Source organism: Ammospiza caudacuta, chromosome 9 (assembly GCF_027887145.1).
Source record: "Ammospiza caudacuta isolate bAmmCau1 chromosome 9, bAmmCau1.pri, whole genome shotgun sequence".
In the NCBI taxonomy this organism is placed as follows: Eukaryota; Metazoa; Chordata; class Aves; order Passeriformes; family Passerellidae; genus Ammospiza; species Ammospiza caudacuta.
This window is the reverse complement of record NC_080601.1, coordinates 7028905-7085276: the sequence shown is the minus strand read 5'-3', so window position 1 is coordinate 7085276 and position 56372 is coordinate 7028905. Positions and strand designations below refer to the sequence as shown.

Genomic DNA, 56372 nt, shown 5'->3' with positions numbered 1-56372 from the left:
CGCTCGAGCCCCGCTGGCACATCCCAGTCACGGTCAATACGTGTACAACGCGTTAAGTGCAGAGTTATCGTCTGAAACAATACACAGAAAATATAAAACATGCCTATATACACATATTTATATAGATGTATAGATGTGTAGAGTTTATGAATCTATAAAATATAAAAGTGCATATATACACATTGTATATATATATAGATATATAATTTATGTGTACATAAAATATAAAACATGGATATATATACATATTTTATATAGATAGATATGTAATTATACATAAATATAAAACATGCATATATACACATATTTTATATAGATATATAGTTTATGTATATCTAAAATATCTATTATATATATATAATTTCTGTATATATAAAATCCAAAACATGCATATATACACATATTATATATATAGATATATAATTTATGTATATATAAATATAGAACATGCATATATATACATATTTTATATAGATAGATATATAATTAATGTATACATAAAATATAAAACATGCATATATACACATATTATATATAGATATATAATTTTTATATATATTGAATGTAAAGCATGCATATATACACATATTATATATAGATAGATATATATTTTCTGTACATATAAAATACAAAACATGCATAAATACACACATATATATTGATATATAATTTATGTATATACAAAATATAAAGCATGCATATCTACACATATTATATATAGATAGATATATAATTTATGTATTCATAAAATATAAAGCATGCATATATATGCATATTTTATATAGCTAGATATATAATTTCTGTATACATAAAATATAAAACATGAATATATACACATATTTTATATATATAGATATACAATTTATGTATCTATAAAATATAAAGCAGGCATATACACACATATTTTATATAGCTAGATATATAATTAATATATATTAATTATATATACAAAAATATAAAACATGCATACATACACATATATATAGGTTGATATATAATTTATGTATATATAACATATATATATTATACATATATCTAATTTCTGTATGCATAAAATATAAGACATGCATATATAAACATATTATACATAGATATATAATTTCTGTATATATAAAATATAAAGCATGCATATATACAGATATTTTGCATAGCTACATATATAATTTATGTATTCATAAATATAAAACATGCATATATACACATATTTTATATATAGATATATAATTTCTGTATATATAATATATATTATATATAATTCATGTATATATAAATATAAAATATGCATATATACACACATTATGTAGATATATAATTTATGTATGTATAAAATATAAAACATTCATATATACACATATTTTACATAGCTAGATATATAATTTATGTATACATAAATTGAAAACATGCATATATATACATATTTTATATAGACAGATATATAATTTATATATATTAATTATATATACAAAATTATGTATGCACAAAATAGAAAACATGCATATATACACATATTTTATATAAATAGATATATAATTTATGTATATATAAATATAAAGCATGCATATATACACATATATCTATAACTTATGTATACATAAAATATAAAACCTGCATATATACACATATTATATATAGACAGATATATAATCTGTACATTAAAAATAAAACATGCATATATACACATATTTTATATAGATAGATATATAATTAATATATATTAATTATATATACAAAAATTATGTACACAAAAAGATAAAACATGCACATATACACATATTTTATATATATAGATCTATAATTTATGTATATATAATATATAAATTATGTATAATTTCTATATATATAAAAATAAAACATGCATATCCACACACAGTTTATATAGCTAGATATATAATTTCTGTACATATAAAATATAAAACATGCATATATACACATAATATATAGAGATATACAATTTCTGTATATATAAATATACAACATGTATATACATCCATATTTAATATAGATATATAATCTATGTACACATAAAATATAAAGCATGCATATATATACATATTTTATGTAGCTAGATATACAATTAATATAAATATTAATTATATATACAAAAATTATGTATACAAAAATATAAAACGTGCATATATACACATATTATATAGATAGATATATAATTTCTGTATATATAAAATATAAAGCATGCATATATACACATATTTTATATAGATAGATATATAATTTCTGTATATATTATATAATATATATAATTCATGTATATATAAATATACAACATGCATATATACACATTATATTATATATAATTTATGTATACATAAAAATAAGACATGCATATATATACATATTATATATTGATATATAATTTCTGTATATATAAAAATAAAGCATGCATATATATACATATTTTATATAGATAGATTATATAATTTCTGTATATATAAAAATAAAGCATGCATATATATGCATGTTTTATATAGATAGATATATAATATATATATTAATTATATATACAAAATTTATGGATACAAAAATTAGGAACATGCATATATACACATATTATAGATAGACAGATACATAATTTCTGTATATATAAAAATATATATATTATATATAATTTCTGTATATAATATAAAACATGCATATATATACTTACTTTATATAGATAGATAGATATATTATCTATATATAAAATATAAAACATGCATATATATATTATTTTTATATTTTTTATGCAATTTCTCCAGGCAAGTCCTTCCCTGTCATGCTGCTCCTGCAGGCTTGGATGGTATAAAAAGTTTATCATCTCCTGGAGCTTTTTGGTTTTCAGCTCATCTGGACCATTGTGCTCGTTCATTCCTGGAAAAAAAAAAGAATTTGGGACCCTTCTGGTTTCCTTCCCACTCCTGGGGAAAAAGTGACATCTGTTTTGTGCAATTAAGGAGAAATGCAAACACACACACACACACACAGAGGAGGAAAAGCAGCTCGAAATTTACATTTTGTCACTGCTGTGGTGGCAACCTCTGAAAGAAATCCCATCAAAAATAGTTTTAAAAAATGTGGGGAAATGCAAATTTTCAGGGCGGTGGCCAGGATTGGATTGGGCTCCAATTTATCCAGATATTGAGGGGTTCTGTTCCAATTTATCCAGATATTGAGGGGTTGTGCTCCAATTTATGCAGATATTGAGGGGTTCTGCTCCAATTTATCCAGATATTGAAGAGCTGTGCTCCAATTTATCAAAATATTGAGGGGTTGTGCACCAATTTATCCAGATATTGAGGGATGGTGCTCCAATTTATCCAGATATTGAGGGGTTTGCTCCAGTTTATCCAGATATTGAGGGATAGTGCTCCAATTTATCCAGATATTGAGGGTTGTGCTCCAGTTTATCCAAATATTGAGGGATGGTGCTCCAATTTATCCAGATATTGAGGGGTTCTGCTCCAATTTATCCAGATATTGAGGGTTGTGCTTCAATTTATCAAAATATTGAGGGGTTGTGCACCAATTTATCCAGATATTGAGGGATGGTGCTCCAATTTATCCAGATATTGAGGGATAGTGCTCCAATTTACCCAGATATTGAGGGTTGTGCTCCAGTTTATCCAAATATTGAGGGATGGTGCTCCAATTTATCCAGATATTGAGGGTTGTGCTTCAATTTATCCAGATATTGAGGGATTGGGCTCCAATTTATCCAGATATTGAGGGGTTCTGCTCAAATTTATCCAAATATTGAGTGTTCTGCTCCAATTTATCCAGATATTGAGGGGTTCTGCTCCAATTCATCCAAATATTGAGGGATTGGGATCCAATTTATCCAGATATTGAGGGTTGTGCTTCAATTTATCCTGATATTGAGGCGTTCTGTTCCAATTTATCCAGATATTGAGGGGTTGTGCTCCAATTTATCCAGATATTGAGGGATTGGGCTCTAATTTATCCAGATATTGAGGGGTTGTGCTCCAATTTTTCCAAATATTGAGGCATTCTGCTCCAATTTACCCAGATACTGAGGAATTGGGCTCCAATTTATCCAGATATTGAGGGATTGGGCTCCAATTTATCCAGATATTGAGAGGTTCTGCTCCAATTTATGCAGATATTGAGGATTTGTTCTACAATTTATCCAGATATTGAGGCTTGTGCTTCAATTTATCCTGATATTGAGGGGTTCTGTTCCAATTTATCCAGATATTGAGGGGTTCTGCTCCAATTTATGCAGATATTGAGGGGTTGGGCTCCAATTTATGCAGATATTGAGGGATTGGGCTCAAATTTATGCAGATTTTGAGGGATTGGGCTCTAATTTATCCAGATATTCAGGGACTGTGACTGATTTCCTTCCCAAATTTCGCGTGGGCTTTCCACTCGCAGCTCCAGTGGAATGGGCTGGCTGGAAAATGGGATGTACTGGGACCCACGGGGTTATACTGGGAGGAAAAGTGGTGGTGGCAGCTCTGTCCCCAAAGCCCTTACCTAAAACCAGATCCAGGGGTTGGGAACACAACTTAAAACTCACACAAGTTGGGATGGCTGGGAACCTCAACCCAGGTCATCCCAATCTGGCCTTGGACACTTCCACGTTATCAATTTTGGGGTTTGCAGCTGGAGGAAATTGGGAATGTGGAAATTCAGGGGGTTCACACGGAGCTCTGTGCCCACCAAGTGGTCCTGGAAGGTTGGCACAAGGATAAGTGGATGCAGATCAGTCCCAAATATATTTAGTCTGAAAAGCAGGAGGAGGTTGTGGGAACAGCTTTGCAGTGGGAATAATGGTGGTAAAACATCTCAAGGTGCAACTTGGTATTTCTGAAAGAAATTATATCATAGAGCATTTGCAAAGGGCTGGAGGATGCAGCAGCCTGGGAAATCCCTCTGCCTGATATTCTATTTTATTTTGAGCCCTTAAAGGTAATTTCCTGAATTTAAAACAATAAATTCCCAAAAATTTACAGCTCTCAGCTCAGAGTGCAAAAAGCCTTGTACAATGGGGTTTATCCCCTAATATTTTACATAAAGACTGATTTAGAGATTTCTAGGCAGGGTTTTCTCCCTGCCAGGTGAAGTGTGATCAGTGTGGGAAGGAGAATGGACAGAAAGCTCCGTGGAAACCCCACGGGCTGCTGGGCTGGGCTGGGGGGACTGGGATGTCCCTGTCCCCCAGCTGGGCTACCCCGAGGATATCAGCAGGAATTTGTGCATGGAAAGGGTGCTCGGGCCTTGCCAGGGACTGCCCAGGGAGCTTTGCAGTGCCCAGCCCTGCAGGTGTCCCAGGAAGGGCTGGAGGGGGCACTCAGTGCTCTGGGCTGGGGACAGGGTGGGCACCGGACACAGCTGGGACTCGGGCTGGCAGGGATTTTCCAACCCATTTGATTCTGCCCTTCGAGGGCAGCAGGCGGCCCCGAGCCCCCTTCCCTCCGTGCCCCGGTGGCTGCAGGGGGCGACAGGCGCTCGCTCACCGCGCCTCCTCCGCTCCACGCCAACCCCGGGGGGCGTGAGGGGAGGAAGCCGAACCCCCTCAAGGCGCCGGGCTGACACCCCCGTTGTTGCCTTTCCCCGCAGCCCGTTCTTCCCCTCGCCTTCCTCCCTCCCAGCTGGGCTGAGGAAGGAGGAGAGGAGAGAAAAGGCGGACAAGCGGCAGTGCCGGGGCTCGGGGGCTCTGAGGGGCTGGGGGGCCCCCGGCCCGCGCGGGCCCCTCACGGCCACTTCCGCCCGCGGGGGAGGCGCCGCCGCCAGCGCCCACGTGACGGACGCAGCACCGCTCCGCCTCACCGTATCGCTCGTATCCCTCCGCTCGCCGCTCCCCCCCGTCCCCCACCCTCTCTGTGGGGCGAGGAGAGCCGGCGGACAGAGGGGTGCGGATGGTGCGCGCAGCGTGATCCGTTTCCCCGATCCTCCCGGTGCGCCGCTTCTCCGCTTCTCCGGTGGCGGGGTGGGAGGGACTACTTTGTGTGTTGGCGGATGCGTCGCGTGGGCGTGGCGGCGCCGCCCGCCGTCCCTCTCGGAAGCCGCGGCCATGATGGGCGCCCCGCGCCGGCGAGCGCTGCGGGCCGGGGGATGAGCGCGGCCGTGCCGCCCTGAGGAGCCGCCGCCGGGAAGAGCCGAGGGAGCGACCGCCCGGCCCCCGGGGCGGGGAGCGGAGCGGGGCCGGGCCGGGGGCGCGCCCCGCGCCGCTGTCACCATTGCCGGGGCCCGGAGCGCCGCAGAGCTGCTCCCCCCGCCGCCGCCGCGCTCGCCCCAAACACGGCGGCGGCGGCGGCACCGCCCGCAGGGGCTCGGCGCGGCTCCCGACGCGCTCGGAGGAGGAGGAGGAGAAGGAGGAGGAGGAGGGAGCGGCAGCCGGTGCCGCCGCCGGGAGCCGGGCCCGCCCGGGGCTGAGCCGCCGGAGCATCAGCGCCCGGGGCCGCCCGGTGGTGCCTCGCGGCCGCCGCCCGGGCCCTGCGCGCTGCCCCGGAGCGGCCCCCGGCTGCCAGACATGACCGCCATCATCAAAGAGATCGTCAGCAGGAACAAAAGGCGATACCAGGAGGATGGCTTCGACCTGGACCTGACCTGTATCCTCCTCCCGCTCCTGCTCCCGCACGTCCCGCGATTGCATCAGACCCGCGCGGCGTTACCTAACGCGCTGCCCCCGGCCGCTCCGCCGCCCGCCGGGGCTCGCCCGGGCCGCCGCGCCCTCCCCCGCCGCCGCCTCGGCCGCCTTTTGTCCGGGCCCGGCAGATTAACGGGAGCTCCAGGATTAACGCCAGCGCTCCTTGGCGGCCCCCCCGAGCCGAGCCGAGCCGCGCAGGGGCCGTGCCCTCCCTCCCCCCGGCCCCGGAGCCCCCCGCTTATCTCCGGCTCCTTTGGTGCTTGGGCTCACGCAGCAAATGCGCCCGACCCGCCGTGATTTGCGTGCACAGCGCTTAATTGATATATATATCTATATATTTTTTTTTTTAATTTAGTAACTCGTCTTGAATCGCGATTATAATCGTGGCAGGCCTGTGGCTTTCCTCGGGTTGCTTCAGTGGAAGGCTGTGTCCTCTGCCCTGATTTCCAGCCCTCCGCTGAGGCAGAGCTGTACCTTAGCATGCAGCGAGGCTCTCCATGACAAGAGGTGGCAATCGCTCCTTCCAAATTCTAAAAAAACCCCAAAACGGCCAAAACTCACCATATTTTTTATTTTTCCCGAGGATGTGTCACAAACGAGAGTGTGTCGGGTCTCCTGGAGGAGCACTATATAGAATACTTATTCTGGAATAAGTAATTAGCGTGCAGTTACGGCTAATGAGGCAAAAGCCGGTGTGCAGTTTTGGTGGCCTTTGGAACAGATGTGCTGGGCAGATGTCTTAGCCTGGAATGCCCTGCAGGGCTCATGGTGGGTAGGGGCTGGGTCTTGCTCCGTGCTGGGGAAAGATTGGTGCTGTGGGAGAGGTTTTGGGGGCAAAAACTTTGCTTAGAAGTTGGGAAAATGAATATTGACAGCAGTGCTCAGAGCTGGGCTTCTCCCTCTGGAGAGATGTTTCTGTTCTGCCACGGGATTAGGTGAAAATTTATTGGGTTTTGGAGCAATTACATTCAGGTCTGAGCAAGTGCTCCAAATAAATCCAGTTTTTGAGCAGGATCAAAGCTGCTAAAAGCTGTAGGTAGTACAGATCTCTTGCTTTTGCATTGAGCCTTGGCCTAAAATTTGATGGCTTTAAAACAACCTGAAATGTTCTGGACTTCAGTTTAGCATTTAGTTAAAAACCCAACAGCTCTGGTTCATTATTTTTGCATTATGTTTGTGATAAAAATACTTTTAGGCCTGGATTTTTAGGTACTTGCACTTGGTGATTTTGTTGGCTGTTGTGAAGATTTTGTTGCCTTTATGGAAAGAGTTAAATGGTGGCAAAACCAAAAGATTTTTCCGTCACAGTTGAAGAGTTTGGTGTTTCAGGCATCTTTGCCCAGATGTGCCCTTGGTAGGGAGAGATATTTTGACCCAAACACATTTTAACTGGTCATATCCTCCCAGCAAGAAAATCAGTGAATGCTGAACCTCGACTTTATTGCTCAAGCTTTCCTAATGATGTGTCAAGTGCTGATTGCTTATTTTGAATTTTAATTCTTAGAATTTTATGTTAAAACAGGCTGTTACACTGGGCTTAGGCTGGTGTTTCTAAAAGGAACAGCTGGCTGCAGTCCTGCCATGAAAATTGTGGAAAAGATGGTATGGATTCTTTAATGATAAAAAAAAATATTATTGGAAGAAGTGGGCTTTTTTTTTTCAACAGATAATTAATGAATGAGGACTTCTGTGCAGTGGCTTTGCATGAAGGCTGATGCTGCTGCAGAAGTGAAAGTTGAATATTTTTATCACTTTGTGCAGGACTCTCATGGAATTGTTGCTCACCATCCCTGGTAGCTGGGAATAAAAGCCTGGTAGCTTTTTATTCCTTACACACGTGGCCATGGATTCAATATCACAACCATGTGATATTAAAGGGAAAAAAGAGAAAACCTGAAGCCCAGGTGAGCTGTTGAAGGCATGGCAGGAGGAGCAGGTGTTGAGATACTTTCTCAGGGTAGCTGCCTCTGTCCAGCCAAAAGGGAAGGGCAGCCAGGAATTGGACATTTGGGAAATGGAGCTCTGGGTTCCTCCTGCAGCTCCAGAACCCTCAGCAGCTGCTGCTCACCTCCTTTAGGAGCTGGGGAGTGAAATGAGCTGCAGTGAGGGCAGGGGAGGAGGTGTCTGTGCTCTGTGCTCTGCCACGTCCCCTGTGAGCAGAGAATTTTGGGCATGGATGTTATCAAATGCCTTGCAGGAACTCCTGGGTGCCCCAGGCGGGCTGGGTGAGGTTCTGGAGTGTGGGTCAGAGATTTTTGGGCATGGATGTTATCCAAGGCCTTGCAGGAGCTCCTGGCAGGCTGGGTGAGGTTCTGGAGTATGGATCAGAGATTTTTGGGCATGGATGTTGTCAAAGGCCTTGCAAGAACTCCTGGGTGAGGTGCTGGAGTGTGGATCAGAGATTTTTGGCCATGGATATTACCCAAAGGCCTTGCAGGAGCTCCTGGGTGCCTCAGGCAGTGCTGGAGTGTGGATCAGAGATTTTTGGCCATGGATATTCCCAAAGGCCTTGCAGGAACCCCTGGGTGCCCCAAGCAGTTCTGAAGTGTGGATCAGAGATTCTTGGGCATGGATATTGCCAGGAAGTCCTGGGTGCCCCAGGCAGGCTGGGTGAGGTGCTGGAGTGCCAAAATCCTTGGTTGGGCTGTGTCAGAGCCTTTTAAAAGTGATCTTGATGATCTTGATGTCTTGATCTTTGCAGTACAGGACATTGTGGTTGGAGCCCTGAGTTCCTGAGGAGCTGGGTGAGAATCCTGGTGTGTGTAATGTGGGATTTCAGCAAAGGGAGACAGCATCTTCCCAAAATCAGTGCAGAGTGTGGAAATGGGCCTGGGTGTCTTTAAAAACCACCCTGCTGCTGCTTGTCATCTAATCAGATGTGCTCTCTGAGCTCTCTTTATGCACATCTTGGAAAAAATATTCTGAACTTAGAAGAAAAAAGGGTTTTAAAGGTGGAGACATTAAATCAGCTGTTTAATACTTCAGATAGTTCTGGTTTATTTGGGTTTTAATTAATCTCTGCAGCCCTGGATACTTTTTGGTGCCCATGGGTGAGAAGGAAAGTTTGGATTCACGTCTTTCTTCTCTGATGGTTGCATTTCTTGATGCTGCAAGCACCAGAATGTTTTCTGAGGTGTTCTGTGTGTTATTTCTGAAATTGTGCAGTTTAGTGATGCCCTCTTTACAGCAAAGAGAAAACATCTCCATGCAGCAATACACGGATTACCTGTGTTTTAAGAGCTCTGTGTGTGAATTTAGCAAATGGGAATAAATGTAGCTGCTTCTTGTGGGTGTCCTAGCTCGGTTAAACTCTGCCTGCTGTCCCCAGGCCTCCTGTCAGGGTGCAAACGGGCAGCCAAGCCGAGCCTAGGGCTCGACTGAAGCATGTGGAACTCGTGACCTACATAGTGCTACAAACTGCAGCAACATTCAGGCAGAGGAGATGTTGGGAGCAGTTTACACGTCTCACACGTCCTTTGTCTCGTGGAATGAAAGGCAGGGAATGCTGAAACTGCAGCAGGAAGCTCCTTAGAATCTCTCCTTAGGATCTCTTGACTGCTTTATGCTGTTTGCAGTCCTAAAGCTCTTTGCATTTTTAATGAAATTTGAAATTATGGGACTTGACTCAAAATGGCTCAGCTTCCAGGAAAAAAAAAAAAAAAAAGAATTAGTAGCATGAGGTCTATACTGTGTTTAAAAATAGAGCCTGAGCTGGAAATGCCATTTGTTTAAAAGACTTGGGCTCATTTTAAAATTGAAGTTTGTTAGAGGTTTTGTAACGAGTTTGTCTTGTACACAAGCACAGGGAGGGTTTAGAAGAAACTGGAAGAGACCAACTGGCAATGCATTTTATTGGTGGGAAAGGATTTCTTTGTTCTGAAGTAAACCATGTTCCTTAGCAGTGTTTGGAGCCCAGCAGACTGATTGTGCTTCTGGAGCCTGGGATGGTGTTGGGTTTTGGACCAGATCAGTGCCAGTTTTGCTCTGAATTCATCTCAGAAGCCTGGGGCTCAGCAGAGTTTCAGTTCCCTGCTTGGTGCAGGGTGTGTTAGGTCCCAGGAAGATTTCTGCACTTAGCAAGGATGAAGGGTTTGACCTGTCAAAGGTGGACAAAGCAAGGTGGTGATTGCTGCAAATGTGTTCCTGCATTTTCCCTTCTGGGGTTTCACATGGGCTGGGTCATTCACTGCTCCCCACAACCAGAAAACCCCAAACCCTGTGCCATGGTTGTGTGGATGGGGGTGTTGGGCACCTAAAACCTTCAAACCCCACATTCCAGCAGGTGCTGTGGGTGCAATCCCATCCAGAGTCACCCAGCCCCTTCCTGCCCTGCTTTTCCACTGCTTTTATTCAGAAAGGGGCTTAAAAAAAGCCCTCACAAATTCCAGCTCATCCCTTTGCACTTGTGATGGAGAATTCTTAGGGAAATGTTTCAGCTTGGATCAGAAATTGTCAGTGCATGTGGAGGCTGTTTGCACAAGCTAAACTCCAAATTCAAAATTACCTTCCTGTGCACACTTTGAAGTGGTGGCTGTGTGTTCTTCTCAAGGTGGGCAGAGAAATGAGGGCACCCTGCATGGTATTTCTTATCTGGTGACCTCTTAAAAATGCCCAGCCAGGGTGATTGATGATTGGAGCTTGGTTTTAAGCTCAGTTAAGTTGAGAAGTCTTCAGAACATGCAGAGTTTTGCTGTTAAACATGAAAAGGGTGATGCTGGATCAGCTGCCAGCTTTGCTAGGACCAGGTCTGAGTGTTTTTAAGGAAAAATCCAAGTTTTTTATTACTTGCACTAAGACTGATGAGGTGCTGGCACTTGAGGGGTTGCTTTGTGGGGTTTGCTGGCTGAGGACAGCTCTGTCCCTGTTGAGGAATTGTGGAAATCCCTCCCCACATTGACTCTGTGTGGTCCAGCTGCAGTCTTGGAGGATGGTGAATTTTGGAAATGCATCTTTCTAGGAATGTCTGCTAGTCAGGAAAGCCTTTCTGTGCACAGGATGGTTCCATCTGCCTTCCCCTGACCTGGGAGAGGATGGAGAATTGAGTGTGCAGCTTATGCAACACTGGGGCTGCTGCAGTAGAATCATGCACAGAGATTAGTTGGCTCTAGATAACTGCTGGGCTGGGGCTGGCACATTTCTCTGGGACAGAATTCCTGTTGCTACACTTAGAACACCAAGAAGAACTTGCCAAAGTGTTCTGGGGCACAGTGACTGCTGTAGAGACACTGAGTATTGATGTCTTAAAACATTTTACAGAGGAATACAGAATTATCCTAATTTTCTCCCAGAAGAGTGGTAGCTGTACTCTTCATTCTCTCCCTTGTAGCTTGGTTTGGACACCTAAATCCTCTTTGTTGTTGATATAATTAATATCAATTGATATAATTTGTTCAGTAAAATATGGCTGAAAGGATGTTGTGTTAAACCCCCCTCTGCTTAAAACCATAAAGCCAAACCTAAACTTCAAGGAGTACAAACACAAAGTTGAAATGTTCTGTGTAAGTTTTTGCAGGTTGTAAATTGCTGAATAGTTCCTAAATGAAATTCTATTTCTAATGGATTAATGTTGTTGCCATATTAATGCTGCATAAGCTGACAAATTATACCTTGGTACCTTAGCCAGAATCTTCCCTTACCACAGGTTTAAACATGAAAATGTTGTTGTAGAATGATTTAAAGGACAATTGTTGTGTTCTGACAAACTGCAAGAGAAGGGAGGGAATAGGCAGCTGAGCTGTCAAATCCCTTAATTACATTAGAGACCAAAGGTTGTGTCATTACTCAGAACTGACTCCCAGAGCCCAGCTCCTTCCTAGTTTGGAGCAACTCGGAGCTCTGTGTGATTTTTATTCATTTGCTGTGCGTGCTGAAGGTTAATTTATTGCATGGCTTTTTCAGGGAGGAAATTGGGATCTATAGCCTGGAGTTGTGTGTGGTAATTCCTGGATATGCCCTGTGCCTCATCTTAAATCCTAGGGGAGGTGTGGGTTCCTTTGATTTGGCACTTGGGTGAAGGTTTTTTGGGTTTTCCTGTGAGGTACTGGAATGGTGATTTCTAGGCTGTAAGAAGAGAATTTATTTGGAAATGTGTGGCCCTGTAGAGCAGGATGTCTCCTGAAACATGGATTATTTGTGGGTGGTTGAGTCTCCTTTGGGCTCTGTTAGTTTTTGGATGTGTCTTAGGCCCAGGTTGATATTTCAGATGTAAACAAATCCTTGTTGCAGTTTCTACTTCAAGCCAGCATCCTCTTTGCTCCTGTCATCATCTGCCTCCTCTGCTCTTGCCTGTGAGGGCCTGGGAAAAAAAAAAAAAAAAGAATTTTTGTAGAATGGAAGTAAATAATTGTGCAATTAGGCCCTGTATCATGCTGCATAAATCTAGGTTATCTTAATAACAATTCTTAGGCAATGGAGCTCAAGTGGTGGCTCTGTGATTCAAATGGTAATTGACTGTGCAGCTAAAAAAATTCAACTCCACTGCTCTGTGTTTGGGATGATGACTATTGCAAAAGCTGGCATTGTTCCCTTTAAAGATGAACTCCCAGCTCCACAACGTGCAGCAGTGCAGAAAAACTGCTTCATATCCAGTTTTTTGTAGTGAAGTGCTTAAGAAATGTCTTTATAAACTTAATTCTGCCTTTGTGGAGCTGTGGTATAATAGCTTTTAATTGCATGATTAATTTTCTTACAGGGCTCTGCTTAATTCATGGCATTGCCTGGGTATATATTGGGCTCCAAGTGAAGAGTTGTGGATTTTCTGTTCTTTCATTTCTTGTGTGGGTGACTTCGAGAAGTAATGTCCTTTTTTTATGCTAACATTTAGAGGAGGGAAACACCAGATCTCATTTGGATAAAATTATCTATTTGGAGCTTTTTGTTTGAGTAGTGCTTTATTAGAATAGCCCTGGGTCTTGTTTTGCCACTCACCTTTATTTTCTTTTACACATTAAGCTTTGATCAATCCATACAAACCTTGCTTTTTATAATTTCTGTTCTCTGAAGGTTTTTACTGTGCTGTGTTTATTTATTTTCTTTTGACCCACCCCACACACATTAAGGTTTGATAAATCCATACAAACCCTGCTTTTTGTAATTTCTGTTCTCTGAAGGTTTTTAGTGTGCTGTAGCCCCACAGCTCTTTTAAATTCCCTTGTCTCTGAAAGTTTTTGGATGTTCTTTCAGCCTTGCAAAAAGTTGAGTCTGAGCCATTTTTCACTTCCTGTCAGTAAATATCAAAGTAGTGACTCCTCTGTGCTGGCTTCTCTTTAGTGAATAAAATTCCTGTGTTTTTCTGGGGGTGTTTGAGGTTAGGACATGCTTAAGTACACAGTGGTGGTTCAGGGAGATGCTGCAAAGTGGGGAGGTGTGCTGGGAACACACCATCACATCTCACAGCTCTGCTGGAAAGGGCTCCTGCTGAGCTGGATGGTGGTTAGAACAGGTCAGTTTGGCACTTAAAAACTCAATTTGAGGTGTGGTGGTGCAGCTTCTCCCAGCATTGCTTCCTCTGCAGGGGATCTGCTCAATCCCTGCCTCATGTGCACAGCTGGATGTGGCACCCACAGGGTGGGGATTTGATGATGCCAGAGCATTTTCCAACCTCAGTGATCCTGGGATTCTGCACCATCATCCTTGGGCCACCATGTGTTGTGGCTGGCTGTGGAAAGATGGGATGTGGCCTTTCCAAAATGGCAGCAGAAACAAAAGAACTTTCTTTCCTGAATCTCTGCATGTTTCCCTCTGGAAATCTCTTGGGATTGTAGGGCTGAGTTAGGGACTTGAGCCTCAGTCTCTGCCTTCACTTTGTATCAATAACAGAGTGTGGTGCATCATTTATGTTCCTGTTTGCTCTTTGTGAATGGGCAGGGCAGCTTTTCTGTGCCTTTAATATAGTCAGCTATTTTAGAGAAGGGTTTCATGAGATGGGATTCACAAGGATCATCAAATCCAGCTCTTGGCCTTGCTCAGGACACCCCAACAATCCCACCCTGTGCCTCAGAGCATTGTCCATACATTTCTTGCATCTCCTGCTTCCTTTACTCTCTGCATGCTTTTGTATCTTTATTTATGACTCCAGACCATTTGGAAATGGAAGTTTCAGGTGCCTTTTCCTCAGCCTTTGGCAGTACAAGCTGTTCTCTAGAGCAGCCATCATCTTTCATGCCTTTGTTACCATTTTTCTCCTTCTGCTGTGAGGTCTGTGGGATTTTTTCCCCCCAATTTTAACGTGACCCCATTAGCAAAGCCTCCATATGGCTGAGAGTTCCTGGACACATTTCCTACACCCCACAGATGAAAGGAGAGATTCTTGCTCTGGGATGACTCCCAATATAATAAACAGGTCCAGAAGTGAGTTGTGGATGTAGACAACCTGGCATTTCCTCCTGAGGCATCTTCTGATTTATTTCTTTATGAATTTGAGTTCCCCTGCAGACCTTTGTTGACCTCATGTGGGCAGCTTTGCCTCCTGGATATGAAGGAGTTGCAGTTGTTGCATTGAAATTGCAGGCTGAAAGCTTAAAAAAAAAAGCTAAAAAATGGGGGGAAAAGAGAATCCTTGTTGGAATATGGAGCCTATTTCTTTATGAATTTTCTTTATTTCTTTATGAATTTGAGTTCCCCTGCAGACCTTTGGCAGCCCCATGGCCTCATGTGGGCAGCTTTGCCACCTGGATATGAAGGAGTTGCAGTTGTTGCATTGAAATTGCAGGCTGAAAGCTTAAAAAAAACCTAAAAGATGGGGGAAAAAAGAGAGTCCTTGTTGGAACATAGAGCATCAAGGGGTTAAATGCATTTCTTGTAAATGATAAAATGTTTCAGCCACATCTGAGTTGGTCCCTTTGCTTGTTGTTCAAGGCACAGATGGTAGAGTTGACAAGTGCAGCTGGCTGGCTACAAGGAATCCTCCTTTGCTCTGAAGAACTTTCTTCCTGTTCATTTCCTCTATACTTCCTGATGATCCAGGCTCCTAGAAAAACACTAAAATGATTTTGCATTTCATGCTGGCTAATGGAAATGCTGCCTGGTAAATAAAGAAGGCACTCATGGGTACTGCTTAAACAGCATGCATGTCAGGAAAGTCTTTAGATTTGCCTGGATATATTTTCCTGTGTCATTTTCTTTTTTGTTCTTGGGATGCTGTCAAGCAAATGGCACTAATAAGAGCTTGGCCATTTGTCAGGGCTCTTAAATCTGTTTGAGGATGGAGTGTGGACACTTCTTGTAACACTCCCCCTGTAGCTCCAGGCTGTCAAGCTGTTGAACAGTTAGAGCAGTGCTGGTTTATTTTCTCCCTTGCTCTTGCTCTGTGACTTGTTTAAGCTGGAGTTAAAGGGCTGGAGGTCACCAGGGGAACGTTTCAGCCCAGCTGTGCTGCCACAGCTCCTGCAGCCACAGCTCCTGAAACCTGCAGGCTGATTCAGACAACAAAGCAGCTTTGGGAGCCTTCAAAGCCACTCTCTGCCTCTGCTCCTGGGCTCTGCTGTCACATGGGACGTGGCAGTGACAGCTTGGCCACCCCACGCTGGTGGCCGTGTCCCCTGGCAGGCAGGGGGTGAGGGTGACAGAGCAGAGCTGGCAGCAGATGAGGAGTGGGCTGGTGGGGAGCAGATTAAAGCAAGGCCAAACCTCCCCTGCCTGAACTGGAAGTGAAAATTAACATTGCTGGCAGTTGTGGAGCTTTTTTCAGGCTGTAGATTCCTCAGTTTAAGGCTGTTCTTTGTTAAATGAAATTCCAGTTTGGGAGCTGGAAGCTGAGGGTTGGGAGAGATGGACTGTTGTTGTTTTATTTGCAGGTGTCAGGTTCAGGATGTGCAGTAAGATTTTTAGCTCCAGAGCACAGCTTGAACAGCCCCATCATTCACAGCTTCAGGAATATTCCTTCTTGGACATTTCCTTTCTAAAAAACACAAAATCTAATGTTTGGTAGGTCTTCTTGAAGCCTTTGTTTCACAGAATCCCTGAATGGTTTGGGATGGAAGGAAGCTGAAAGCTCAGCCAGTTCCACCCCCTGCCATGGCAGGGACACTTTCCATGATTCCAGGTCACTCCAAGCCCTGTCCATCCTGACCTTGGACATGCCAGGGATCCAGGGGCAGCCTCTGTCAGGGCAGGATTTCTTCCCAATATCCAATACAAACCTTCTATCTATCAATGGGAAACCATTCCCACTTCTCCTTTTGTTCCAGCCCCTTGAAAATACTAATATTAGTAAAATTGCAAGGGGCTATGAGTTTAAAAGTTCTTTTTCCTTTTTGTTTTGATGTAAAACTCATCTCAGTGTTGGATTTAAAAAGCTCTGTGTAAATTCTGTAGCACTGGTCTGCCTATAAAATAGGAGATGAGGTTATTTGCTCTTTGTTTTCCTGTTATAGCCACCTTAGGAGTGGAGTGAGGATCAGGGGTTAAATACTTGGAAATTTAGGACTTCATAAAACCCCTCAGACATTCTCATGATGTTCCAGTTACTGACTGGCAGTGTTGATCATTGCAGGAAAAGCTGCAGCTGTTGCTTTTTGCAGCTTCCTCGTGACTCTTTAAGAATTAAGAATTGGTAAATGTTTTGCTATGCTTTTTTGGCTACTTTCCATTATTAGGAAAAAAGTCTGAATTTGTGAACAAAATCAGTTAGAGGACCAACATGAGTAATTTACTTTTATATCTCTATGTATGTAAAAAATTGCAAGTGTATACTGCATATTCTTTAATTTGGTCTTGGCATAATGTGAATATATAGACAGCTATTTTTGAAAGTGATTATAACAGCTGATTTGCATAATGATCCAGGATTTTTCTCATAGCAACTGGAAAGACTGTCATCTTCAGCAATGTGGGGATGATTTCAGCCTTGAAGGAGAGTGTTTTGTTCAGTGTGTGAGCAGCATTAGAGCATTTCTGCAGTGCCACATGGATTATTTGCATTGCTCTGCTTTCTGCATTGACAAAGCATCATTGTGGCACTGGGTGATTGAGCAGATAATGGGGTGTGGTGATTTTAGGGTTCCTTGGGCACAGCACAGTGTTGTTTGGCTCCTTTGGAAGTGGAGTTGTGCAGCTGGTGGTAAAAACTTGAGTGGAGGATGTTGTGGTGTTCTGCCTTGTGTGTTATGGGGCACCAGAGCACAGAGAAGGGGTGAAGGTGCCAGAGTGTGACCAAAGGAGGGACACAGGGGTGGGGAAGGGTGTGGAGGGGCAGCAGAATAATCTTTGAATAATCCCAGAGCCAGGAGCACTGGGGTTGTTCACAGGAGGACATAAAGGGCAGAGCTCACCACAGGCTGCAGCTCCAAACTCTGCTCTCTGTGACTGGGACAGACCCAGGAATGGCTGGGGAGGTTCAGGTTGGATTTTAGGGCAAGGTTCTTCCCCAGAGGTGCTGGCACTGCGCAGGGTATGGGCTCAGCCCTGAGGGTGCCAGAGCTCCACACAGGGTGGGATTGTTGGGGTGTCTGTGCAGGGACAGGAGCTGGATCCATGGTCCTTGGGGATCCCTTCCAGCTCAGGATATTTGTGATCCTCTGATCATAGGTCTGTCCAATAATTTTTTTATTATCAGCACTAAAATCCCACCTTCCATGTTTACAAGACTGAGAAAGGAATGAGTACTTTAAAAACTGTTAGAACCATTTTTGGGAATGAGTATCTTAGGAAAGAGCTACTTTGGCAAAATGTGGTAGGATTTATTTTTTATGCTTTTTAAAAAGCCCATTTCAAATCCTTGTGGATCCTTGTGGGTTCCTTCCAACTCAGCATATCCTGTGAAATTTTGGTAGTTACAGCACTTTGGTTGATTTTGTTTTTGCTGAGGCTTTTTCCATTTTTGTTTTCCTGCCTTAAAAGAAAAAAAAAAAAAAAAAAAAAGCTTGGAATTGATAATGAGCTTGTTGCACGTTTTAACTGATCAGTTCTCCCAGATTTCTAAAATTAGCAGTTTGGTTACCAATTTCATGATGATTCAGAGTTCTCCCTTTGAATGGAAGCCCAGCTTCCCAAGCTCCTGTGTAAGAAATCTCATCCTGGTAGTGAATATCTTAATTTCAGCTTTGGAAATGGATGTTTGACGAAGTGAGGTGTGAGAAGGGGTGTGTGGAGCTGCAGTGTGTGCCTGGTGAGAGCAGAGCCTGCTGAAGGTGGTGCTCAGGGGATGGTTGCTCCTGAACCATGGTTGCTCCTGTGCTGGGGCCAGTTCTGTTCAATATTTTTATTGACGACATGGATGAGGGTTTGGAGTCTTTTATTAGCAAATTTGCAGATGACACTAAATTGGGAATGTGTGTAGATCTGCTAGAGGGACAGAGGGCTCTGCAGAGGGACTTGGAACAGTTGGATGGATGGGCAGAATCGAATGGGATGAAGTTCAATAAGTCCAAGTGCCGAGTCCTGCACTTTGGCCACAATAACCCCCTGCACCGATACAAGCTGGGGACGGTGTGGCTGGGCAGTGCCCAGGCTGAAAGGGACCTGGGGGTGCTGGTGACAGTCGGCTGAACATGAGCCAGCAGTGTGTCCTGGGGCCAAGAAGGCCAATGGCATCCTGGCCAGTATCAGGAACGGTGTGGCCAGCAGGAGCAGGGAGGTCATTCTCCCCCTGTACTCGGCACTGGTGAGGCCTCAGCTGGAGTATTGCGTCCAGTTCTGGGCCCCTCACTTTAGGAGGGACGTTGAGATGCTTGAGCGTGTCCAGAGGAGGGCAATGAGGCTGGTGAGGGGCTTGGAGCACAAGCCATATGAAGAACGACTGAGGGAGCTGGGGTTGTTCAGCCTGGAGAAAAGGAGACTCAGGGGTGACCTTATCACTCTCTACAGCTTCCTGAAGGGTGGCTGTGGTGAGCTGGGGGTCGGTCTCTTTCTCTGGGCAACAACAGACAGAACAAGAGGACGCAGTCTCAAGCTGCGCCAAGGGAGATGCAAGTTAGAATTAAGAAGGAAGTATTTTACAGAAAGAGTGGTCAGATACTGGAATCATATACCCAGTGAGGTGGTGGAGTCATCATCCCTCGAAGAGTTCAAAAAAAGACTGGATGTGGCACTTGGTGCCATGATCTAGTTGAATTGTTAGAACATGGGTTGGACTTGATGATCTTTCAGGTCTCTTCCAGCCTTGAATTTCTGTGATTCAGTGATTCTGTGAACTGGTCCTTGCAGTGATCAGGGGCTGTCCCTGTCCCTGAACAGGGATTTCATTCCTCAGCATGGGGAAAAAAACAGGCTGGGAGGATGCAGGAACAGCCATGCCCTCCCCTGCTGCAGATTTGGGGTAGTTTTTCACAGGATGGGTGGAAGAAGTTGGCTTTATGACAGCTTTTCCATTTAAGTGATGAAACTTCAATTTCTGCTCTGAGATTTAATTCATCTGTGCACACAGCAGCACCACTTCCATTCTGTTCTTCCATCTCGAAAGCAAAGGCTTTCTTTAATTGTTTGAAGCACCACAAGAGCTCCAAAGCAGCACATCAAGGCTGCCAGAGTTGGCCAATGCTCTCAGGGGTGCACAGGATGGAATTGTTGGGATGTGTGTGCAGGGCCAGGATGATCCCTGTGGGTCCCTTCCAGCTCAGGATATTTGATGTTTCTGCATCTCTTCACCATGCTGCCAGGAGTATTTCTGTCAGCATGTAAAAAACCCCAAAATTCTCTCTCTGAGCACTAAGATGGGTCTGTGATTGCTGTTCCTGCTTGCCTTGGAGCAGCTGGAGCTGGAAGGGCGGTGCTGGGGCCGTGTCCTTTGGCAGCAGCCCTGTGCAGACACCAGGGTGAGTCAGCAGTGCCTGGGAGCTGCATTCCAGCCTAATGCCTTCAGATAATCACCGAGGTGCTTCAGGACCATTCTGTTTAGGTGGGGGAGACATTGGCTTGCCTGTTGAAAAAAATTATCATGTTTTGTAAAAACAACCCTTCCTCCCTATGAGGATAACTGTTGGGTATTTCATTTTGAGCAACAGTTGAGTTGGGATTTTGTGCTGTCAGGTCGCACAAAACAATTGTAGCGAATCAGCATCCCAGGCTCACAGAATAGTTGGGGTTGGAAGGGACCTCTGGAGATCATCCAGTCCAACTCCCTGTCCAGGCAGGGTCACCTGGAGCTGCTGACACTTCCAGGTGGGCTTGGAATGTCTCCAGAGAGAGACAAACTCAGCACCCTCTCTGGGCATTGCTCTGTTACCCTCCAGGGAAGTTTTCTTCCTCATGTCAAGAGGAAGAAAATAGATTCATAAATAGACTCATATTTCCCACCTCCCCTCCTTATTTCAAGTATTTTCTCGTTGTCTTTCCTTATTGACATATTGTGGAACACCTTTTCCAATTCCCACTTTTGGCTTAAAATGTAAAAATAATTGTAATGATCACAGAATCATGGAATGGTTTGAGGGACCTTAATGGGTTAAAGCTCATGGTTTAAGGGACCTTAATGGTTTTGAGGGACCTTAAAGCTCATGGTTTAGGGGACCTTAAAGTGGCACCCCATGCCATGTTCAGGGACACTTTGACCATCCCAGGCTGCTCCAAGCCCTGTCCAGGCACTGCCAGGATGAGCTTTAGCATTCCCAGTGCCTCCTGCTTGCCAGGTGGGGATCAGTCAGTCCAAGGCTGCTCTCCTGGTCCTGGAGGGCTTTGCCTGGCTGCAGTTTGGAGCAGGAATGGCTGGGAGCTGTGCCCTTGAGGCAGGAGCTGAGGAATGGAGCCTGGGAGCAGCCAGGTTATTTTGGAACTTTTTATCTGCCTGTGCTTGGAGGCTTTGGTGTTTGGAGCAGAGTGTGAGCAGGCTGGAACGCTGCTGTTGAGATGTTCTGTTCCCTTGGCTCAGGGGGTGTGTCTGCCTCTCTCCCATCTTGCACCAGCTGGGAATCCTGGAAAGTATCTCCTGTCTCAGCCCCTGGGAGAGGAGAAGCATCTGAACGTCAGGATTGCAAATAAAAGTGTGAGCAAGTCACTGGCAATTCAGTGAAGTTTGGGCAGCTGTCCCATGGGTGATGCTGCAGCTGAAACTGAGTTTTGTTTGGATGTGTCAAAATGAAATTGTTTTCTCTCTGTTGCCAGCATGAGGGCTTGTCTTCCACAAGACAAGCAGACTGATATTCTGGATTATTTTGCCGTGGTAATTGATGGTTTGTGATGGTTTGTGTAGCCCTGCTGCTCAGGATGCACAAGGAGGGGCTTTGGAGGAGAAAAATGCTGGAGCTGGGAGTGGGGAGGAATCAGGAATTGGGAAGGAGGAGGGAGTGATGGGGTGTATCAGCCAGGTAATTCAGTTAATAGAATATCAAACCATGATATGATATTCTTCTGCTTATGGCAGGGAATAACTGATAAAACAGTGAAGGCTTTGCTAATTATATCACACCTTTTGTTAATTAAAGAGGTGTGAACTGCTTGCTGAGTAAAACAGATCAGAGGGAAATTCAAAGTTTGTGATTTGAGGTTATCACAAGCTTTGTAAGTTAAGCACTTTAATGTTTTGTTGGGTTTTTTCCCCAGTATGTGTTTTTTTTAGTGTTTGGGCAAGTACAGAATAAACTGCAAACCAGACACAAACCTGTTTCAGTGTCTGTGTTTAAAACAGCCACAAATATTTATTTGGCTTACTCCAAAACTTTTTCATATTTTTTTCTCTTTGTCTGTACAAATGATCTGTCGAATGGTCCAAGCAGACCAATGCCTATTAATACTTGGATTACAACACAGTAAATGCTAATTTATTTTTTTTTTCCAAGAGTACAAAACATTATTTCCGTGTATTCAGTTCCTGATGTTTTTCTGAAGCCTTGCAGTTAATGGTGTCAATGCAGAGCTTGCTCTGTGCTGCTCTGCTCTTGAGGACTTGTGGGAATTTTGCAAGGGTGGAGTAGAGTAGTTTGTGTTCTACTTCAGGCTTTTCTTTGTGCACACAACTGGAATTTTTGCCTTTTGGAAGCCACTGCAGTATCTCCCATTCTCTCTTTGGAGCTTTGGTATATTTTGACCATGAAAATAAAAACAAATTTTAAAAGGTTGGGATAATTTAGCTTGAGAGAGCCCTCTGGAAATCACCTCCTCCAGCCCCCCTTTTTAAAGCAGGGCCAACTTCAAACATATCATGCTTTGTTCTTGCTCCTGCTAAAATTAGTTTGAGGAGGAGTATGTTAATGTGGCAGGCTATGGGTTGTTTGGAGCTGCTGCTTTCATTTCTGGTTCACTCTTCAGCTGAGCTTTTTCACTACATTATCATTTCTAATAATGCTTCAAACTTAGGAGGACTTTCTTTTCTAGAACTCTGTTCAAAAAAAAAATCCTTATATCATTTCACCATGGGGAAACTAAATACCAGTCATTTTCTAGCAGTTTTGACTTCTTTATTACATCAACTCTAAACTTCAAATTTTCTTATTTGCCCTTTTTCCTTAGCATTGATTTGTTTGCCTAAGAGGTACTTTTCTTAAATTCTTTTATCCTGGGTTGCTTTTGGCAACTGAATTGCAGGTAGTTCAGAATAAGAAATGAGAATATTTGTTCAGAAGTGGGTAATTGTTGGGGGTTTTTTTGATAAGCAAAGTATATAATCCTTTTTAGATCTGCACATTCCCACCTATTGCATGCAGTCTGATTTGGGTACAGTTAAACATTTGATTAATATCCATTTAATGCTTTTGTAGACATTTCCCATGCTTTATAAACATTTCCTTAACTTGAATATTCAGATATTTATCCAAACATAATTGCTATGGGCTTTCCTGCAGAGAGACTTGAAGGAGTGTACAGGAACAACATTGATGATGTAGTAAGGTAAGGCTTTCTTTTTTATTTTCCTTAACTTATAAAACTTCAAATAATCTTTTCTGTACTCATTTATGTCCTGCTGAGGAAACTCTGTGTGTTCTGACTTGTAGAAATGCTGAGTTTTTTTGCATTTTATAGATGTTGCCTTAATAGCCATCCTGAAAAATGTTGGAAACAACAAAAAATGGGCAGCCTGGTGCTCTGGGTTGATCTCAAATGCATATAATCTGCTTTTTTAATGGGAAAATTTGATTGCAGTAATTTGTGTTGCAGTAAAAAAAGGTTATTTACTTATAGAAAGACATCAATCCAATGGCTTTATTCAGTGTCAAGAGTTTCCTCAGGTGACTGATGGTATTTCAGGCTAAGTTTGCTTTTATCCTTTCTTCAGTTGATAAATGAAGTGCTTGATTAGTAAATTTTGATTTCAAATAGAAAATATAGCAAACATTTGTTTCAAACAGTAAATTTGAAACATAAGCATAAAAGTAAATGACTTTTAATAAAGGCTTTTACATTGGTTGTGTTGAATAATTATGGACAAGGAGAAAGATGACCTAAAATCTGTTACTGCTGGTAGAAAAAGCCCCTATAGATTGTCATTTTTAACTTCAGATAAAATCATTACTCTGAACTGCTGGCCACAACTGAGAAATAGGTGGTGAGTGTTGTAGGAACACTGATATAATTCATTTAGTTCAGACCCTACCTGGAGACTGTGAGAAGCTGTGTTAAAACCAAACACTTGGTAGAAGCCGCCAAAAGTTTGTGGTTTTAGGGTTCAAAGTTGTGATTTTGTTTTTGAAAAGTGGTGCTTTGAGAGAGATCATTTGAAGGGAGATCATTTGAGAGGTCTTTGAGAAGAATGATTTGAAGAGGGATCATTTGAAGAGGGATCGTTTGAGAGGGATCATTTGAGAGGGATCATTGGAAGGGAGATTATTTGAGAAATTTGAAGAGATTCTTTGAGAGAGATCATTTGAAGGGAAATAATTTGAAGAGAGATCTCTGAGAGGGACCGTTTGAAGAGGGATTGAGAGAGATCATTTGAGAGGGATTGAAGGGAAATAATTTGAGAGAGATCTTTGAGATGGATCATTTGAAGACAGATCATTTAAGAGAGATCTTTGAGAGGGATCATTTGAAGAGAGATTATTTAAGAGGGATTTTTGAGAGAGATTATTTGAAGGGAGATGATTTGAGAGATTTTTGAGAGGGATCATTTGAAGGGAAATCATTTGAGAGGGATCTTTGAGAGGGATCATTTTAAGAGAGATCTTTGAGAGAGATCATTTGAAGACATTTGAGAGGGATCATTTGAAAAGAGATTATTTGAGAGTGATCTTTGAGAGATCATTTGAAGGGAAATCATTTGAAGAGAGATTGAGAGAGATCATTTGAGAGGGATTGTTTGAAGGGAAATAATTTGAGAGAGATCTTTGAGATGGATCATTTAAGAGAGATCTTTGAGAGGGATCATTTGAAGAAAGATTATTTGAGAGGGATCATTTGAGGGATCATCTGAAGAGAGATTGAGAGAGATCATTTTAGAGGGATTGTTTGAAGGGAAATCATTTGAGAGGGATCATTTGAAGAGAGATTGAGAGGGATCGTTTGAAGAGAGGTTATTTAAGAGGGATTTTTGAGAGAGATTATTTGAAGGGAAATTATTTGAGAGATCTTTGAGAGGGATCATTTGAAGGGAAATCATTTGAGAGGGGTCTTTGAGAGGGATCATTTGAAGGGAAAGCATTTGAGAGGGATCTTTGAGAGAGATCATTTGAGAGGGATCATTGGAAGAGAGATTTGAGAGAGATCATTTGAAGACATTATTTGAGAGGGATCATTTGAAAAGAGATTATTTGAGAGAGATCATTTGAAGGGAAATCATTTGAAGAGAGATCTCTGAAAGGGATCATTTGAAGAGAGATCATTTGAGGGATCATTTGAAGAGAGATTGAGAGAGATCATTTGAGAGGGATTGTTTGAAGGGAAATCATTTGAGAGGGATCTTTGAGATGGATCATTTGAGAGGCATCATTTGAAGAGAGATAATTTTAGAGGGGTCTTTGAGAGACATCATTTGAAGGGAAATCATTTGAAGGGAGATTATTTGAGAGGGATCATTTGAAGGGAGATTATTTGAGAGGGATCATTTGAAGGGAGATTATTTGACAGGGATCATTTGAAGCCGTGTGCTCAGTAGCTCTGTGAGATACTCAGCCTTTGGTGTGAGGATCATGCAGGAAGGTTTTCAGGGAAGATCTTGGCAAGGAGGTGCTTCTCCCAGCTGGGAGGTGCCATGGGGAGTGTCTCATAATGGTGCAGAGTGTTCCCACACAGCATCCTTGTGTCTGAGCTGGGTTTGATGGATGGAGCCCTCAGGCTGGATGGCTGCAGGCAGAGTGGTGTGGGCAGCAGCTCCTGGTCCCTGGGGACACCAAGGGACAGTCGGGCTCTCTGAGGGGCTGGTGCTGCTCAGCAGCTCTGTGGGTGACACTGACAGAGGGATTGAGGCACCCTCAGCACGTCCAGCTGTGCCACTGAGCTCTGGGTGTCAGTCACACCCTGATGGATCCAGAGGCACCTGCACCAGCCTCATGGAGTCCAGCAGAGTGAAGGGCTGGTGCTGCCCCTGGCTCAGGGCATCTCCCAGCATCAATCCAGGGCATGAGCAGCTGGAGCAGCCCTGGGGGTGCTGGGGGTGAGAGCTGGGAGCCAGAACCCCCCCGTGCCCGTGCAGGGCAGGGGGGATTCTGCCACCTGGAATTCTGGTGCTTCCAGCATTAGAAGGATTTGGAACTCTTGGAGCAAGTCCAGAGGAGGCCACTGAGTTCTGATGGGGCTGGAGCCATGGCAGGGCTGGCACTGGATGGGCTTTAAGGTCTTTTCCCACCCAAACTGTTGTGAGATTCCTTGGTTTTACAGCTGCTGGCAGGCAGAGCTAGGGCTGCAGGGATTTCCATGGGGATTGCACCCAGCTTGGACAGAAGTGAGCTGAGCTCCTCCATCCCCACCCTGGGAGGGCTCCTCAGCCTCACCTGGCAGTCAGAGCTGTGCAGGCAGTGCCTCCCTGCACAGCTGCACTCAGCTGGGCTCCAGGGGCTTGGTTTTGCATGTTCCACTGTCATGACGAAAATCACCATCCACAAATAGCACTGAGAGTGTCAGAGCCTGGAGCTGAGCTGAGCTGGCTGGGGGAGGTGCAGTGCCTGCATTCTCTGCTGCCCTGGTGAGCAGGGCATTATTCCTGTGGTAGATTAGATATTGGGAATGAGGAATTGTTCCCTGGCAGGGTGGGCAGGCCCTGGCACAGGGTGCCCAGAGCAGCTGTGGCTGCCCCTGCATCCCTGGCAGTGCCCAAGGCCAGGCTGGACTTCGGGGCTTGGAGCAGCCTGGGATGGTGGAAGGTGTGAGGGGTGAAAGGAGATGAACTTTAAATCCCTTCCAACCTAAAACATTCTGTGATTTATCCAAAGTCAAGCCTTTGCCCCTGTCCCACAATTTTCAAAGGTGGAGTTCATCAGGGACTGGATAGTCCATCAGCTTCATGAAAAGGTGCCTCTGACTGCTGGGAAAGAAAGCTGCCTGGAAATGTGGAGTTTGTGGCTTGAGAGGGACCTTAAATCCCATCCAGTGCCACCCCTGCCATGGCAGGGACACCTCCCACTGTCCCAGGGTGGCTCCAAGCCCCAAAGTCCTGCCAGGGATCCAGGGGCAGCCCCAGCTGCTCTGGGCACCCTGTGCCAGGGCCTGCCCACCCTGCCAGGGAACAATTCCTTCCAATATCTAATCTAACATGGGAATAATATAAATAAATATTGATAGGCAGCAGTCTTTGAAGGCCCTCTTCCATTCACAGCTTTCAATTCAGTAGCTTCTGGGTGAAGGAAGATACATTTTAGTGGTTGAGGAGGTAGACATGTATAAATTAGATTTTTGGAATGCCTATATAATTATTAAGCTGTCCATAAACACTGATCAAAAGGAGCAGTGATCACCTAAAAGCATCATCAACCAAATTAAGATAAGCAGAGATGTAAATTGAGCTGCAGGCAACTGGATGCTCAAGTATTATTACATTTGTTACCTTTTTAAACAAGAAGAAAATGTGATCATGCAGCATTCTGTATGTTGCAGTCCTCATCTACTCCAGTAATTTATTTATTATTTTTTCCAAGTGCTTTTTATGCAGAAATGCAAGGTGCTCAAGCTCCTGAGCAGTTGGTATTGAGTCAGGATCCAGCTTTTTCTGAAGAGCTGGTACCCTGACAAATTCCAGCCTAATGCTGGCTGAGAAGCACAACCTGCACTGCTGCCTGTCTCCTGTGAGTGACACTTGGAGAGGTTTTGCATGGAATTTTGTCCTTAAAAACATCCTACTCCACTCTGTGGGTACTCCTGGGAAAGCAGAGCCAGCTGTCCTCACTGTGGTGTGTGTTAACAAACAGGAACATCTCCTGAAACAAATCCCTGTGCCCACCATCTTCCTGAGGCTCTGCAAAGCTGCCAACAGGGGCACCAGTGGCACTCAGGGAATTCTTGTTCCTCCTTCACTTGGGAGTTTCACATCTGTTCCCATTTTAGTGCAGGCCTTTAACCACAGAGCTGTTCTAGGTTCTTCTGGAATATTATGACTGATAACCAGAGCTTGTTTTTGCTTGAGCTTTCCAGGATTTTAGCAGCTAGTGTTTCTTTTCAATTTGAACAGCATGTTCTGTCATGGCTAATTAAATTCCTTCTGGCTGATGTGCAGATACACACTGTTGATGATGTTAAGTGTAAACATTTGCATGTTATTTCTTCTTGCACATTGCCAGGTGACACATCATATATAATCACAGCACTTGTGATGAATCATGCTTGCAGTTTGGCTTGTAGGGGAAGTTTGTGTTCCAAAGTGAGCATGGGAATGAAATGAGTGTGGAAAAGTGCAGTGGTCCTCCTTCCAAAACCCACAGTATCACTGGGGACAGACTTCAGTGGCAAATAATAAAAAACTTGGGGTTGAAGTGAATGATTTTGGCTAGAACTGGAACACAAGAGTTACTTTACCTGCTTTCCTTCCTTGTGGCAAAATATTTGGCACAGGTGATTAAATAGGAAGTGTTTCCAGATACCTGGTGTGATCAGTGCTTTCTGTTTGAAAATAACCAAGCCTTCCTCAGCTCCTCGCAGTGACCTGCAGGTGTTTTAGGAATCAGGAAATCAGTCCATGTGCAGTAAATATTTCAGTTTCAGGTCAGACCTTGCTTCCCTTACTTGCATTAGTGGTGTTCCATTAATCCATGCTGTTGGATTATTTGGATGAGTGAGGTTTCCAACTCTGCCTCCTTGATTTTTGGGGCACTCTGGGACTGGGAATGCAGAACTGCTCATGCTGGGTGCTGCCTTAAGGATGCTGCAAATTAAGATCAATATTGTTCAATGTATATTCACACATTCTTCTTTTTTTTTTTTCTCTTGAAGGTTTTTGGATTCAAAGCATAAAAACCATTACAAGATATACAATCTGTAAGTATGCTCTTAAAGATACATTCTCCAAAATAATGACTCCTAAAAATAGCTGAGCAGTGCAAGTGCCTTGTTGCTGTCCTGAAGCAGAGCTGGAGATGTTTTGCACATTTCTTAAAACAATTAAGGCTGATTGAGAGCCCTGGTACTTCATTTAGTGGAGCTGAGTGAGGTTAAATGAAATGCTGGTGTGTATTCATGTTACTTGAACGTTTTTAAATGACTTGGCATGCAGCCCATCTGCAGCTTGGGCCATGTGATTAAAAAGTGAAAAGTAATTCACAGCAGGCTTTCTGTCCATGTATTCATGTCCAATTGCCAAATGAAGCTTTTCCTGGTTTTTTTTCTCTATTTTTTAAAAAATCAAACTGCATTGGTACCAAGGTTCTGTTTGCTTCCTCCCTTTTCTTGTGTGTCCCTGTTTATTACTTTAAAAAAGCTCTTGGAGCAATTGTTGCTGATTTCTGACTTCTCTGAAAATTTAGTTCTGCAGAAAGCTGGTACTGTTACAGGAGTTTTCTGGTTTTGGCTTTATTTTTTGGGGGGTTTTGTGCTGTTTCTTCATCTAATTTATTCATTAGCTTAGACTAATTTCATTTGTATAAATGACTTAGTGATGTCAAAGAGTTGTGGTTTTCCTACCCCTCATTTATTTTCCTAAAAACCCAAGTTGAAAATTGACTCTCAGATCTGTTACAACTTTAATATTTTTTAAATGAATATTTTTAAATATCTGCAGTAGTAGAAAAATTATTGTAGTACTGAATCTGTCAAGTCATTAAAGCAAATATTTAAAAATAAGGATTTAAATCTGCCTCTAGCTTAGCTAAAGGATTGTGCATCAATTTCCCTGATATTGGAGAGAAGTAACAGTAGAAATTGAGGAATCTTCCAGTGGTCATTGAAGTTGTTGTGGGGCAGAAGCCATGAACAGCTTTTTAAAGTTTGTTCGTGAGAAGAGCAGTGATGAGACAAATTAATTTGATGTTTCTGTTGCTGCTCTGTGTGTTTTCAGCTGTGGAAAAAACTTGTCCAGGTGTGCTAAAGGTTTTTGTTTTCAGTTTCCTTATATAAAAATTGATTTTCTTGTTGTTAACTGCAAAACAATCACAAATGAATCTTGCTAGAATTACTTTATTCATCCTCAGATGAAAAATTTCAGAGAATAAAACTGTCTGGGGATATATTAATGCTTGTGCAGGCCAAATTTATAAACATAAAATGCCATCAGGTGACTTGTGGCAATGTTTGCTCAGGAGATGGGAAGGAATTGCATCCATCAGGTGTTCCAGAGAATTCCATTTCTTCAGATGAAGCTGATCCTTTGTAAATAATGATCTATTGTCTGTGTTTCAAAGGAGGAGGTGGGAGTTCAGAGGAGTTACATGATTATAGTCAGAATTATTTCAAAATCTGTCATGGGATTTGAGTTCCCTTAAGGTAGCTGTTCCCTGAAGTTGGTAATAATGTGTGTATTGAGCAGTTTTATCTAAAAGGATTTAGAGATTTTTCTGAAACTGTGTCAGTTATGTCCCATCCTGACATCTTGGCTTTTAACTCCCCAGCACTCTGAGTTTAATTTTCCTCCTTGTGTTGCTCCTCTCTTGTTTGCCTTTGCTATTTCTTCAGTATTCTCTTAAATCTGTTTTAAATCCCCTTTAAATCTGTTCTTCCACTTGCATCTCCTCACTTCCCATGCTGCCAGATTGTCACCTGCCCTGTTGTCATCATCTCCTTCTCCACTGGGTTTCCTTGGGCTGTCCTGCAGGCAGGTGCTTCAGGGAAGGAGCTGGGATGGAAATGGGCATTTTCTGTGCTTGCTGTGTCCCTGGGGCTGGGCTCTGGCTGATGGTGACTTTCACCTGGCAGCACTTGGCTTCTGGCTTGATTTAAACTCACTTTAATCATAAGGACAGCCAAACCCTTCCTTAACCCCAAAAATACCAAAAAAAATCAGATTTCACCTGGAGATCTGCTGCTATTTGAGTTATAATAGTGTTTAAAACCCCACCCCAAATGCACTTGAAGCATTAAGCCCCACCAGTATCCTCAGATTGTATGCTGGTGGGATTTCTGCTGCAAATACCCACAAATTCAGTGCAACTGAGCCAGGATTGTGTTCAGCCATTGCTTGTGTATCCTTGGTATCAACAAAACTATTTTTTAATCCCTCATGGTGTTCTACTCAATGATACTGTCTAAAAAAAACTGAGGAATCTTCCAGTGGTCATTGAAGTTGTTGAAATCTTCCAAATTTAATGGTTTTTCTACCCATTTGTGGATTTTTTTTTTAATGTTTTTGAAGACTTTCAGCTCTTACTCCCCATTTGAGCTGGGTGTTTCTTTAGAAGGAAGCAGGAAAGTTTCCTGGATAAAATCTTTGTGGTACCTGCTTTGCTTCCTAGCAGCTTCCCAAATCCCTGTGCTGCAGGAATCTTTCCTGCATAAAATGCTTTGTGTGTTTGCAGCTTCCCAAATCCCTGTGCTGCAGGAAACTTTCCTGGATGAGATGCTTTGTGTGTTTGCAGCTTCCCAAACTCCTGTGCTGCAGGAAACTTTCCTGGATGAGATGCTTTGTGTGTTTGCAGCTTCCCAAACTCCTGTGCTGCAGGAAACTTTCCTGGATGAGATGCTTTGTGTGTTTGCAGCTTCCCAAACTCCTGTGCTGCAGGAATCTTTCCTGCATAAAATGCTTTGTGTGTTTGCAGCTTCCCAAACTCCTGTGCTGCAGGAAACTTTCCTGGATGAGATGCTTGGTGTGTTTGCATCTTCCCAAATCCCTGTGCTGCAGGAAACTTTCCTGCATAAAATGCTTTGTGTGTTTGCATCTTCCCAAATCCCTGTGCTGCAGGAAACTTTCCTGCATAAAATGCTTTGTGTGTTTGCAGCTTCCCAAACTCCTGTGCTGCAGGAATCTTTCCTGCATGCAATGCTTTGTGTGTTTGCATCTTCCCAAATCCCTGTGCTGCAGGAAACTTTCCTGGATGAGATGCTTTGTGTGTTTGCAGCTTCCCAAACTCCTGTGCTGCAGGAAACTTTCCTGCATAAAATGCTTTGTGTGTTTGCATCTTCCCAAACTCCTGTGCTGCAGGAATCTTTCCTGCATAAAATGCTTTGTGTGTTTGCAGCTTCCCAAACTCCTGTGCTGCAGGAAACTTTCCTGGATGAGATGCTTGGTGTGTTTGCATCTTCCCAAATCCCTGTGCTGCAGGAAACTTTCCTGCATAAAATGCTTTGTGTGTTTGCAGCTTCCCAAACTCCTGTGCTGCAGGAAACTTTCCTGGATGAGATGCTTGGTGTGTTTGCAGCTTCCCAAACTCCTGTGCTGCAGGAAACTTTCCTGGATGAGATGCTTTGTGTGTTTGCAGCTTCCCAAATCCCTGTGCTGCTGGCTGCTCCATCCCCTTTGGATGGACATCCTGCATCCAGCTCTCTTCTCAAAGGCTCCAGTGCCTTTGAAAATAATACTTTTGGGAGTCTCCTCTTAAGTGCCAGCTTAACCTGGTCACTGTGGTTGGAGCTGTGAGAGCTGCCAGGCTTTTTGGAGCACAGGTAGAGCTGAGAAGGTTCTGGAATTCAGGGAGAGGGAAGCTCTGGGAGCAGCCCCAGCAGAGCTGCCTGTGGCTGTGTCCTGGGCAGAGCTCAGGGAGCTCCAGTTAGAGTCACACAAGGAGCAGCCCAAAGGTTTGTGTGTGTGTGAAAGTGTCAGCTCAGCTCCATGTGGCTGAGAGATGAGTTCATGGCAGTCCTGAAGCTGCTGTGGGAATTGGAATAATTCTGGGAAGAGCACAGGCTGTGTCAGAACTGGACATCCAGGTGTGATTTCTCTGCTGAAATCGCTGCAGCACTTGTGTTTCAGCTCTTCCATAGAATCCCAGCCTGGTTTGGGTTGGAAGAACCTTCAGCACCATCTTGTCCCTTCTCCCTGCTGTGGGCAGGGATGTCATTCTCCAGCTCAGGCTGCTCAGGTCCCCATCCCAGCTGGTTTTAGCAGGATTTGAAGCAGGATTGTTGTCACTTTTCCTTCCTCAACTTCCACTCACATCATCTTCCCTGCAGGGAGCAGCTCCAAGGGAAATTCTGGAGGGTATCCATCCACTCTTTCTTTCTTCCCCCTTATCCCAAAATCTGATCTGGTTGTTCTTAAGGTGCTGCTTTGGCTGCTTTAGGGGTGGTTTGTGTCTCATCACTGCTGTTTATCCCTGGAAAAGCAAACCCAGTGTGGTTTGCTGTGGTTTTGTCCAGCTGGGGAGGGTCTCTGAGTGGGTAGAGGCTGGTACAGCTCCAGAGCTTTCAGAAATGTGCTGCAAATACCCCCAAATTCAGTGCAGCTGAGCCAGGATTGTGTTCAGCCATTGCTTGTGTAGCCTTGGTATCAACAAAACTATTTTTTAATCCCTCAATGTGCCATTTCCCAGGTCTGAGGGGGAATGTGGCTGCTTGGCCTTCAGGGGTGACTTAAATTCAGGAATCAATGGCAGGGACAGCAGTGCCACAATCTGTGCTTGATCCAGGTGATCTCTGCTAATATTAATGTGGATTTCCTTGTGATCCCCATTGCTCTGAGCAGCCACGCTGCTGCTGAGGCACCCTGAGCTGTGTTTGGGTTCAGCATCCCTGCATGAGGGTCACAGCTCTCTGCTCTCCAGGTGTTTGGCAGCACAAAGCTGCTCATGTCAGGCTTAGAAGGTGCACACTCAACTCAGACTTGCATAAATTGAGTCACACTGACTGAAACACAACCATGCACTACAATTACCAAAGGGTGAGTATTTGCCTTTCAGTAAAATAATTCACTTTTTAATGAGCAATCTGCTGCAAAACATTTTTTTTTTTTTAGTTTTTCTGTGTGTAACCTCTAGTTTTAAATCATAAAGGTGATGGGCATGCATGATTTTCCAGGATTTTTCCTCAGAGACTTGTCTTGAACTCTTGTTTTTCTTTTTCAGATGTGCTGAAAGACATTATGACACGGCCAAATTTAACTGCAGAGGTAAGATTTTACTGCCTGATGTGTGTTCTCTTTAAACCCCAGTGAATGAAGGCCTAAAAGAGGAGCTGATGAATAATCATGGAGGAGATTTGGGCACAAGGAATGATGTCAGATTGCTTTGAGTCATTGGAAAAAATTTGCTATATTCTTGGTGCTTTCAAAAAAGTGTGCTCCTGACAGTTAAAGATCAAAATCTAATAAAAAGTCTACAGTTGCAAAAAAATTGCTGCAGGATGGGTTGCACAGAAGTTTCAGTTCAGTGAAATACAAATTCCTTGCACAATTTTTGTGTGCAGCACAAATTCCTTGTACGATTTTTGTGTGAAGCACAAATTCCTTGTACAATTTATGTGTGAGGCACAATTTCTTTGTACAATATACATGTGAAGTAGAAATCCCTTGTACAATTTTACACTTGAAGCACAAATTTCCTGCACAATTGACATGTGAAGCACAAATTCCTTGTACAATTTATGTGTGAAGCACAAATTGCTTGCACAATTTTCGTGTGGGGTAGAAATTTCTTGTACAGTTTTTGTGTGAGGCACAAATTTCTTGGACAACTTTCATTTGAAGATCAAATTCCTTGTACAATTGATGTGTGAAGTACAAATTCCTTGCACAGTATACATGTGAAGTAGAAATTCCTTGCACAATTTTCATGTGAAGCAGAAATTCCTTGTACAGTTTTCATGTGAAGCTCAAATTCCTTGCACAATTTTTGTGTGCAGCACAAATTCCTTGCACAATTGACAGGTGAAGCACAAATTCCTTGTACAATTTTGGTGTGAAGTACAAATTCCTTGTACAATTTATGTGTGAAGCACAAAATCCTTGTACAATTTTACATGTGAAGTACAAATTCCTTGCACAATTGACATGTGAAGCAGAAATTCCTTGCACAGTTTCCATGTGAAGCACAAATTCCTTGTGCAATTTTAGTGTGAAGCACAAATTTCTTGCACAATTTTTGTGTGAATTAAAAATTCCTTGTACAATTTCCATGTGCAGCACAAATTCCTTGTACAATTTTCCTGTGAAGCACAAATTCCTTGTACAATTTACATGTAAAACATAAATTCCTTTTGCAATTGACATACGAAGCACAAATTCCTTGCACAGTTGGCATGTGAAACACAAATTCCTTGCACAATTTTCATTTGAAGCACAAATTCCTTGCACAATTTAAAGCACAAATTCCTTGTACAGTTTACATGTGAAGCACAAATTCCTTGTGCAATTTAAAGCATAAATTCCTTGTGCAATTTAAAGCATAAATTCCTTGTACAAATTAAAGCACAAATTCCTTGCACAATTTTCACGTGAAGCACAAATTCCTTGCACAATTTTGGTGTGAAGCACAAATTCCTTGTACAAATTAAAGCACAAATTCCTTGCACAATTTTCATGTGAAGCACAAATTCCTTGCACAATTTTGGTGTGAAGCACAAATTCCTTGTACAAATTAAAGCACAAATTCCTTATACAATTTCCATGTGATGCAGAAATTCCTTGCACAATTTAAAGCAGAAATTCCTTGCACGCTTGACGTGAGGCTCAGAGGAGTCTGTTTTTTATGAAGGATGGAAATGGAGAACATTTAAACCATTATCTATGTGTAAAAAGCAACTTTGGGAAGATCTGGCAGAACTTTCAGATGCTAAAATAAAAATTAATTCCCATGTGATGTCTCTTAGAGATGAGTTGGGTCTTAGACACTGCAGAGCTGCCAAAAGCAGAGGGGAATCTTTCAGGAGTGCTTCTGACCTTGACTGATGTAGTTTTGTGTCAGAATTACCTCTCCAGGTAATAAATAAATGCAGATTTACCTTGTTCTTTGGGCAGAGGAGCATTTCTTGCTCACAAGTTGTAATTCCTTCAGATGAGGGGAGATGAGGAGTCCTTGTGCCTACAGAATCATAGGAGATGAACAAATTCTGGGCTTCTTCTGCATCATAGCAATGGCTCAACTTCTATTTTTCATTATTATTATTTTAAACCATCCAGCTAATTATGAAAGAGGGTTTAGAGCGTGACCAGAATGTAATTGGCTGCTTTCATAGCTGAATATAGAAGGGCTGAAATTGTCTTGTTGAAGTCAGAGCTTCTGATTTGCTCTCAGGATGTTGAATGACAGTGCCCAGAAACCTCAGTCAGCAAGGAAAAAAATATTTTAGTATCTGCTAGAGCAGTGCTTTGGGGAAGAAGAGAAGAGGACATGTTCTAATATGGCCACAGCATATGTTTGTTTGAGTTTCTGCTTTCTGATACGGGGGTGCTCAGCTCCCTTTGCTGTCAATCCCAGCCCCAAATGCTGCTTGTGACAGCACCTTTCACAGCTCCTCTGCACAAGACATGCTGTTTTTCATTCTCATCCTCGAATTAGTTAACCTCAGATAACCAAATTGGTGACTCAGGACTTCCCTAAGCAGAGGAACAAAAGTTGTACTTGAAAATCTCCTGAAGTGAACTGACTGCAAAGGGAACTTGTGATTGTACTGAGCATGAAACACCAGAATAGTTCATTATTCACCCAGGATGATCTTGCATCTCATTAAACCCCAAACACTGAAAGCTCTTCATCTTCTTTGGGAGGTAGCTTTGTGTCCTTGGTTTTTCCAGTTTCTGAAATCTTTCCATGCTGGAATTGTCTTCTGCTTTGTCACAGATTTTCTTTTTTTAAACTCTTCTATGTGCTATGGGATTTTTCTTGCAATGTGTAGGGGCTGGGAGAGGGCAAGCAGGATTATTCTCCATTGTAAGGAATCAAAATCCATAGAGGAGCTGCACCTTCTCAAGGCCCTACTCAAGACTGTGCAGCTTAATATTTCCTTCCTCTTAATCCCTGCACAGCATCCCAGGGCACCCATTTCATCTTCTCACCCCAGCTTTGAAGAAAATATCACAAGTTTTGCTTTTGATTCCAAATCTTTGAGAGCATCTTCAGCATCCTGTGACTGCTTGGGAGTTTTCATGCTGTTCTTTCAGGATTTTCTCATTCCCCTTTTCATGGGAACCTTGCTGGCTGTAGCTGTGATAAACTCAAAGCTGTACACACAAATTTGAATCATTTTTGCAGCTTCTTTTCTTAGAGATTTCTAAATAAATTCCATCTTTAATTTCACATAAAACTTTGGGGATCACTTGGGGAGCCTTTGGATCTTCCATGTGGAAGAGTTTGTGTGTTCATGTTTGTGAACTTGTGTTGCCTCTTTAAGCAAAGATTATTTCTCAGCTTCCCCATTTGTTCTGGGAGATGAAGGGGGCAGTCTGGAAACCAGAAGGCTGTGGGCTTGTCCTGCAGTCCTTCAGCAGTTCCATAACTTCATCCCTCACTTGTGCTCTTGGAGTCCTTGGGGATTCATCAAAAGGAGCCTTGCATGTGTGACTACGGAGTGCTGCTTACGAAACCACTACAAACACTTGCCAGAAAAATGAAATGCATTCATTTTTAGCCCAGAAAAGGAAATGGTGTTTCTAGCTGAGAATTTTGAAGTGTAGCAGAGTTGTGTTTGTAAGATCCCAAGGCTGGAGGTGGAGAATTGGGGTGCACTTCACCAAGTGCTGTTGTGCTGAAACCAGAACACTGTGTGTAGTTCTGGTGGTCAGGGTGATGTTGTCCTTCATGTGATCTGAGGTGGGAGAAGTTTGGGTGCTTCTCTCTGCTTTTAGTGCTTATTTTTAGTTCTCTTGAGTTTTCTTACATTTCCTGCATCACTGGAAATTCTTTTCATCCCTAGATGGAAGAGTGTGTGTGAGTACACCCATATCAGAAAGGACAGCATTGTTCAGTGCTTTGACTCTAAACCCATAAGCATTGCCAGTGCCTTACCTGAGATTTCTCTCCCAGTTACCATTTTTGATGTATGGAAATGGCAGGTTTTTGTTTCACAAAGCCTTTGAGCAGATTCTGAGACTTTGTCCCCAATGTAGACCCAGCCATGTTCAATAACTTTTCAGCAAAGTTCCTGTTGTCTCCTCAGTGACTGAGGCCTGGCCTTGTTCTCTCTTAGCAGGTAGTTTAATTATTGCTGGAGTAATGGCTTTTCACAAGGTTATTCTGTGTGCCAGCACACTCTTAAATTCTGGAAAATTCATGTTCCAGAGCCTGTGCAGCTCAACTTTATAGAGGTGTGAAACAGTTGCTCCATGGAGCAGGATGAATGGAGAAATGTCTGCTTGGGATACACTGAATAATCCTGGAATTAAAAATAAATATCAGTATGTGAGATGAGGGGAGGGGTGATTGTGACAAGCATGTAAAAATTAAGTTATTCAAAGGTGACCTGAGCTTGCTTTGCCTTTTGAGGTTCTGATGAACTCCTCCTTCTCCCTGCAGTTGCACAGTACCCTTTTGAAGACCATAACCCACCACAGCTGGAGCTCATCAAACCTTTTTGTGAAGATCTTGACCAGTGGCTAAGTGAAGATGACAATCATGTGGCAGCAATCCACTGTAAAGCTGGAAAGGGACGAACTGGTGTCATGATTTGTGCTTATTTGTTGCATCGAGGCAAGTTTTTAAGGGCCCAAGAAGCCCTAGATTTCTATGGGGAAGTAAGGACCAGAGACAAGAAGGTGAGTTGTTGCTGTTCTTCTGTCCCTCTACCTAAAACTTGCTGCTTTTCCTCCTTGAGATCTGTTTGATGTTCAAACCCTTTAGGTTGTGTTGTCTGATTTAGCTCCAGTAGGATTGGATCAGTGCAGTTGGAAGTGGAAAAGCTTTAGTCACAACATTAAATCTGATTTTAACATGTTCTGTCCAAGAAGACCTGGACAGTTGATTTTAAATGGCTTTTTCAGCATTGTTATGCTGAAAAACAGAGGGGCAGTGAACTTTCTCATTCAGCATTTTCAGCCCAAATGAGAGGATTGTTCCAGCTGATTTTTGCCTGAATGGATGAGTTGTTTATCTCCTCAGGTTCCCTTTACTGCTGTGGTGGGGTTTGGAGGTGCATAGGGGAATATCCCATTACTGTTGGATGCCCCTTGTCTGTAAAGGGTAGTTAAGGACCTTTCTGGCCTCATTATTGAGAATTTAACCTCCTTATTTGAAATCTTCTCCTAAGATGATAAGATGTGACTTCTAAGGTGATTTTAGCAAGTTTCCTTCCTCATCTTCCATTATTTCCCTGATTATGTTGAGCATCCCAGGGGGTTCATCCCTGCAGGCCAGTTCCAACCTCCTCAAGCACAGAGCTCTCCCTGCTCCTGCAGAATTTACACAAAGTATTAATTTCAGTGTGTTGGTCTCCAATAAGAAGAGCTTCGTGTCTGAAGGCTCTTGAGAGCATAAATGTCACATTAAGAATTTTAGAATATGGCTGTTAATTCATTGGAAGGAGTAAAACTCCTCAGTCTGCTCTGCTGACAAGGTGGAGATGTTATTCCATGTGCTGAGCTGGTTGTGGTGTCAAGATCAAGATTTCCCATCAAAACTTTATGGCTTTTGGTAAAAGTGCATGAGAGTGGCTAGGAATGAGCAGTGTGCTGAATAAACAGAGTAGATTACTCCTGCTGATAAGGGTTATCTCCAGAGCTGGATAAAGCAGCATGAAAACTGTACAGTGAAATGCTGTGCCTCAGTTTCCCTTCATGAAAAGAAGGTTGTATTACTGCAAGTTGGGTGTTTGTCAGTGCCCTTGGGCATCTTGGAGGGGAGGGAGAGCTCAGTAAACAGGAGCAGGGAGAGCCTTGTTTACCTGACTGTAAATACTGTCTGTAACCAGCAACTTGTTTTGGTTTCAGTGTCTCTACTGCAAGAGTTGATTTTTTTTCCCTTCCCAGCTCTACTTGAGCTTGGTTATCTTGCTGTGGCCAGTGGGCAGCATGTGATTCACATAATCCTTCAGTAGTGTTTATAAACAGGTATTGCAGGGCAGGTTTCTGGAGCCTTTCCTTCCCTTGTGGCCCATATTTCAGTGTTATATGTCAAGTGCTGCTCTCTGATTTGATATTTCACCACACCTTTGTAGAACTGACTTCCTCAATTCAAAGTCAATGAGGCATCAAAAGAGCTGTTTGCACAAAGGAGCAAAAAAATGCCTTTTTTCTTTCTTTTTGGGCCAACATAGCTATGATAAAGGAAAGCTGGCTTTAATAAGGACAGATTTTCTTGGTTTAAAGCAAGGACAACTTTGCACCTGTAGCTGCTGAGAGCAGCTCAGCTCCAATCCCTGCTGCCATTGAAGCTCAGAGCAGAGTGCTGCTGTGCTGGCAGGAAGTGTGAGTGTAATTGCAAGAGGAAGTGTGACTAATTGGCCAAGAGCACAGCCCTGAGTACTTCTGGAGCCAGATTTTCCCAAGTGCCTGCTGGGAAAAGCAGCTCCAGGGAGGCCTTTGCACCATCAAGTGAGAGTTGGTGGAGTGAGGCTCAGAGTTGCTGGTTTTGTGCTGAGCAACAAGACATGGCAGAGGCCAGGCTGTCTCTGAGCAAACCCTCTCCTGGGGTGTTTTATTTCCTCCACAAGCTGCCTCTGTTGGCTTCTGAAATTCTTCGTAGTGGGGGGAGCTTAGTCAGAAGAAGGGAGTGGTGAAGATTAGGAAGTGTGAGCTGCATGGTTGTGTCTGTCTGGCTCCACTGCTGCAGAACATGAGTGACTTTTCCTTGTGACCCAAAGGAGACAAAGGCTTTGCTGAAATGGGATAAAGACCAATATTTGGAAGAAGTAAACCCCCAAAAAGTCTTCTAAAGGAGCTGCTGCTGTTTGAAGTGCTTAGTTTATCCCACTTTTTTCATATGGTAGATATGACACTACTGTGGTGACAAAGGCTGGCAGCTTACCTTCCCACAGCTGGAAAAGGTCTTTATTCATTCCTGCCTGTGCCTTGGAGGGTTTTGTGGTGAGGATTAGGCTTGGAAAGCAGCTCTGTGGAGAGGGATCAGAGATGATCCACTCAGGAGCATTCTTTGAGCACCATGGAGTTTTATTTTCAAGGGTGGCTCCTAAGAGTTCTCATATGGGGAAAGGCTGAGAGAATTGGAGTTCTTCAGCCTGGAGAAGCCTTGGGTTGACCTAATTGTGGCCTTTCAGTACCTGAAGGAGCTGATAAGAAAGATGGAGAGAGACTCTGTACAAGGGCCTGGAAAACAGGACAAGGGGAATGGCTGCACGCTGGGATATTCAGATGGGATATTGGGAAGGAATTCTGCCCTGAGAGGGTTGGGAGTGCCCAGAGCAGCTGTGGCTGCCCCTCGAGCTCTGCAAGTGTTCACGGCCAGGTTGGACATTGGGGTTTGGAGCCACCTGGCACGGTGAAAGATGTCCCTGCCCATGGTGTGACACTGGATGGGCTTTAAATCCCTTCCAGCCCAGAGCATGCTGTGTTTCTGTGGTGTTGCTGTAAGAGAAGAGGAAGTGAAACCCAATTAGTTTGTGTGAGGAAGCCTCAGAATGACCCTGTGAGCAGGGCAGAGTTCCCATGTCTGGTGTCAGGGCTCATCACTTGTGGTGTCTGTTTGGGGCCATGCTCAGGTGCCAAACCTGCTGCTCTGAGGCTGCAGCTTCACCCTCACAGCAGGCTGTATCCTAAAGGGAATATTGTTTCCAAAATATTTGTTCTTCATGGTCCTGCCTGTGCTACACTGAGAGGAGAACCTGACAATGTTTGGGAAGCTCTTGCATAGGGACCAGAGGAGTTTATCTCACTTCCACTTAAAAATTGTGGTGATAGATGGGAAATACAAGCTTGAACTACTTCCCTGTCCTTAATTTTCTGGAGTAAAAGTGAGTGCTGCTTGATTGCACCCCATGGAATATTGTTAGCTTGTTAGGAAAGTGTTCTGCTTGGAATTCAGACCTCTGGAAATGGAGAACTCAGAGTTCTGCCTCAGTGGGACTGCTTTTAGGGTTTTAGGGTCTCAGGATCTAAAGCTGTGTCTCCAGGGAGTCAAACTGTGGCTGGAGGGCTAAAACTGCCCTGTTGGACAAGATCTGGCTTTGCTGTGGTTTGGACTCTCAGTGTGAAAGTTGTTCTGGTCCCAGCCTTGCTTGTGCTGGGTTTTTCCTTAGGACACATCCATTATGGCCTGAGGAAGCTCTGGGCAGGCAGGAATGTGTTCTCCTCACCTCTGTGCTTTCCTGGCAGCCTGGCCAGCTCTGCTGGGGCTGGGATTTGCTCAGATCCCAGGAAGGAGAACTTTAGAGCTCCCTTAAGGAGTGGGTGTGATAAGCACTGGGGACATGTGAGCCAAAAGCAGCCAGTGTACAAGGCTGCTTGGGAAGGTCATTGTGCAAGTGCTGCAGGGAAAGGGCTTTTGTGTAGTTTAGAAGCAGCTCAAGTGATAAGGAGACATAATAATCAACATTTAAAAACAAATGGCAGGAAGTGGCTATTTTCATGTGTGCATAATAGAGATTTACTAAATTAAAAGCACTCTTAGCTGCTGGCTGTTGTGAGGCGAAACTAAAAGTTTATAGGAATATGAGGTCTAGGTTGTGTCACCAAATGCTGCCAGATTTGTGTATGAAAAATCTTTATCTCCAGTTTATTCCAATTCCACCTTCAGCTTTAATCAGAAAGATTCCTTACTGATGCTGTTGCAAGTCTGCAGTTACAGGTTGTTCTAGACCATGTAATGCATTTTCTGGGAAATGAAACAATTTTTCATCTCTATTAATTTTAGTTGAAAGTATTGGCTCTAAAAGCTTTGAAAATTTTCCCTTATTTGAAGCTTTGAGCTGATTTAAAATCAGTAATAAAAACATTCTTAGGTTTTATGCTGTCAAGGCAAATGTTTACCTCAGGGTTTGAACACTTTGGGCTGTTGGGCCTGTTTTAGTGAAACTTTCCACATTTTTGGGAAAATATTCCAGGATGTTTTGTAAAGAGAAGGCAGCACCAGGCTTGAGTACTGTGATATTAGCATACATTAGTCTTTTGACTTAAAATCCTGTCAAAATGTAATTCCTGTAGTGGTAGATTTTAGAATTCCTAAATATAGTGATGCTTTAAAGTTTGAGTATGTTCAAGGCCCCTCTTGTTAAACATTTTTTGCTCTCCATCCCCAAAAAAGCAGCAGCATGAGCCTATTTTTGACATGACCCTCAGGCTGTCTGTGGTGTTTGTTTTTAAGAAATGAGAAAAATCTGCATTCTTTGCTTCATTGCTGGACATGGGTGTTTGGAGAGCACAGAATCACAGAAGGGTTTGGGTTGTTCCAGCTCTCCTGCCATGTCAGGGACATCCCAGGGTGGCCTTGGACACTTCCAGGGGCTGCCACAGCTTCTCTGGGCACCCTGTGCCAGAGCCTCACCAGCTTCCTCTGGCAGTGGGAAGCCATTCCCCTTTGTCCTTGTCACTCCAGGTTCCTTTTCCATGTTTCCTGCAGCCCCTCCAGGTCCTACAAGGCCACAATTTGGTCACCCCAAAGCTTCTCCTCTTGGGGCTGAAGGATCCCAAATCCCTCAGCCTTTCCTGGTGGCTCCATGCCCTGAGTACCTGGCAGAGCAGTGCCCTGCTCTGGGTGCTGCTCAGAGTATGTTCAAGGCACTTCTTGTTAAACATTTTTTGTTCTCCATCCCCAAAAAAGCTCTTTGGGCTGGAGGTGATGGGCAGGAACCCCTGAGTGATGCTGCTCCAAAGATTTTAACCCTTGTTTTCCCTCTGTTTAGGGAGTGACAATTCCCAGTCAGAGACGCTACGTGTACTACTATAGCTACCTGTTAAAGAATCACCTGGATTACAGACCAGTGGCACTGCTGTTCCACAAGATGATGTTTGAAACAATTCCCATGTTCAGCAGCGGAACTTGCAGTAAGTACCAGCAGCCCTTCACCTCTGCCAGGGAGCCTGGTGGCATTTGGGATGGGGTGGTGGCACCCAGAGCTACACATCTTGGAGGAAATCACATGGAAGCACCTCACAATCCAAAATCTGCTGGTTTTGTGTGCTCTGGGATCTCCCAGGTGTAGGTTGTGAAGCACTCATGACTATTTTACTACATGCAAGTGTGTTAATAGTTTGAAAATAAATGATTCCATCTGGAAAATATCTCCAAGATTGAGTCCAGTCTGTGCCCAGTCCTCACCTTGTCACCCAACTGAGTGCCACATCCACTCCACCATTTTATGTATATTTGGGTATTTGTTCCTCACTTTTATGAAAAACCTCCTTTTTTATTTTTTTTTTTAACACAGCAGCTCTTGGGAAACATGAATTGCTGCAAAACATTTGCCTAATGGCATGTTGGCTTCCAATGCAGCAACATCATTCTTCCCATGATGTTCAAAAAAGAAAAAAAAAAAATAAATGAATCAGTTCAACTGGGTAAATACCTAATTAACTCTGGAATAAACTTTGCTTTATGTGGAGCTTTCTAAAGCATTAATACACCTGTAAATGATTAATCTCATTTGCTGATACACTGTGTTAGTGAGGAACAACAGATTTGGGGAAGTTTTGAAATGCAAAAACAAATTCTGCTGTGTTACAGGGCAGTCACTGCCTTGTGTTGCGTGCTTGGATTTTGGTGGTGGAAAAATTCTGCTGGTTTTGCTTTGGGGATTACAGCAATGTGTAATTAATTCCAGTGCCTCCTGTGGCTTTGATTAAAATTGCCCTGTTAATATTGTTGTGAGACAGTACCTGAACATGTAACACACACAAGAAACAATGGGGCAGCTTGTCAGCCTGTACAGGAGGAGGGAGGGAGGAACCTCTGCCAAAATCCCCGTGTGGAGGTCACAGATTTCTGCAGTTACCACTTATTTCATGTTTTGGATGAACTGGGCTGTATTTTTGAGGCTGAACTGCTCAAGTGAGTGCTGACTTGTGTGTCCATGGGAGGATGTTGGGACAGACAACAGATTGCCCAAGCACCTGAGAAGATAAATAACTGCAAAGCTCAGCAGTTTTATGCTGCAATATTTTAAGTTTCTGTGGAGTTCTCAGTGATTTTTCAGAATGTGAAATTGATGGTGTTGTGTCTTTAGCTGTGTTGGCAGTAATTTTACCAACCTGGTCACTTTGACTCTGCCTTCCTTGGTGTCGTTGTGCTGCTCTAAAGGCACAGACAGGGCAGAGCCCAGCCTCTGGGGCAGAATGAGGGGCTGACAGAGTTTCACAGCTCTGAGGGTTTGAGGGAGATAAGGGCAGGAAGAGAAGGGTGTGTGGAGACCTCACAGCACCTTCCAGGCTCTGAAGGGTTTACAGGGAAGCTGGAGAGGGACCTGTAATAGGAGCTGTGGTGATAGGACAGGGGGGAATGGCTTGACACTGGCAGAGGGGAAATTTAGAAGGAATTGTTCCCTGGGAGGGTGCCCAGAGCAGCTGGGGCTGCCCCTGGATCCCTGGCAGTGCCCAAGGCCAGGATTTTGGGGCTTTGGAGCAGCCTGGCACTGTGGAAGGTGTCCCTGCCCATGGCAGAGGTGGGAATGGATGGGATTTAAGGTCCCTTCCAACCCAAACCATCCTGGGATTCTCTGAGCCTGCCAGTAATGGTTTCATCACTGGCCCTTTCAGCAGCTCTACAGGACTGTGTCTGTCCTGACCATTTCCAAAGCACCTCTTCCTAAACTGGACCAAAACCCCCTTTTATTTAATTTCAGTGTTACCCCTGCAGATTTAATTGGGGAAGTGATGCCATGGCTGGCACTTCTCTGGTGCTGGTGATTTACAGGACCAGCTTAGGCTCTTCTGATGGGTTTTCAGTTCAGTTTTGTCCTTGTTTTACTTTATTTGTGTAAGAGTAGAGTCAATTTGTGCTGACATGACCAGCCAACAACTGGAAAAAAAGGTGAGAGAGAATAAAACCTCTCACTTTATTCTGTGCAGTAGAGAGGAGGGGGAAAATGCAAGGAACAGTCAAGTAATTCACATTTTACAATCATTCTATTAAAAAGAAATAACATTTTAGGAACTCCCTGGTGGCCTGAAAGTATTGCCATGAAGGACAGAAGTCTCAAGGCTGTTTCCAGTAGCAGCTGGCAAAGTTTGATCCCCTGTGGTGTCAAACCCTTAAGAGAAATTTAGCAAACTTTGAAAACATCACAGCTCACGATTTTATTTCTGCTACCAATGTTGTGCTTTTTTTTGCCACTTTGGAGGTTTTTCTCACCAAGTGCCACTGTGTTTTGTCCCACAGATCCTCAGTTTGTGGTGTACCAGCTCAAGGTAAAGATATTCACCTCCCCTTCAGGACCCTCACGACGTGAAGACAAGTACATGTACTTTGAATTCCCCCAACCTCTGCCTGTATGTGGTGATATCAAAGTGGAATTTTTCCACAAACAGAACAAGATGTTGAAAAAGGTTGGTTTCTTTGCTTTTTTCTGAAAAATGTTGTCAAGCCAGCCCCTGATGCTTTAGGGTTGGGATGTTGGTTATTTTTCAGGGATGTAATCATGACATTTAATTCTTTGATGTCTGGTTTTCCCAAGGAGCCAGTGGACCACAAAATGAAAGTTGGATGTTTTTGGAGTTGTGAGATTAAGTACAAAGGTTGGGTAAAAATGATCCTGAGGTCTGTATTGCAGTCTTTTGGGTAGTAGTGAGTAATCGAATTGAGGAAGAAACATTCACCTTCTAAAAATAGACTTGCATACTGAGCAAGTTAACTCCAGCTGTTTTCTTCACTGAATTTTCCTGAGGTTTGAGCAGGCACAGAAGATCCTGTCTGTGCTCTTGGCTGATTTGTACTCATCTGTCAAATTTAGCTGAATTTCTGAGATAATTGAGTTCCCACGCACTTTGTAAAAGTATCTCTGCAATCTCTTCACCACCTCTCTGTTCCCAGCTGCAGTGCCTTGACATGAGAGGCTTAGAGAATTCCCTCTGAGCTGAGGGTTTTATTAGGGTCTCAGTTATGGAAAAAAAAAAATAAATTAACCTAGGACTTACTTTGAAACCAAAGTCAGCCAGTTCTTAAAGCTGAATTCTTGAAGTTCTGGTGCTTGTGGAGCCACTTTGGATCTACCAGAGTGAAAACTGAGACTGTGCTGATTAAAGGCTACCTTGATATTTGCTCTTTAAAACTCCTCATCACTGTTGAGTGGAGGTTAGAAAACTTCAGAACATTCAGTGAGTGAATTCCTAAAAGGAAGAAATGCTCAAGTGGACCAGGAGAAGAGAAGTGATGAGGTAACATCACTCAGAGCTGTGCACACAGGTTGTAGCTGCCAGTGTGAGTGAACATGCACACTGTTGTGTGGGCTTGCTTGTGTGAACAGGTTTAATTCAGCTTCTGCTGTCTGCAGAAGTTTCTGGACAGTTCCTTGGTGGCCCTGTTTTCCTTCTCTGCCTGTTTGAGGAGATGTTTTAGTTGCTCAGTGCAGTTATGTGCAGTAAAAGCATTTTCAAAGTAGAAATTCAGTTTCAAAGCTGAGCTTATTGACATGCAAGCAGGCAGCTCTGAGAAGAGACTTCTGCAGGAGCACCCAGATGAGTGCTGTGGGCTGAACATGAGGGATGCAGTGGGGAGCTGAGGCAAAGCCCCAACATCTCAGACATTTATCTCCCCTCTCCTATCTGAGCTGTGAGTTTGTTGTCCTTTGCCATCTCCAGTAACACATGGAGTGCAGCCAGACCTGATGGAAGTGCTGTGCTGCCCTGCCCATCCCTGCACTACCAGTGTGCACCTCAGGATCTTGGCTTGCAGCCCCAGGAACAAGCTGCTGTTTTGTTTGACCCCTGGAGATTTGTTTTAAAATTTGTTTTACCCCTGGAGAGAGCACTGAGATGCAGAGACTCTGCAGTGAGAGCCCCTCATGAGCACCCACAGTTTCTGCAGTATGAGCTGGGTCCTCAGGAGTGTCTAGAAGTGCAGAACCACAGCAGGAGCATTACTGTGCTGGAGTTTCATTTCAGAGTCAGATTGTGGTTTCATTTCTGAAGAATCTTTGTCATTTCTCAGTAGCTGGTTGGTTGTTTTTTTGGTTTTTTTTTTGGTTTTGGTCTTTTTTTTTTTTCCCTTTTTGTCTATTCTTATCAAATACCCAAACTGTTTGGGTTCTGTGGATTACAGGTAGTGCAGAGGTGCTCAGTTTCTCAGTGTTTTTGGCCTGGTAGAGCCAAAGCAATGATGAAGATGGTTCTTTTCACATCTGCAAACTTTTCTGAGATGGAAACTGCTCCTTCATCACCTAGTTAAAAAAAACACCTTGATAATCTCTCTAAAATATCTGTTGAATCAAGTGTCTTATTGTCTCAGCTTTCAGTATGAATGGAGGACAGAGGAAAATAGGTGTGAGATGTTCCACAGTTGTGATAAGATCACCTCCCTTAGCTCTGCTGCAAGCTCAGGAGCTGATCCTTCCACAAGGTCCTTGCATAAAGTGAGTGAGGTGAGAACAGGGCAGAGGGGAACATTGGTGCCAGAGGATGCTACCTTGGCTCAAACTGAGCACATTTCCCTGTCCTTCCTTTTCTGCATCAACTATCTGCACAACTTTACCCAAAAATGAAGGCCCTCCACTGGGGAGACTGATATTTTAAAGATCCCCTTATGCAGTGATCACCTCATTAATGAGGAGCACCATAATTAGGAGCAACAGCACCTTATCTTTCAGAGATTCTAGTTTATTAACCAGATTTATGAAAAGTGAAATTGTAAGTCTGTTTCCTGCCACTGGTTCTTGTTCTTCACAGATTTTCTGTTAGCAGATTACAGGTTGCTAAACAAATCTTAAAGACATCACATATTGACCAGTCTGAATTGTAACTTTAGCATAATAAAAACCTAATAATATCAATTAAATAATATCAATTATCACCTGTATTTGCTCCCAAATTTACCAATCCTTAAAGACCTCACATATTGACCAGTCTGCATTTTAACTTTAGCATAATAAAAAACCTGATAATATCAATTAAAAGTGTAATTCCTGATCCATTCTAAACCTCAGGCTGGAGAATAGCTGTGTCCCATCTCTGGAGATGAAGAAAATCTTTGCCGTGGCTCTGGTTTGATAACACTGACCTCAGCTGAAGTGCCCCAGATTCCCTCACCTGTATTTGCTCCCAAATTTCCCAATCCTTAAAAACATCACATATTGACCTGTGTGCATTGTAACTTTAGCATCATAAAAACGTAGGAATATCAATTTAAAGTGTAATTCCTGATCCATTCTGAGCCTCAGGCTGGAGAATGGCTGTGTCTCACCTCTGGAGAAGAAGAAAACTTTTTGCCCTGGCTCTGGTTTGGTGTTTGATAATACTGATCTCAGCTGAAGTGCCCCAGATTCCCTCACCTGTATTTGCTCCCAAATTTACCAATCCTTAAAGACATCACATATTGACCAGTCTGAATTGTAACTTTAGCATAATAAAAACCCAGGAATATCAATTAAATAATATCAATTATGACCTGTATTTACTCCCAAATTTACCAGTCCTTAAAGACATCACATATTACCAGTCTGAATTGTAACTTTAGCATAATAAAAACCTAATAATATCAATTAAATAATATCAATTATCACCTGTATTTGCTCCCAAATTTACCAATCCTTAAAGACCTCACATATTGACCAGTCTGCATTTTAACGTTAGCATTATAAAAAACCTAATAATATCAATTAAAAGTGTAATTCCTGATCCATTCTAAACCTCAGGCTGGAGAATAGCTGTGTCCCATCTCTGGAGATGAAGAAAATCTTTGCCCTGGCTCTGGTTTGGTGTTTGATAACACTGACCTCAGCTGAAGTGCCCCAGATTCCCTCACCTGTATTTGCTCCCAAATTTCCCAATTCTTTGAAGGACAGCATTATCTGCAGAGCTCTCTGTGAGGAGGGCCCTCCTCAATTTTGGATAAAATCATTGTCCATAAACCAGACCAAACCTAAATGACTGCAAACACCTAACAGTGCAGAGTCGGAGTGAGATTTAAAGCAGCCACGTGTTCTTTCTTTTAATGGCAAAAGTTAATTTAGGCAAATTCAGTGGCTTTTAGGAGCTGACTTCAGCCACAGGATCATTGGTACAGGGCTGACAGCCTTGAAAAAGTTCATCCCTTCCATGGTTTCTGCCACCTGGCATCAGTTAGGAAGTCCCCAGCTCTTGATCTTTTCTTGTCTAATCAAGTTGTTTACTTTATCCTCAGACTGTTTCTTCAGTGAGCTGTAGCTACTTCCTTTCAAGAATGAAATGCATGCCCACATGAGAACAAAATGGCTTGGGGCTCAAGTGCTGTGACTGTGGATGAATTTCTGATGGGTAGAAGTTTGTAATTTGGGAGATTTTCTTTTTTGAACATCGCTTTTTCTTGTAGCTTGACTGTTCTTCCATCTCAGACTGCTGCTGTAGTTTTGCTGGGGTTTTTTTGTAGTTTTTCCTCTGGTTTTGCTTCCATGGATCCCTGCAAAGCCTTTTTCTTCCAGTTATTGATGTTGACATGATAATCTGAAAGTATTTCAGAGTATCCTTAGATCACTCGGTTCAATGGGAGCCTGTTTAAAAATAATACAGAAATCTCCTCATCTTGCTGCCTCCAGAGCCTGGGGCTGGAGGAGACCTTTTTTTGGGAGTCCTCCCAGTAGAAATGAGAGGGAAATGTTGATGAGGGTTTAATTTGTGAGAGTCAGTGGTGTTTTATCCCCAGACTCCAGCGTGGGAGGGCTGACAGCATTGTTTGAGCAGTTGCATTTCATCTCTCAAGCCTAGAGATAAGTTCTGCTGCAGAGTTCAGCAAGACTTTGGGCAGTTGCTGTTTAGCAAACGCTGAGGAATGAACTCTGAAAATGTCAGAAGGACTCAGTGTTGATCTGCAAAATGGTACAGGAAGTTCCATCAGGGGAACAGGCTGAACCAAGATCCCATTCTTGGAGAGCATCCCCAGCCCCTCAGCGGGTGCTGCAGAGTCGCTGGGACTGCCTGGGGATCTCTGCAAAATTCAACTCTCAGCAGGACATGGGAACTCCTGATTGATGCTTAAATCTTGGATTTGGATCCCAGTCTGCAGCCAGAGAGCAGCTCTAGAGTGGAGAGTGTTTTTCTGTCAGTCTGAGACACTGCACAAGGTGGGGACAAGCATTGTGGGATTAAATCAGCCTCTGTCTCAGCTGATACTGCACTGGAGATTTATGGCACAGATTTGGTTATGGGAAGAAGTACATCTGTGGTTTATTTTTTTTTTAAGACAGATGTCTGTGATGTAACTGGAAGTGAAGCAAAACACATTGAAAAACAGTCTCTAATACTTTTTTTTTTTCAGAAGTCTATTCATTAACTTGTGTTATGTGAGCACTTGGTCTGGTATTTTGATTTGCTATATAAAGCCTGAGTTCAGTTCATGCCTTGATTTTTAAAATTCCTATCTTTGGCCCATATTACATCATCTTTCCTCCTTGTCTCTCATGAAATATCTTGGGTCCTGATGCTTCAGCTAAATCCTCACTTTGAATAATGGATTTGCTCTTCAGTGAAAACAGTGACACACTTATCAGCCTTAAGAACTAATTCCAAAAAACATGACCAAGACTTCCCTTAATTTGAGTGGCCATGCCATGTTCCAAGACCCATGAACTCAGTTTATTAGGCTAATTAAGTTGTGCAGTGGGAAGGAAAGGAAAACAACTTGATGTTTTAAAAAGCTGGAGGGAGATAAAAGGAGAAATGACCAGCTCAGCTGAGTTGTAGTGTTTGGTTTGAGTCCCTGAGGACCTCTGCAAATTTGTCCCAAGGAACAGAGATTAAAAGCTGTCTAGGGAGAGGTTTTGAGTCCCCCCAGCCCTTAAAGTTCCAAGTAAATCCCTCCTGGCTCTGCACTCATGGAGCTGAAGGTGAGGCATGACAGAACTGTGCCTGCTGCTGGCACTGATCCCACCCAGGGGCCTCTCCTGTGGCACCAGAGGGGTTTCAGCAGCAAAGTGCTGCTTGTCTCTGCTGTGACCTGGGCAGGAGTGAACCTCTCACCTCTTTGGAGTTCTTTCTGAGGGACTCACTGTGTGGGTGAGGAGAAACCTGGGTTGGGGTACCCTGAGCTGGTCTTCACAGAGATTTTGTCTGCTGCTTCTTCCTCTGGGACAGAGACATCAGCAGAGTGAAGCCAGGATATTCATCCTCAACCCCAGACCCAGGCAGGGCATTTTTAAGGCTTTTCTTGGGGAAAGAGGAGGGTGTGAAATTTGTAAGCAAGAACCTGCTAACTGCTGCCTCCCATGGAAGGGCTCCAGCAAGGCTTCTTCAGAGTGGGGTGGCTTGGAGGGACTCAGTGGCACTGGGAAACATCTCTTAGACTCCCCAAACAACTCATTTGCTAGATTTGATTCCCAAAGTGCTGGAGAGAAGTGGGGAACTCAGCTACCAGAAGTGTTCCTGGCTGGATTTTTAATTTCTGTCCTGGGGTCTCTCAGGTGCTTACAAAAATGCAGACAAGCTGGAAGTGGTTTGTAGGCTTTACCTAAAATACTGAAAATGAGTCTGCTGACCTTTGGCAGAGAGGGACACTTGTGAATTCCCAGTATCCTGCTGAAATAAATTTTTGAGGAGGATGAGTGTGAGTTAAGTAGTCCAGCTCCTCCCTGCTTTCTTTCATTGGCTCAGGAAAATCCTGTGGTATTTTGCTGGTGCCAAAGTGCCTTCAGCAGGAGGCCTGCCTGTGTCACACACACTGGAACCACTTCTGTTCCACCTCTGATTTCCCCCCTGCATCCTTACCAGCAGAGATGAATGGGAAGATAGGGCAGGATGTGAATTTTCCAGTAAGAAACTGGAATTAGAGCTCCTTGGTAAACCAAAATATGTGAGTTAGCTCAGAAGGAGTGAGTTTGTGTTCTGTGTAATACCGAGGAATGTTAGGTTCCGCAGTGGCTTCCTTTCCCTGCAGCTTGAGCAGCAATAGTGACCCTTGTGGGAAGAATTGACCATTTACACCTTGGATCTTGAGCCTGAAAAGGCACATCAGAGTGACAGAGAAGATTTTGTGTGTAAAGAGCAAGTGGAGGTAGCTCAGTGTCAGAGGGAGAGGTTTGGTGTGGCAAGGAGAGCTGACCTTGTGCCAGTGTCAGAGTTTGGTGTGCCAGGGAGAGCTGCCCTTGGAAACAGCAGCTCAGGGCTGGCAGAAATCTTCAGGATCTGTGGTGCAGTCAGGGCTGTGGCAGAGTGGAGACTCAAACTGCTCAAGGTCATCTGTCAACTTCTGCTTGGGCTGAACATCCTTCAGCTGCCTTGGCTTGTCCCTAAAACCTTCCTGCTGGCCAGCAGGCACTGGCTCTGCCTTGCTCTCAGTGCTGCTCAGCAAAGCACCCAAGAATCCTTGGCTGATTTGTGGTTTTGCTCAGTTGTAGCTATTTCTGTATAAAAACAAGAGAAGCTTTCTGTTACAGGGGAGATTCAGTATTACTCACCTCAGCTGGTTCACACAGGTTATTTCTTGGGTTTAGGAATTGCTTGGCAAGTTGTGAGCAAAAAAAATCTAAGTTTAAGTTTATTGAATTTATTACCGTCTGCTTTTATTGCAGGTATGATAGTTTTAAGCTTAGCTCTCTGAGTGACTTCTAAAAGCTTAATTGGTAAAAATTGAGCTTGATGAATGCAGATTTTTGTGTTGTGTCCAGGAGATGTGGTGAAAATGTCTTTGCATGCAATGTAACAAATGCCATACTGTTGTCCAAGCAGGTTTTGCCTGATATTCCAAATCTGTTTTTGACCAGATGCTGATAGCAGTCTAATTAACGTGCCATTAGTGAATACTAAAACAAGCTTGTTTTCTGTCTTCTTCCTCCCCCAGGACAAAATGTTTCACTTTTGGGTAAATACATTCTTCATAGGACTGGATGAAAATTCAGACAAAGTAGAAAATGGAAGTCTAGTTGCAGATCAGGAACTCGATGGTATTTTCAGTACAGAGCGCTCAGATAATGATAAGGAATATTTAATCCTTACATTAACAAAAAACGATCTAGACAAAGCAAATAAAGACAAAGCCAACAGATATTTCTCTCCAAACTTCAAGGTCAGTATATTTTATGTGTGAACAAAGCTGAAAAGCTGCATGATTTGTTTGTCTTGCCTTTGGAGGGACCATGTGAAACTGCTGTGTAGAAGCTGAGTTCATGTGTTGGTATTGCCATCAATTAGCAAAGCTTTGAGCTTTGTGCTTTTATCTGCTTTTTGGGGAGTTGATGCATGTTGAGAGGCTGGGGTTGAAGTCTTCAGGTTGTTCCATGTTTGTCAAAGCCATCAGAGGTTGGGAGAGCTCTGACCAGGTGCCATCTTCCCTGCCTGAGCTGTGGTCTGGGCACACTGAGCTCCTGAGCTGGTTTGCAGCTGTGCCTGTTCCATGGGAAGCACAGGGGGACACAAGGATGATCTGGGGGCTGCAGCATCTCTCTGATGAGGAGAGGAGCTGGGCCTGGTCAGTCTGGAGCAGGGAAGGCTGAGGGGGGATCCCAGCAATCCACACAGACATCTCCAGGGACTGGCAGAGGTGGTGCCAGTGACAGGATGAGGAGCAGGGGCCATACATCACAAGTTCCACCTCAACATGAGGAAGAACCTTCCATGGTCCTGGGGACATCAGGAAGGGCATGGCCAGCAGGTCAGGGAGGGATCCAGCCCCTCTGCCCTGCCCAGTGAGGCACACCTGGAGTGCTGTGTCCAGCTGTGGGCTCTGCAGCTCAAGAAGGACAAGGAGATGCTGGAGAGGGTCCAGAAGAGGCCACAGTGATGATTTGGGCTCTGCAGCATCTCTCTGATGAGGAGAGGCTGCAGGAGCTGGGCCTGGTCAGTCTGGAGCAGGGAAGGCTGAGGGTGATCCCAGCAATCCACACAGACATCTCCAGGGGCTGGCAGAGGGTGCCAGGCTCTGTTTGTCACTGCTCCAGTGACAGGGTGAGAAGCAAAGGCCGTAAATTAAACACAAATTCCACCTCAACACGAGGAAGAAATTCTTCCCATGAGTGTGCAGAGCCCGGGAGCAGCTGCCTGGGCAGGGTGTGGAGTCTCCCTCTCTGGATTCATCCCAAGCTCACCTGGAGGTGCTCCTGTGCCTGGGCAGGGGCTTGGACTGGATCATCTCCAGAGGTCTCTGCAAGCCCAGCTGTCCTGGGATTCTGGGAATGCCTTACTAACCCTGGCACTTTAGCTCTGGGGAGTATGAGCCATTGCCAGCAGTGTTTTAAACATTAAAAGGCATTTGTAAGAATTGCAGCATTTTCTGACTTCCTCACAAAAGATCAGCCAGAGCTCACTTGAAGGTGATGGTCACAGCTGCTTGGAGTATTGCTTGGATCAGACTTCCCACACAGGAATCACCCATTAGAGAGGGTTTTGTTCATTGCTGTGCTCTCTTGCTGCAATCTCTGGTGCTCTGGGAGGTGGGGAAGGCAGGAGGGTGTGCTGGGCTGTCCTGCTGCTGCAGCTCAGGAGCACCTGAGCGCTCAGCCAGACACAATTCCTGCAGCTGGGCTGGAAAACACTGCTGCTTTGCCAGGGTGGAATTGAGAGGCTGGCAAACCTCTCTCTGGGGAGAGGAGCAGGGGTGTGACTCAGGGTAGCCAGGACCTGTGCTGTTAAAAAATTGCTCAGTTAAATCCAGGTTCCCTTTTTAAATGTTGTTTTTTCCTTCCCCAGGTGAAGCTATTTTTCACAAAAACAGTAGAAGAGCCATCAAATCCAGAGGCTAGCAGTTCAACTTCTGTAACACCAGATGTTAGTGACAATGAACCTGATCATTATAGATACTCTGACACCACTGACTCTGATCCAGAGAATGAACCTTTTGATGAAGATCAGCATACGCAGATTACAAAAGTCTGAATATTTTTTTTATCAGAGATAAAAAAGAACCATACAAAAACAAAAAACCATGAAGACAGACAAACTTGAATAAACTGAAAAAAAAAAGAGGACCTTTCTAAATGGCAAAAGGACATAGTGTCAGATTACCAGTTATAGGAACAATTCTTTCCTGACCAATCTTGTTTTGCCCTACAAATCTACAGGGTTTGACACTTGTCCAGTCGGGGGGGTTAAAGAAAGGTTACGTAGCTCTTATGTATATACCTTTTTGTGTCAAAGGACATTAAAACTTCAATTAGGAACTATAAACATGGCACTTTCCCATTTTATTCCAGTTTTATAAAAGTGGAGACAGACCTAATGTGTATGCGTAGGAATTTTTCCTTTTGTGTTCTGTCACCAACCGAAGTTTCAAAAACCGAAAAGAAAAAAAAAAAATATTTACAGGTTCACATCCTGCCCCTTTTTTTGCACTTGTGTGGCAACAGAAAAGTCTGCAGTTGGCTAAGAGATGTTTCTAGAAGGTTTTTCCTACATTCTAATGCATGTTTTTTGGATGGGGGCTGGAAGGTGATGCTCGGAAAGGAGCGTGGCCTGTGTACCGTGTCCGGCTGTTCCATGCACCTTTCCTCAGCATGCTGCCCTAATTCATCCGGGACAATGGGTGAGGAGTCGCCGCTGTCACTGCTTGTTGTTTGTGCATTTTTCATTTTTTTTAAGTGTAATGGTGCTAGAAAAGGCAGCTAGAGAGAGTGATTCTGTCTAGGGGTACAGGAATGAACCTTCACGACACCCACGAGACCCGCGCTATGAAGGGAGACAAGGAAT

The 56372-nt window shown here is 43.5% G+C and overlaps 1 protein-coding gene across 1 annotated transcript; it reads left to right on the top strand.

The window, feature by feature from the left end:
• Positions 1-6249: 6249 nt before the first annotated feature.
• PTEN (phosphatase and tensin homolog) lies at positions 6250-56054 on the top strand. The gene is made up of 9 exons (XM_058810156.1): positions 6250-6569; positions 23281-23365; positions 28829-28873; positions 33823-33866; positions 38206-38444; positions 43481-43622; positions 45952-46118; positions 53533-53757; positions 55377-56054. Exons 1-9 carry the CDS (start codon positions 6491-6493, stop codon positions 55560-55562), a joined length of 1212 nt encoding a protein of 403 aa, XP_058666139.1. The 5' UTR covers positions 6250-6490; the 3' UTR covers positions 55563-56054.
• The last annotated feature ends 318 nt before the right edge of the window (positions 56055-56372 follow it).

Excerpts from the sequence above, each read along its gene's own strand:
- PTEN (XM_058810156.1), top strand. The coding sequence starts at position 6,491 with ATGACCGCCATCATCAAAGAGATCGTCAGCAGGAACAAAAGGCGATAC. Across the intron at positions 23,366-28,828 it reads AACATTGATGATGTAGTAAG|GTTTTTGGATTCAAAGCATA; the intron begins GTAAGGCTTTCT and ends TTTCTCTTGAAG. Across the intron at positions 53,758-55,376 it reads ATTTCTCTCCAAACTTCAAG|GTGAAGCTATTTTTCACAAA; the intron begins GTCAGTATATTT and ends TTCCTTCCCCAG.